Source organism: Tachysurus fulvidraco, chromosome 10 (assembly GCF_022655615.1).
Source record: "Tachysurus fulvidraco isolate hzauxx_2018 chromosome 10, HZAU_PFXX_2.0, whole genome shotgun sequence".
Classification (NCBI taxonomy): Eukaryota; Metazoa; Chordata; class Actinopteri; order Siluriformes; family Bagridae; genus Tachysurus; species Tachysurus fulvidraco.
In genome coordinates this window covers 23,902,283-23,974,371 of record NC_062527.1, presented here as the reverse complement: position 1 = coordinate 23,974,371, position 72,089 = coordinate 23,902,283, and the positions used below count along the sequence as shown (strand labels likewise).

General features: G+C 41.7%; 3 protein-coding genes, 2 long non-coding RNA genes and 1 pseudogene across 5 annotated transcripts; 3 read left to right on the top strand and 3 right to left on the bottom strand.

Annotated features, from left to right (window-relative positions):
• Positions 1-19,596: 19,596 nt before the first annotated feature.
• On the bottom strand, positions 19,597-20,753 carry LOC125145688. Its single transcript, XR_007144124.1, has 2 exons — positions 20,669-20,753; positions 19,597-19,904 (listed from the first exon to the last, which is right to left on the bottom strand). It is a non-coding gene; the product is annotated as an uncharacterized LOC125145688 (long non-coding RNA).
• An 814-nt stretch (positions 20,754-21,567) lies between these two features.
• LOC113638843 lies at positions 21,568-22,718 on the top strand. The gene is made up of 2 exons (XR_007144123.1): positions 21,568-21,652; positions 22,412-22,718. It is a non-coding gene; the product is annotated as an uncharacterized LOC113638843 (long non-coding RNA).
• An 11,883-nt stretch (positions 22,719-34,601) lies between these two features.
• Positions 34,602-37,631, top strand: LOC125145680. Its single transcript, XM_047819501.1, has 2 exons — positions 34,602-35,140; positions 35,412-37,631. Exon 2 carries the CDS (start codon positions 35,731-35,733, stop codon positions 36,460-36,462), a length of 732 nt encoding a protein of 243 aa, XP_047675457.1. The 5' UTR covers positions 34,602-35,140; positions 35,412-35,730; the 3' UTR covers positions 36,463-37,631.
• A 10,510-nt stretch (positions 37,632-48,141) lies between these two features.
• LOC113656362 (major histocompatibility complex class I-related gene protein-like) lies at positions 48,142-53,843 on the bottom strand. The gene is made up of 7 exons (XM_047819492.1): positions 53,706-53,843; positions 49,770-50,042; positions 49,376-49,663; positions 49,010-49,294; positions 48,744-48,860; positions 48,583-48,654; positions 48,142-48,345 (listed from the first exon to the last, which is right to left on the bottom strand). The coding sequence occupies exons 1-7, from the start codon at positions 53,779-53,781 to the stop codon at positions 48,308-48,310; spliced, it is 1,149 nt and encodes a 382-aa protein (XP_047675448.1). The 5' UTR covers positions 53,782-53,843; the 3' UTR covers positions 48,142-48,307.
• A 1,110-nt stretch (positions 53,844-54,953) lies between these two features.
• Positions 54,954-56,760, top strand: LOC113660581. The gene is made up of 3 exons (XM_047819790.1): positions 54,954-56,024; positions 56,341-56,446; positions 56,591-56,760. Exons 1-3 carry the CDS (start codon positions 55,578-55,580, stop codon positions 56,758-56,760), a joined length of 723 nt encoding a protein of 240 aa, XP_047675746.1. The 5' UTR covers positions 54,954-55,577.
• An 8,152-nt stretch (positions 56,761-64,912) lies between these two features.
• On the bottom strand, positions 64,913-70,838 carry LOC113663900 (annotated as a pseudogene).
• Positions 70,839-72,089: the final 1,251 nt, after the last annotated feature.

Below are 72,089 nucleotides of genomic sequence, written 5' to 3'. Positions count from 1 at the left end.
TGGGGCAGCAGAAGCAGCGTGCACCCAGTAAGCTGGCTGAGCGTTTCCTGTGTCCTGTGTCACTTCCTTGTCGCCGGAGCCTGCCATTATTTCCTGATCTGCACGCCGAGGTGTCCAGATCCTGGGAAACCCCGTACTCGGCACACACTTCTCCTCGTCACTCCTCGCTCTACGCAAATGTGGTTGGGGCTAAGGCGATGCCGCGTGTGGAAGAGACGCTAGCTAGCTATGTCTCCCCTAGTGTAGCATCATTGCTAAAAGCCCCGGTGTTCCCTACTAAGCAGCTACGTGCTACATCTGCCTTAGTAGGGAAGGTGTACGAGGCAGCAGGCCAGGCAGCGGGTTGCCTCCACACCATGGGTGTGTTGAAGGCATACCAGGCTGACCTGCTACATGATTTGGATAAGGGACTTGACTCCGGGACCGCTGATATTGAGGAGTTGCGTCACACTGCCGACTTGACTCTTCGGGCCAGGACACACACGGCGCGGGCCGTTGCTCGGTCCATGGCGGCCCTGGTGGCCACAGAAAGGCATCTGTGGCTCGCCTTGTCCGATCTCCCGGACAAGGATCGAGCTGTACTGTTGGACGCACCGATGGCCCTTCCTGGACTGTTTGGCGACACTGTGACGGCAGTCATGAACAAGTTCAGGAGGCTAAGAAGCAGTCAGCTGCATTTCAGCAGTACCTCCCTCGGCGATCTCGTGGGGCTGTTCGGCAGCAGCCCCAGCCTGGTCCTTATAAATTAAACAGTGGTCAATCTGAGGTGGTTAATAATCACAATTAAATATTAAAGGAAATAATTTATATTTAATGATTTTTTTTCCATTATTCTCCAGATCTAACTTCCAGGTTGTATTGCTGCATTATTTAAATTCATCTTTAATGCAGGTGCATTCAGGCAGAATCCCCTTACTGCAAAAGCTTCAAATAAAGACATCAATTCAAAATCATTAAATGGTTGCACCTCGCTGGAGACCGAGACCGGGGGGAAGAAGGGAGCGACTGAAAAAAGTGAGGCCCAACAACACATTGCCAAGATGGCGACGTGAGCGGTTGTGGTGTTTTGAGCTGAGACAGAAATATGGGGTCCACTTATTATAATAAGTTTTAAACTGCATGGTTGCCAAACATTCTTAGCGATACATTTGTAAAGACACTTTTGGAGACTTTTAACAACTGATTTGTGTTCGAATTATGGAGATGGAGGACTCTGTGGAGATGGAGACTGAATCAACGAAAGAAAAGAGGTGTCGTAAGGATCTTCATTCTTATGCCTGTAAAGCGTCTGGAGGTACCTGTAACACCAACCCCAATACTCCAAAAAAACGTCCACCAAAGAAAGTTAAGAATGATGGGGAGAATGAACCATCTTTGGCTGAGATGCAAGAGAACATTATCCGCATTCTGACAGCCAAAATCGATCAAAGAGCTCTACAAAACACTCTACAAATCGAAGGACTTAAAGTCACTTGAGGACTGTTATCAAGAAATCGCTGATTTAAAGAAGAACAATGCATGTCTTAAAACACAGTGTGTGAAATCTCAAAAAAAGATTCAAGTAATGGAACAGAAGCTGAATGATGCTGAGCGATATAACAGGCGATGGAACTTGTGCCTTTACGGAGTCGTCGAGAGATCAGAAGAAGACGTTAAAGCGGTTGTGAAAGAAATATGCAGAGAGATCCTTCCAGAAGCCCAGTGCACACATGTGACAGGTGCCATCAATATAGTCCACAGGATTGGCAAACCTTCAGAGATGAAGAACAACATCACATCGCGACCAGTAATCATCAGGTTTCTTTCACGGACTGCAAGAGACTTGGTGTGGAGATTTGCCAAAGCTAATGAATATTTACAAAGAAAGCATCTTCGCTCCAAAGAGGATCTGGCTGCTGCAGACAAAGAAGCACACACCAAGTTATGGCCTGTTGTAGAAAAGGCAGGCAAAGAGGGAAAGAGAGCATACTTTGTAGGTGATAAGGCTTACATAAGATTGTAACCAGATTCGGGGCTGTCAGGCCTAGTCAGTCTGAGCACATTTGTAATAACAAATACAAACTTGTTATGTAGAATGGAAATAACCTTGGTTCCCAGACCTTAGTTCATAGCGATAACTTATGTAGAATGAAAAAGACATTGGTTCACAATGAACTAAGGGGAGGAAAATCCATAAATGGACATGTGGTGCCTAGACCGTAGCTCATAAACATGTTGTGCAGACTGAAGAAGGCCCAGGTGTTTAGTCTGAGGTCATGAAAAAGAAGGGAAGGAAAATCCATAAATGGGCATATGCGTGAAAGGTAATGGGAAATAAGGGGAAATTAGGTCAGTCTGTTGAGAAAACATAGGAGGTGATTCCGGTAAATAAGGTGATATGGCACCTGGGCTCCTAGGAGCACCAGGGTATATATTGAGAAGATATCTGGGGCTCGGGGGCGAAGGTGTGTGTGCGCGTGTCCGTGGGTCAAGGTGGGTGTTTTTATTTTTGCAAGGACGTCATGAGAGTTCTTGTTTTTTTCTTGATTGATTTTGCATGGCATGCTCTTTTGGGGGGTTTTCATTTGTTACTTTTAATTTGGCAATTTCTCTTATAAGGGTGAAATAAAAGAACTGGATTAGAGGGAGCAAATAATACAGTCACAGAGGATGGAAATAAGATATCAAAGTTTGTTACTCAGTTTTATAAAGACCTGTACTGTATACTTCCAATTGTGTATCTCCTGATCTGAATGACTTTCTGGATAGTGTTAAACACAAGGCCAAAGTTATTGATGATGATTTTAAATTGTTTTGTGATGGTGATTTAAGATTAGAGGAAGTTAAAGAGTGTATTGTCAGCCTTAAAGATAATCTTTCTCCAGGTAATGATGGACTTGTTAGTGAGTTCTATAAAGTGTTTAGAGATAAATTAGCTCCCTTTTTGTTAGCTCTCTTCACAGAATCTGTTGAAAAGGGGGAATTGCCCACTTCTTTAAGACAAGGTGTTATTACATTAATTCCAAAACCAGATAAAAATACTCTATATTTAGACAATTGGAGACCCGTTAGTCTATTAAATAATGATGCCAAACTATTTGCTTTAATTTTTGCCAAAAGACTGAAAAATGGATTGGAAAATATTATAGATGAGGAACAGACTGTATTTATAGTAATAATATTAGATTAATCCTAGATATGATAGACTACAATCAATATGTCTTAGACTTAAAGTTTTGTCTTTTTTATTGATTTTCAAAAGGCATTTGATACCATAGAGCACAACTTTTTATTTAAAGCAATTGACTTTTTTGGGTTTGGCTGTTATTTTCAAAAAACCATCAAAACTCTATACAAAGGATGTACCAGTTCTGTAAAATTAGCAAAGGGGACATCAGGAAAAATTGAAATAAATAGAGGGATTAGACAGGGATGTCCGATCTCACCCTTTTTGTTTTTATTAGCAACACAAATAATGGCCCTTTACATCAAAAAATGACATTTTTGAAGGAATTACAACATAACAAGAAAAACATTTAAGTTGTGTCAGTTTGCAGATGACTGTCTTGTTTGTGAAAGATGAAATGAAAAGGAATGAAATCAGTAAAGCAGTGAAATTCATAAAAGATTTTACAGATGTATCAGGGCTAAGAATGAATGTGAATAAGTCAGTTCTGTTTCCTCTTAAAGATTGTCATTTACCAAATCTCTGTAATATTCCAATTGGAAATCAAATAATATATCTGGGAACTGTTAAATGTAAAGATGAATATTTGCGCAATAAACTTTAATCCAATGATTAACAGAACGAATAAGAAGTTTAATATGTGGTTACAAAGGGATTTGTCAATTCAGGGGCGGGTGCTTTTGTCAAAAGCCAAAGGAATCTCCAGATCAGTGTATGTGTCATTATCATTAGACATCCCCCCTAAAGTTACCAAACTTCAGTCAGGACCACTTCGTAAACGAAATTTAGCGAGCATACTGTAAAATAGGTTTGAGTTACCTAATGTTTCGTTAACTGAACATATATTGATCGGAGCAAGCAACTTTAATTATTTTCATGTAAGCAACAGCCGACTTATGTAGGCTATATTGGTAACAAGTTGTAGTATGTTAAGAATGGCACCTATACAATCTACTTATAAAATGTTTGAAAAAGTGTTCATATGTAACGGTAGATAATCTGCATTGGCTGTTACATTTTCATTATATATTGCAGAGGACCCTTATTTTTGTTATAAAAAGGACAAGTGTAAGTTTTCATGTCTATTTAATTTTTTTTCAATTAATGCCAGAGGTTTACGTGATCCTTTGAAAAGGAAATCATTATTTTTATATTGTAAAGGAAAGGGTGTCGATTTTTATTTCGATCAAGTAACACATTCTTGTAAGGAAGAAGAAAGGTTCTGGAGAAGTCAATGGGGAAATGAAATATGGTTTTCACATTTCAGCACTAGGCCTGGAGGGGTCGCTATACTAAAGGGAAAGTTCAAGGGTCAGGTTCTTAGCCAAGAATGGTAATAATACATAACATTGATCAAACTCATTACACTCTTGTGAATTCATATGCCACTAACAATAAACGGCTAAATGAAACGTTTTTCACAAATATCGAAATTAATCTTAATCTTTTGGGGAAGGGGGTGATTTAAATAGTCTATTTGATGAAGTTATGGATCGATGGCCAGCGAAAAGCAATGAAACTCGTTGTGAAATCAGGAATGTATGTACCCGTATAGGTTTAGTTGACATTTGGCGCCTCGAAAATCCAGACAAAAGAATATATACATGGAGCAACAAAGATTATTCCAAACAATCACGCATTGATTTTTTCTTAATATCACATGAACTGGAACAATATGTCCAGACTGTTTCTATAGAGCCATCAGTTTTAACTGACCATAAGTGTATATTAATTTTGATTAATATGCTTGGTTCAGCTGAATTTAAACTAAAGGGGTTATTGGAAAGTGAATAAAAAGTTATTAAATTATGATATATTTAAAACGATGGTTAAAATTACGAAAAACTAAAGTTAATAGATAAGCACTGATCTCAGGCTAAAATAACGAAAGTTTGTGGGAAACATTGGGAAATAATGAGATACAAAATTAGGAACTATTTCAATGGGTAAATCTATTGCTTCAGTTAAATTTGATGGATGTATCATCATTACAAGTACAATTGGATAACATTTATCAAGAAAAAACAGAGAGTGCTTTTATCAGGTCAAGACATAGATGGTTGGAACAGTGAGGAAAAAATACTAATTATTTCTTTAATTTGGAGAAAAGGAAAGGTGAATTGACTTCTATAAGCATTTTTTTAATTAATAATACAGTCACAGAGGATGGAAATAGGATATCAAAGTTTGTTACTCAGTAATAACTCAGTTTATAAAGACCTGTATACTTCCAAATTTGTATCTCCTGATCTGAATGACTTTCTAGATAGTGTTAAAGACAGCTTTTTATTTAAAGCAATAGACTTTTTTTTTTTTTACTTTTTTCTGTCGCCAGCGCCGATTCTGATTCTGAGCTGTAACCAGGGGGTATATTCATTCCCCAGCGCTGCCTCCCCGTCCCGTCATGCATGCTCACGGACAGGCGCGTGGGAAAAATTCTCCCAGAACAGAACCATCCCGCCAACACTAAAATAGATAAGGTTGTTTTGATTTGTGACTGTGTGTGTCTATGTGAGAGACACACACAGATAAAGAGAGCGAGGGACAGAGTGAGGGAGGTGTGTGTGTGTGTGTGTGTGAAAGAAAAATCTCATGAGTGAATTTAGAATTTAGAAAATTCCTGCATTGGTGTGTGAGTGCTATATAACTTACAGCAGTCACGGTACTGGCAGGTGGAGAAAACGTGCATGGGTGTACGGTAAAGTACATTGGGGTACGATAAAGTACTCAGTATTTATAAGTGTTTATATACGTGCACGTTATCATCATAAGTATACGACGATACACAATAATGTGTGCGGCCAATGAGTATGCACATAAATAAGTGTACGCCAATAAGTATACGATGATACGTGTACGGTGTGTAATGTGTATGAATTGTTTATGTGCACATGTGTATTTGTGTATTGTCAAACTGAATGACGATTCAGTTTCAATTCAAGTTCAAGTTCTTCTTTATTGTCAACTCTTTCACATGTACAGTATATACACAAAAAAGAATCGAAAATGTATTTCTCTCAGTCCCAAGGTGCAAAATATTAGCAATGAGATTTAAATAAAGTGCAAAGCATATGTAGATGCAGTGGAGAATAGGCAGACCAATGCTGCACAAAGTGACTGGTGCATGTTTCCTTATGTTAGTGGGAGGGGGAGTGGAAGGTCCTTGAGGATGTGGGATCTGAAGGGGAGTGTTGGCTTCATATATCTGTGGAGCCTGTGGCAGAAAAGAGAAGTGGAGGCAAGTTTGAAAGTGAGTTCAGCTTCCTGATAGCCTGATGAATGAAGCTGCCCTTCAATCTGTTGGTCCTGGCCCGGTGACTCCGCAGTCTCCTCCCTGATGGCAGCAGACTGAAGAAGCTGTGTAATGGGTGGGTGGGATCACCTGCAATGCAGAGGGCTTTTCGGGTGAGACGGGTCGCGTAAATGTCCTGGAGGGAGGGGAGAGGGACACCAATAATCCTCTCAGCTGCTCTCACTATGCGCTGTAGTGTCTTCCGGCAAGCACCGTACCACACAGTGATGCAGCTCGATAGTATGCTCTCAATGGTGCCTCTGTAGAAGGTGTGCATGATGGGTGGCGTGGCGCTGGCTCTTCTCAGTTTGCGGAGGAAGTAGAGACGCTGCTGTGATTTCTTGGCCAGTGCTGCTGCGTTTCCAGTCCAGGAGAGGTCCTCTGTGATGACCACACCCAAGAACTTAGTGCTATTCACTCTCTCCACAGTGGCACCGTTGATGGACAGAGGAGCATGCTGAGTGTGCGTTCTCCTGAAGTCAACAACAATCTCCTTCGTCTTCTCCACGTTCAGAGAGAGATTGTTGTCAGTACACCACCCAGCCAGGCGTCTCACCTCGTTCCTGTAGTTTGTCTCATCTTTGTTGCTAATGAGACCCACTACAGTCGTGTCATCCGCAAACTTGATAAAGAGGTTGGAGTTGTGTGATGTGGTGTGCAGACATGGGTCAGCAGGGTGAAGAGAAGGGGGCTCAGCACACATCCTTGGGGGGCCCCATTGTTCAGTGTGATGGTGCTGGATGTGTTGCTGCTGACCCGTACTGCCTGAGGTCTTCCAGTCAGAAAGTCCAATAGCCAGTTGCACAGTGAAGTGCTGAGCCCAAGTTGAAGCAGTTTATTACTGAGCTGTTGGGGAATGATAGTGTTGAATGCTGAACTAAAGTCTATGAACAGCATTCTAATGTATGAGTCCTTTTTGTCCACATGAGTGAGTGCTGAATGCATGGCAGTTGAGATGGCATCATCAGTCGAGCGGTTTGGCCGATATGCCGATCTAGCCGTTCGAAGCACTTCATGATGATAGAAGTAAGTGCAACAGCATGGTAATCATTGAAGCATGATGGAGACGGCTTTTTCAGGACTGGAATGATGGTGGCAGCTTTGAAGCATGTGGGGACAACAGCTTGACTGAGTGAGATGTTAAAAATGTCTGTGAAGACATCAGTGAGTTCCACTGCACAGTCTCTCAGTACACGTCCAGGGATGTTGTCAGGACCCGGAGCTTTGCGTACATTGATCCTGCTGAAGGATCTCCTCACGCTATCCGGGGTCAGCATCATTACCTGGTCACCGGGAGGAGGTGGAGTTTTCTGTGCAGTGGTGCTGTTTTGCTTCTCAAAGCGAGCAAAGAAGGTGTTCAGCTCGTTCAGCAGAGAGATGTTACTATTACAGGTCCGTGGTAGAGGCTTGTAGTCTGTAATGGTTTGTATCCCCTGCCACAGGCTCCGAGTGTCTCTGCTGTCACTGAATTTATGGGCTATCCTCCTGGAGTACTGCCTCTTAGCCTCTCTGATGCCCCGGGATAGGTTGGCCCTGGCTGTCCTCAGACCCGCCTCATCTCCAGCTCTGAAGACGGCATTCCGCGTCTTCAGGAGTCTGTACACCTCTCCTGTCATCCATGGCTTCTGATTGGCCCGGATAGTGATGGTCTTTGTGACTGTTACATCAACAATGCACTTGGTGATGTAGGCAGTGACAGTTTCCGTGTACTGTGTCTGTGGTGTTATTGTATGTGGCAGCCTGCTTAAACATATTCCAGTCCGTGGTGTCAAAGCAGTCTTGAAGAGCCTCCGATGACCCCTCAGGCCACACCTGAATTTGTTTCTGAACTGGTTTGGTGACTTTAATGAGTGGTCTGTATGCAGGCATTAGCATGACAGTAATGTGGTCTGATGCGCGAAGGTGGGGGAGGGGGAGGGCTTTGTAGGCTCCTTTCTGAGTGGTGTAAACAAAGTCCAAAATGTTATTACCCCGTGTTGGAAAGTTAATGTGTTGGTGTATTTTTGGGAACACACTCTTTAAGTCTGCATGATTGAAATCGTAATTTCAATCGTAATTTAAATTTAGTTTGATGTGTGATAAAAACATAAAATGAGTTGCAACGGAAAAAGCGCTGTCACACAAGCATAACATCCATTTAAGTCACACAAGCATTCAATTATAACAGAGAACTGTATGAGACACACTGAGTGAAAATAAGATTCACCTGATTCATCTGATTCACCTTGCTTCATAGTTTTCAATATTTTTTCATGAATACCCAAGGGTCCAAGAACTATCTAAGCCTTTTAATCCAAATTGCTGTGCTCGCCTTACAATAGTTATTTTTCTGACCGAAGACTGTACACGGAGTTTACTCCCGTCCATTTTTTTTTTCCCGGCTCTCACTTCCCAGTTGATGAACAACAAATTCGGTGTCATATTTGTAGTCCAGCCTCACATGAGCCAATAGGTACCCCGTAGAGCAGAGATAGACAGCTTAGAAGCCAATATCCGGAACACCCGCCATTGTTTGGCAGTTGGGCCAGCCAGTAACAAGTAGCGAGACCCTGACATCTCTTTAGCCAATAAGGAGACGATTCCAACGAGGAACGATAAGGGCCATCTGGCAAGGGGCCAGCTGTGCCAGCTAGAGCACTGTGAAAACATGACTTATGACTTAATTCCCAAGCTGAACACACACATACATACAGAACAGCTTTCCTGAGTTTTTTCTCTTTTTTGTGAACAGATACTAATGCCTAGTGGGAAAAAACATCCATATAAAATCAAATTTATTCTTGGGCCATTCTTTTTGACTTCATAAAAAATTGTTTGTTGGGGAAAGTTTTTTCCGTAGTGTTAAACCAGGTGTAGGTTATTTTATTTATTTTATTTTTATATTTTTCTTTGTTGTTTTTGTTTATTTATATGGATCCCATTAGCTGAAAGTCTATGCAATCAGCTAGTCTTCCTGGGGTCCACACATATGCATACTCATACATACATAAAATCTGGTTTTAATTTATAACAGAACTAGACATAAATACAATATGATTTATAATTACATTAATCAAGATATATAAAAACCTAATGTAGTGTTTTTGTTTCAGTAAAAGAAATGTAAAAAGATGAAGGAAAGGATAGAATTTTTTTTGGGGGGGGTGAAAAAAGAGTATTGATAAAACTATGAAGAAATGGGAGATAGTGGAATGGTTTGAAGAGGAAGGAAAGAGAAGCTAAAAGCAGAACAAAGCAAAGAACAGGGGAAAGAGAAGGCTACAGCCCCACCATCAGGTGAATGGGGGGGGGGGCAGCTCCAGCCCCCGCCTTACAACAAACAATATAAGCCCAACCACCATGGCATATACCACGTAATAAATACAGCAGAGGCAAGTGAAACACAAGAAATAGAACTGGAAATTATAGGAGGGCAAGTCAGAGGAGTAATCCGGCACACATCAGTAGAAAAAGAGTGTCCCAAGGGAGAGCAAGAAGACTGCCCACAAAGTTCGAGGAACAAACGACCGGACAAAGTTTGGCCCTGGGAAATCTGAAGGCAATCTTATGCCAAACCATAGGAAAAGCAAAAATGATGGAAATACTCCACCTTGCTGGATTAGGAAGAGAGGCAGATGATCCAAGGGGAGATGGAATAACCTTTGGCCCATACAGGAATGACCTGTGGGATCAGTTAAGGACGGCCTACCCAAGCAAGGCTGACCCAGGAAAAGTGGAAAAAATAATAATAAGAAGGAATTGCCGAATTCATACTGAAACTCCAGGAGTCCTGGAGAGAGGAGATGTGAGCAGCATGGGATGAAACACCCACAAGTGAGACACTGTTTAAACTCATATTAAAAAGGGCACTCCATGAGGAAGTCCAAGACCAACTGAAAACAGTGGTGGGTCTAAACACCATGCCATGGGCCACCTTCGAAGCGAATGTAATACACCATACAGAGTTACACAGAAAGAGGAAGAGGGAGGCAAAGAAGGCTGCAGAAGATTTAGTTGTGCAATGGCTGTGTACTGTATGTGTACTGACATACAGTACACAACGCACACAGCGGCCTCATTCCCCCAGCAGGATATGAGTGAGGGGGAAGTGACAGCATACGAGGCACACATGAGAAACAGTTTCATGAATGGACTGATTCCAGAAATATCTGACAAGGTGAAAAACCTATGCATCATGTGGGACACTGGAAGGCTGAGCCTCATCATACAACATGCTCTGCATGCGGAAAAGCTGTTCACGCAAAGTATGAAGGAGCAGATTAAGTATGAAAGGCTGGATGAAAATCTGTGCATGAGACACCCAGATCCCCAGATCATGAGAACGGGAGAAATACCACGTACTCTGACTTCATAATGGAATTACATGGAGCGTAAGGCTTTTTTGTGATGCTTTTCCAGGGAAGATGGATATGACAAAGATTGCACTGTGCAAACAGGAGGTCAAGGAGGAAGTTGCTGAAAGTGCAATAACCCAAGTCGCCTGAAACAAGACTGACCCTACTTACAGTATGGAGCACTAGGAGGGGTCATGGGAAACCAAGGAAGACAACAGGTGCCTGCACAGATGCCTGCTCCAATGTTTCAACAAGGAGCAGGGCAGTCAGGAATGCAGCATGCACTCGCAGCAACACCACAAGGAGCTGGAAATTGGGCAGGCCAATGAATGGGCTCAGGATTTCAAGGACAGGCCCCAGCACCATCTGGAGGGAGCCCATTGGGCCCAGGTCCAGGAGAAATGTGAAGAGGCCTAGAGAAGCCAGAGGGGGGAGCTGGTGCAGTGTACCACCTCATTGCACCCTGCCCAAGAACCAACAATTGTGGTGGGAATTGGAAATGAAATACAGGCCCTATTCCTGATTGACACAGGAGCAACAATTACAACCATTAGAAAAGAATATTTACTTTATTCCCCAGACACTCCAGCTAATCTTCTTGGGAGAGATGTGCTCTGCAAACTAGGAGCCAAAATACACTGTGGGCCAACAGGAGTGTGGATAACACTCCCAGAAATGTTAGCTCGACAATACCTAGTAGTAAGCCAAGAAGAGGAAATGACAGAACTGGACAAAATGTATTGGATGGAAGTCAAGGACAAAGATACATCAAAAATATGGCAAGAATACTTGGAATGGAATTCCATGATTAACTTACATACATCCAGATTACATACAACCGTAAGGGGCCGATGCAATGTGGATTGGGTGGCAGTCAAAGGCGGGGGCCTCATCGACCCAATCTCCAGACACGGAATCTGGCACTAGGGACAAGGAATGTCACCTCGCTGGGGGGGAAGGAGCCTGAGCTGGTGCGGGAGGTTGAGAGATACCGACTAGATATAGTTGGGCTCACCTCCACACACAGCTTGGGCTCTGGAATGCAACTCCTTGAGAGAGGCTGGACTCTCTACTACTCTGGAGTTGCCCATGGTGAGAGGCGGCAGGCTGGTGTGGGCTTGCTCATAGCCCCCCAGCTCAGCAACCATGTGTTGGAGTTCACCCCGGTGAACGAGATGGTCGTTTCCCTGCGCCTTCGGGTTGGGGATAGGTCTCTCACGGTTATTTGTGCTTATGGGCCAAATGGCAGTGTAGACCTTCTTGGCGTGTCTGGAAGGGGTGCTGGAAAGGGCTCCGACCGGGGACTCCGTTGTTCTACTGGGGGCTTCAAAGCTCGCGTGGGCAGTGACAGTAACACCTGGAGGGGCGTGATTGGGAGGAACGGCCCCCCGACCTGAACCCGAGTGGTGTTCTGTTATTGGACTTCTGTGCTAGTCACAGTTTGTCCATAACGAACACCATGTTCAAGCATAAGGGTGTCCATCAGTACACATGGCACCAGGACACCCTAGGTCGTGCTGTGAGGGTCTGCTGGGAACGTTTGACAGAGTCTCCGGTCAGAGAGATCTTCAACTCCCACCTCCGGCAGAGGTTCAATCAGATCCCGAGGGAGGTTGGAGACATTGAGTCCGAGTGGACCATGTTCTCCACTTCCATTGTCGACGCGGCCGCTCGGAGCTGTGGCCGTAAGGTCTCCGGTGCCTGTCGTGGTGGCAATCCCTGAAATAAACTCTGGACATCTCACACCAAAGATGGACAGGATTTCTAGGCGCAGTATGGGGCCAGAGGGAGTCCAGTTTGGGGACCACAGGATTTCGTCTCTGCTTTTTGCAGATGATGTTGTCCTGCTGGCTTCCTCAAACCAGGACCTTCAGCGTGCACTAGGATGGTTTGCAGCCGAGTGTGAAGCGGCGGGGATGAGAATCAGCACCTCCGAGTCCGAGGCCATGGTCCTCAGTCGGAAAAGGGTGGCTTGCCCCCTTCAGGTTGGTGGAGAGCTCCTGCCTCAAGTGGAGGAGTTTAAGTATCTTGGGGTCTTCACGAGTGAGGGAAGGATGAAGCAGGAGATCGACAGGCGGATTGGTGTATCTTCTTCAGTGATGCGGTCGATATACCGATCTGTTGTGGTGAAGAAAGAGCTGAGCCACAAGGCAAAGCTCTCTATTTACCGGTCGATCTACGTTCCTACCCTCACCTATGGTCATGAGCTTTGGGTCATGACCGAAAGGACGAGATCCCAGATACAAGCGGCCGAAATGAGTTTCCTCCGCAGGGTGGCTGGGCGCTCCCTTAGAGATAGGGTGAGGAGCTCGGTCACTCGGGAGGAGCTCAGAGTAGAGCCGCTGCTCCTCCACATAGAGAGGAGTCAGCTGAGGTGGCTCGGGCATCTGTTTCGGATGCCTCCTGGACGCCTCCCTGGGGAGGTGTTCCGGGCATGTCCAACCGGGAGGAGGCCCCGGGGAAGACCTAGGACACGCTGGAGGGACTGTGTCTCGCGGCTCACCTGGGAACGCCTCGGTATTCCCCCGGAAGAGCTGGAGGAAGTGTCTGGGGAGAGGGAAGTCTGGGCATCCCTGCTTAGACTGCTGCCCCCGCGACCCGGCCCCGGATAAGCGGTAGAAGAAGACGACATCCAGATTGCTGTGAAGCTAGAGGACCATGGAAAACAATATGATATCAACATGGACAGTATGATAATTGGCCAGCAAGGAGTAGCTACATATGCCTAAGTTCAGGGATAGGACTATTAAAGGGCTAGTGGAAGCAGGAGTTTTAATCCCCACAAAAACTCAGTGCAACACTCCGATTTTTTCCGATCAGAAAGCCAAACTTAGATAAATGGAAATTGGTACATGATTTAAGACCAGTCAGTCAAATAGTGGTAGCTGTGACCCCAGTGGTCCCAGATCCACAAATATTATCATCAAATATTCCAGAGGGAACAAAATGGTATACAGTAATTGATCTGTGTTAAGCATTTTTTAGTATCCCATTGCACCCTGACTCTCAGCACTTGTTTGCATTCACATATTAAGGGCAGCAAGGATATTGTGAAAATCCATCGATATTCAACTAAGTACTGACCAGAGATCTGGTGAATTTACAAATGGAGATCCTGCCAATCGAAAGAGCAATGCGTACAGGATTCAATAACAGTACTGAAGGCCCTTGCAAACAATGGGCACAAGATTAGCACAAGAAGCTACAATTCTGCCGGAGAAAGGTGGAATATTTTGGACGAGTTCTAATAATTGGTGTATCTCGACAGTGGTGGACAGAAACCGCTCACCAGGTTGCTGCAAACAGTACTTGTGTAATATGCCATGACCGGTCTAATCAAACTCCCTATGTAATGCCTACTAGAGGTGTGGAGGAGTGCAATAAATCTCCATATAATGATACATATTTATGTCCTGCACTTTGCCTGCTGGGTTCAGCAGCCAGAACACATGGGCCGAAATGGATGGGCAACATAAGTAGATCCTGTGCGTATCAGCCGGTAGCCGCGACAATCCCTGCAGATATGACTGTTCAGATGTGCCCTAACCAGAAGTTTTCACTAGGTATTAAGTCAAGAGGATCAGTGTATGTTGGTTTAATTGGATCCAGACTCATTCCCACTGCTGGACGAGAACAATAGTGATTCGGACTGGAACTACTTGCGCATATACAGGACTATAACATATTGGTGTGTGTCCCTGTTTGTCTGTATCCCCTGTGTGTGTATATCTTTCATAAGTGTTGTGTACATGAGGCACCACATTACTGGTGATGACCATAATGCTTTAATTGTGACTGAATCCAGACTGACTATACACAAACTGTTCTGTACATATGCTTACGTAATGGCTGTTGGTATTTTGTGTCCTACTGGTCTATTGCCTGTCTCTGTGTTGTCTGTAAGGCTTTGTTGCAGGCTATATCGAACCGGCGGAGTGACCAGAGACAAGTCCAGCGACCCCGCACTTTTGCCCGTTAGAGACGAGCCCACAGGGTGTCGCTTGTCGCCTCGATGACGCTCCCGGTTACTGCTACAATTGCATCCTCCTGTACAACGAGGTGGACCTGTCTGACTTCATCTGGGGGGACTTCGACCTGGGTGTAGCACCACATTGCACCTGGCTAACATACCCTTCCCCGCCGACGGCTGACACCTGGTTCACGTTGCTTGAGGACACACGCCCCATATCACTTATCCTTGCACACGCAGATCTAGTCCTCCCTGAAGGACTGTGGGTTCATTCGTGCCACCAGAATGATTATTCCCTGGACAGGGGATTGCTTTTGCAGGTACACACATACGAGGTATGTCGTTCCTTTTGTGTGGCCTCGACATATGGACGTGGACGTGCACATGCGTATATTATTTCCCGCCATATTATTTCCCGTACATTATATCCTTGCCACAGTGGATTCAAACCATGCATCGCAATCATTACTGGTGGTGGTCGTAGGGACAACTAGTTCTCTCATGCTGTGAAATTGTTCTTTGTTTATTTTGTCATATGCTTATGCTGTATGTTTTGGTGAGCCTGGTGACAAAAAGAAAAATGTTTTCACTGTCGCGCTATATATGCGGGCAGAGTGAGAATTTTCCCTCAAATCTGGGATCTAGAGGGTTTTTCGCTCACTCCTGGCTCACCTTCTGAGAAAGAGCACGTGTGAATTGTGGTCATTGTAGTGGAGTAATGTTTTGTTTTATGTTATTGTGATTGTTATGTTTTATGTACTATAGGTTTTGTTTTCGTTGAGGAGGAGTAATATTCTGTTTTATGTTATTGTGTTTGTTTTATGTACTACGAGTTTTTTTTTGTTTTCGTTGTGGGGGAATGTTGTAAGTTGTTGTAAGTTGGGGTAGAGGTCTTCGTGATTAGATAGATATATGGGTTAGTGGAAATGACAAGGTAGTCCAGAATACTGCAACATAAGTTTGGTGAGACTTTACAGTCTCACGGGGGGAATGTTGTAAAAAATCTTAGTAGAAATAATTAAAGTATTATTCCTTACAATACTATAACCAAAGTAAAGTATTAGGCCTTGCAAAATATTACAATTGCTGTCATAAGACATATGTAGGCGATGTTGTAGGCCAAAGATGTTTATTGTAACCAGATTCGGGGCTGTCAGGCCTAGTCAGTCTGAGCACATTTGTAATAACAAATACAAACTTATGTAGAATGAAAAAGACATTGGTTCACAATGAACTAAGGGGAGGAAAATCCATAAATGGGCATGTGGTGCCCAGACCTTATCTCATAAACTTGTTGTGCAGACTGAAGAAGGCCCAGGTGTTTAGTCTGAGGTCATGAAAAAGAAGGGAAGAAAAATCCATAAATGGGCATATGGGTGAAAGGTAATGGGAAATAAGGGGAAATTAGGTCAGTGTGTTTAGAAAACATAGGAGGTGATTCCGGTAAATAAGCTGATATGGCACCTGGGCTCCTAGGAGCGCCAGGGTATATATTGAGAAGATATCTGGGGCTCAGGGGCGAAGGTGTGCGTGCGCGTGGGTGTGTGGGTGGGGGCGCGTGTGCGGGCGCGTGTCCGTAGGTCAAGGTGGGTGTTTTTATTTTTGCAAAGACGTCCCGAGAGTTCTTGTTTTTTTTTCTTGATTGATTTTGCATGACATGCTCTTTTTGGGGGTTTTGATTTGTTACTTTTAATTTGGCAATTTCTCTTATAATTTGTTGGCTGATTGACCACAATAAAGAAGTTTGCTCATTCTCATCCAGGTCTGAAGAGTTTTCTCAGTATTTTTTGTAGTAATTATAGAATTAACCGTTAAGTCTCACTAACAGTTTTTAGTAACCAAAAAAGTCTAAGTGTAAAGATCACCCTGCGATGTGTCAACTTGGAGGCGGCTCTGAGTTACGACACTGCACTGAAACTGACACATTCAAAATTCAGTACCTCTCTTCAAGAGCAGCCACAAACAAGAAGAGGAATACTGTCAGTAGTGAGCTCGTTGTATGATCCTTTGGGATTTCTGGCCCCAATCACAATCACTGCCAAGCTGCTACTACAAGAGCTCTGTAGAAGACACTTGGGCTGGGATGATGCTGTCCATCCTCACTTCTCTAAACAATGGTCTGGTTGGCTGGAAGACCTGAAGAGGATGGCAGTGTTTCAGGTGGAGCAGTGCATTAAGCCTGAAAACTTCTGTCCTGAGAGTGCAGCTCCACCACTTCTCCGATGCCAGCCAAATGGGATATGGCACAGTGTCATATGTAAGATTCCAGAGAGTTGATCATGCTCATCTCTCATTCCTTCTGGGAAAGGCCAGAGTTGCTCCTCTCAAACAGGCTACTATCCCTCTTCTGGAGCTCACAGCTGCTGTCCTCGCTGTCCACATCGACCAGCAGCTTCAAAGAGAACTGCACCTGAAGTTGTAAAAATCTGTTTCCTCGATTGATAGCACCTCCATCCTGAAATACATCAGTATTGAAACAAAGAGGTTTCACACCTTTGTTGCAAACAGAGTCTCTCTCATTCGAGAAGCCACACATGTTGACCAGTGGAGTTACGTGAGTCAATCCAGCAGATGAGGCATCGCGAGGGATGACAGAAGAGGACTTCCTGAAGCACAGCAGGTGGATCTATGGCCCAGGGTTCTTGTTTGAGTCTAAAGACAAGTGGCCTAAGCTGGATGTAAAGTGTGATCTAATCCCTGATGATGACCCTGAAATAAAGAAGGATGTAATGGTCAGTGCTGTGGTAGAGGAGAGGAAAAGCCCCACCCGTTTCCTTGTCTTCTACTTTTCATGCTGGGGGAAGCTGAGGCGGGCTGTGGTCTAGTTTTAAAAGGTGAAGGAGCGCCTCACAGTACTGTCCCAGAAAAAAAAAGCCATGATACAACAATCAGAGGAAGATGTAAACACTAAAGAACAAAGGGTGGCACAAAAAATGCAACATTTTAAGAGCACACTAAAAGGACAACAGAGTGGCCGCTGTCTCAAGAGGGCAGCATTACCATCAGAGACCAAGCACCCTATCATCCTGTGTAGAGACATGCATGCGGCAACATTAATTCTGCGGCCTATTCACCAACAGGAAGAAACCACATGTCCAGGCTGCGTCGGAGATACTGGATAATCAATGCAAACTCTGCTGCCAGAAAGGTCCTGTCAGTGTGTGTGACCTGCAGAAGAAACAGAGGAAAGCTGATGGAACAAAAAATGGCTGATCTTCCCCAGGAAAGAGTAATGCCAGATAAAGCTCCATTCACAGATGTTGGAGTAGATTATTTTGGCCTTACTGATATAAAAATATGTAGGAGCCATCTCAAAACATACGGGGCCATTTTCACTTGCTTGGCCAGTTGTGCTATTCATTTGGAAGTGGCGTATACACTGGTTGTTGATTCCTGTATTAATGCAATCAGAAGATTTTTGTGCAGACGTGGCCCAGTCTCCTCCATCAGCTCTGAAAACGGCACTTATTTTGCTGGAACCAACTGGGAGCCAAAAGAAAGTCTGGTGGCTCTAAACCATAACAAAATCCAAAGAGCCTTGATCCAAGATGGCATAATCTGGCATTTCAATACCCCTGCAGCCTCACATCAAGGTGGTATCTGGGAGCGCATGATTCATTCAGTCAGGCGTGTGCTTACTGCAGTCCTTAAACAGCAGATTGTGGATAATGAAGCTCTACAAACTGTTTTGTGAAACTGAAGCCACCTTAAGCGACGGACGCATCACACCAGTCTCAAGATTCTGATGATTTAGAAGCCCTCATGCCTAATAACATCTTAACATTAAAAAGCAAACCTGTCATGCCACCCGGACTGTTCGATAAACCTAATTTGTATCTGAGGAAAAGGTGAAGACAAGTGTAATATATGGCTGAATTATTCTGGAAAAGATGGATCTCAGAATACTTACCTCTTATGCAGGAGAGACAAAGGTGGATGAGGCCAAGAAGAAACATCTATCCTGGAGATATTGTGCTGGTTGCAGATACCACTGCCCCAGAGGATGTTGGAAGATAGGCAGAATCCTGACTGTAAACATTGATGCACGAGGCTTGATTCATTCTGTGCAGCTCAAGACCAAGACCAGTGTGTTGGGGAGGCCAGTGACCAAAGCTCTGCCTGCTACTGGAGGCAGGTAAGGAGTAACCACTTTGGCTCCACTTTGTTTCATTCCATTTTTTGTTCAAACAAATTCATGTCTAGTAAAATAATTCAACATGTAACCCTTATCTTATGGCATAGTAGTAAGGAGGTACATTGGTTTACTAGTGTAATGTAGTCTTAGAATTTGGACCAGAATCAGAAAATTCTAAGTTGTTAAGAGCCTGAGAATTGAATGCCAATTAAAAGGAATACCACACCAGAATGACAGTTTGCATAACCTTTATTAATCTTACAGGGATGGTACATACATATCAAAAGAACACTCACTCACTCATTTTCTACCGCTTATCCGAACTACCTCGGGTCACGGGGAGCCTGTGCCTATCCCAGGCGTCATCAGGCATCAAGGCAGGATACACCCTGGACGGAGTGCCAACCCATCGCAGGGCACACACACACACTCTCATTCACTCACACACTACGGACAATTTTTCCAGAGATGCCAATCAACCTATCATGCTTGGACTGGGGGAGGAAACCAGAGTACCCGGAGGAAACCCCCGAGGCACGGGGAGAACATGCAAACTCCGCACACACAAGGCGGAGGCGGGAATCGAACCCCGTCCCTGGAGGTGTGAGGCGAACGTGCTACCCACTAAGCCACCGTGCCCCCCTTAAAAAGAACACATTAATAACAAACTAAAATAATAAAGTGTGCACATAAACAAAACCCTTTTTTCCGTTTATTTGAGCTCAGTTTATTCTTGGTTCCACTTGCTCTTGTTGACAAGAGTTCAGTTTCTATCGTTGGGGCCCTTTTTTTTTTAGTTTGTGTTAGTGTTCATCCTACCACCAAGTAGATAGAGATGATCTTGGAGACTCGTCTTAATTCAGAATCACAAACACGGTTGGCTCGCCACCCAGCCACCTGGACTGGGAATCTATACATCTCTGGCAATTGTCTGGAACATGTAGATCTGTAACACTCCGTGGAAAGGATCTCAGCACGATGTTTCCAACTCTCTACCAAAACCTGACCTATAAATAAGGCCAAATCATTTCTCTCAATTACCATTCAGTGAATAAATGGACTGCTATAAAATATAATGAGATCATATTTCAGCATACCTACAGTATAATGCAATATAAAAATCCCTCTTTTGTTGTACAACAGCTCATGTGTTTCTTCTCAGATATCAAAACTACATGAATTTATCTCTAGTATCAACAGTACATACATCAAAAATTGCATCCTTCATATAAAACACACATTTCAAATTCAAGTTTTATGAAACCTTAGTAACATTAACAGTATGAAGATTAAACTGCCTGAATTGCATGTAAACATTAATCAACATATATATAACTTTAAATCAGAGGAATTAAAGTGTCAGTGTGCTTATTTATCCCCCCCCCCTGCACCGGTAACAGTGGAAATAATGCACTAACATACATCTCTTTAACCTCCAGTGACCACAATTAAATTGTTAACATCCTTAATTTAACAAACTAACCATTTAACATTTCTTTTTATAAACACAACAAAATATTTTTTTTCCTTTTTTGGTTTCACAGGCATTAACCAGTATTATGTTAGCCTAAATGTGGCTAATTACCCTATTAGCATATGAACACAGCAGGCTCTCTACCTTTGCTTTACACAATAGTGCGATTAGCATAAATGCTAGCGAACTCATAGTAGACTCAACAGACTAGCTTAAATACAAATAGGCATCAAAAGCCTAGCCTGTTAGCATGAATGCTAGCGAACTCAAAGGCCTAGCGCCAAATAGCCAAATCACCATTTTAGCGGAATTCACTGCCTTTAGCTCCGTGACAAACAGTGGATTCAGGCACAGCTGTCTTTTACACTCTATTACAAAACAGTGTAGTCAGAATAAGCAATAATAATTATAGAAGTGGTTTAACTTTTCAGCTTTCTGTCTCAGTGATAAGACTTGATACCTTTTAATTAGAATCTTAGATGTTTGATTGAGATCTCAGACCCTGAACTTTAAACACTGATCAGCATGTCTGTAAGAAAGTTTCTCCTGAAGCTCATCTGTGTCTATCTGTTGAGGATGTTAGGAGTGCTCCGGAGCACTGAGAAAACAAACCACACGAGTGAAATCAAATCTGGTTTATTACAAACAGCTGTTCAGAGAACTGAGCTACAGAACAGAATATACTGTATATGCAGTGGAACAAGCTGTGGTGTATGAGATAATGCGGGGGGGGGGGTGTTTCAACATAGATAGGGGTATGCAAGAATGCTGCTTCCTCACAACTCTTATTCAGGCATTGAAGGTCAGGAAGCCTGTACATGAACAAAAAGGAACTGAATGTCCTGCAAGTAATCTCACAAGCAGGTCAGCCTACTGTATACTGTCTTCTTCATACTGTCAAGTTAGAGCACTAAAAGAACAGGATAGACTCAAAGCAAGAACATTAAATCAGAAGAGGTTAAGATAACATATAATACAGAAATACATTTCAACAATGTCATAAACCTTATTTAGTAACAGTTTATTTTTATTGTGAGACAATTGTTTTTCTTTCTGTGAATACAGACATATCCACTGTGTCCACGGCTACACCCACCACCACCAAATCAGGTGTGTTTTTGTTTAATATAATATTTATTACTGTTCATTAAGTTCTTAAACCACTTCTATAATTATTATTGCTTATTCTGACTACACTGTTTTGTAATAGAGTGTAAAAGACAGCTGTGCCTGAATCCACTGTTTGTCACGGAGCTAAAGGCAGTGAATTCCGCTAAAATGGTGATTTGGCTATTTGGCGCTAGGCCTTTGAGTTCGCTAGCATTCATGCTAACAGCCTAGGCTTTTGATGCCTATTTGTATTTAAGCTAGTCTGTTGAGTCTACTATGAGTTCGTTAGCATTTATGCTAATCGCACTATTGTGTAAAGCAAAGGTAGAGAGCCTGCTGTGTTCATATGCTAATAGGGTAATTAGCCACATTTAGGCTAACATAATACTGGTTAATGCCTGTGAAACCAAAAAAGGAAAAAAAAATATTTTGTTGTGTTTATAAAAAGAAATGTTAAATGGTTAGTTTGTTAAATTAAGGATGTTAACAATTTAATTGTGGTCACTGGAGGTTAAAGAGATGTATGTTAGTGCATTATTTCCACTGTTACCGGTGCAGGGGGGATAAATAAGCACACTGACACTTTAATTCCTCTGATTTAAAGTTATATATGTTGATTAATATTTACATGCAATTCAGGCAGTTTAATCTTCATACTGTTAATGTTACTAAGGTTTCATAAAACTTGAATTTGAAATGTGTGTTTTATATGAAGGATGCAATTTTTGATGTATGTACTGTTGATACTAGAGAGAAATTCATGTAGTTTTGATATCTGAGAAGAAACACATGAGCTGTTGTACAACAAAAGAGGGATTTTTATATTGCATTATACTGTAGGTATGCTGAAATATGATCTCATTATATTTTATAGCAGTCCATTTATTCACTGAATGGTAATTGAGAGAAATGATTTGGCCTTATTTATAGGTCAGGTTTTGGTAGAGAGTTGGAAACATCGTGCTGAGATCCTTTCCACGGAGTGTTACAGATCTACATGTTCCAGACAATTGCCAGAGATGTATAGATTCCCAGTCCAGGTGGCTGGGTGGCGAGCCAACCGTGTTTGTGATTCTGAATTAAGACGAGTCTCCAAGATCATCTCTATCTACTTGGTGGTAGGATGAACACTAACACAAACTAAAAAAAAAGGGCCCCAACGATAGAAACTGAACTCTTGTCAACAAGAGCAAGTGGAACCAAGAACAAACTGAGCTCAAATAAACGGAAAAAAGGGTTTTGTTTATGTGCACACTTTATTATTTTAGTTTGTTATTAATGTGTTCTTTTTAAGGGGGGCACGGTGGCTTAGTGGGTAGCACGTTCGCCTCACACCTCCAGGGACGGGGTTCGATTCCCGCCTCCGCCTTGTGTGTGCGGAGTTTGCATGTTCTCCCCATGCCTCGGGGGATTGACTGCCTCGATTGGCATCTCTGGAAAAATTGTCCGTAGTGTGTGAGTGAATGAGAGTGTGTGTGTGCCCTGCGATGGGTTGGCACTCCGTCCAGGGTGTATCCTGCCTTGATGCCTGATGACGCCTGGGATAGGCACAGGCTCCCCGTGACCCGAGGTAGTTCGGATAAGCGGTAGAAAATGAGTGAGTGAGTGAGTGAGTGTTCTTTTGATATGTATGTACCATCCCTGTAAGATTAATAAAGGTTATGCAAACTGTCATTCTGGTGTGGTATTCCTTTTAATTGGCATTCAATTCTCAGGCTCTTAACAACTTAGAATTTTCTGATTCTGGTCCAAATTCTAAGACTACATTACACTAGTAAACCAATGTACCTCCTTACTACTATGCCATAAGATAAGGGTTACATGTTGAATTATTTTACTAGACATGAATTTGTTTGAACAAAAAATGGAATGAAACAAAGTGGAGCCAAAGTGGTTACTCCTTACCTGCCTCCAGCAGCAGGCAGAGCTTTGGTCACTGGCCTCCCCAACACACTGGTCTTGGTCTTGAGCTGCACAGAATGAATCAAGCCTCGTGCATCAATGTTTACAGTCAGGATTCTGCCTATCTTCCAACATCCTCTGGTGCAGTGGTATCTGCAACCAGCACAATATCTCCAGGATAGATGTTTCTTCTTGGCCTCATCCACCTTTGTCTCTCCTGCATAAGAGGTGAGTATTCTGAGATCCATCTTTTCCAGAATAATTCAGCCATATATTACACTTGTCTTCACCTTTTCCTCAGATACAAATTAGGTTTATCGAACAGTCCGGGTGGCATGACAGGTTTGCTTTTTAATGTTAAGATGGTATTAGGCATGAGGGCTTCTAAATCATCAGAATCTTGAGACTGGTGTGATGCGTCCGTCGCTTAAGGTGGCTTCAGTTTCACAAAACAGTTTGTAGAGCTTCATTATCCACAATCTGCTGTTTAAGGACTGCAGTAAGCACACTTCTGACTGAATGAATCATGCGCTCCCAGATACCACCTTGATGTGAGGCTGCAGGGGTATTGAAATGCCAGATTATGCCATCTTGGATCAAGGCTCTTTGGATTTTGTTATGGTTTAGAGCCACCAGACTTTCTTTTGGCTCCCAGTTGGTTCCAGCAAAATAAGTGCCGTTTTCAGAGCTGATGGAGGAGACTGGGCCACGTCTGCACAAAAATCTTCTGATTGCATTAATACAGGAATCAACAACCAGTGTATACGCCACTTCCAAATGAATAGCACAACTGGCCAAGCAAGTGAAAATGGCCCCGTATATTTTGAGATGGCTCCTACATATTTTTATATCAGTAAGGCCAAAATAATCTACTCCAACATCGGTGAATGGAGCTTTATCTGGCATTACTCTTTCCTGGGGAAGATCAGCCATTTTTTGTTCCATCAGCTTTCCTCTGTTTCTTCTGCAGGTCACACACTCTGACAGGACCTTTCTGGCAGCAGAGTTTGCATTGATTATCCAGTATCTCCGACGCAGCCTGGACATGTGGTTTCTTCCTGTTGGTGAATAGGCCGCAGAATTAATGTTGCCGCATGCATGTCTCTACACAGGATGATAGGGTGCTTGGTCTCTGATGGTAATGCTGCCCTCTTGAGACAGCGGCCACTCTGTTGTCCTTTTAGTGTGCTCTTAAAATGTTGCATTTTTTGTGCCACCCTTTGTTCTTTAGTGTTTACATCTTCCTCTGATTGTTGTATCATGGCTTTTTTTTTCTGGGACAGTACTGTGAGGCGCTCCTTCACCTTTTAAAACTAGACCACAGCCCGCCTCAGCTTCCCCCAGCATGAAAAGTAGAAGACAAGGAAACGGGTGGGGCTTTTCCTCTCCTCTACCACAGCACTGACCGTTACATCCTTCTTTATTTCAGGGTCATCATCAGGGATTAGATCACACTTTACATCCAGCTTAGGCCACTTGTCTTTAGACTCAAACAAGAACCCTGGGCCATAGATCCACCTGCTGTGCTTCAGGAAGTCCTCTGCTGTCATCCCTCGCGATGCCTCATCTGCTGGATTGACTCACGTAACTCCACTGGTCAACATGTGTGGCTTCTCGAATGAGAGAGACTCTGTTTGCAACAAAGGTGTGAAACCTCTTTGTTTCAATACTGATGTATTTCAGGATGGAGGTGCTATCAGTCCAGAAAACAGATTTTTACAACTTCAGGTGCAGTTCTCTTTGAAGCTGCTGGTCGATGTGGACAGCGAGGACAGCAGCTGTGAGCTCCAGAAGAGGGATAGTAGCCTGTTTGAGAGGAGCAACTCTGGCCTTTCCCAGAAGGAATGAGAGATGAGCATGATCAACTCTCTGGAATCTTACATATGACACTGTGCCATATCCCATTTGGCTGGCATCGGAGAAGTGGTGGAGCTGCACTCTCAGGACAGAAGTTTTCAGGCTTAATGCACTGCTCCACCTGAAACACTGCCATCCTCTTCAGGTCTTCCAGCCAACCAGACCATTGTTTAGAGAAGTGAGGATGGACAGCATCATCCCAGCCCAAGTGTCTTCTACAGAGCTCTTGTAGTAGCAGCTTGGCAGTGATAGTGATTGGGGCCAGAAATCCTAAAGGATCATACAATGAGCTCACTACTGACAGTATTCTTCTTCTTGTTTGTGGCTGCTCTTGAAGAGAGGTACTGAATTTTGAATGTGTCAGTTTCAGTGCAGTGTCGTAACTCAGAGCCGCCTCCAAGTTGACACATCGCAGGGTGATCTTTACACTTAGACTTTTTCAGTTACTAAAAACTGTTAGTGAGACTTAACGGTTAACTCTATAATTACTACAAAAAATACTGAGAAAACTCTTCAGACCTGGATGAGAATGAGCAAACTTCTTTATTGTGGTCAATCAGCCAACAAATTATAAGAGAAATTGCCAAATTAAAAGTAACAGATCAAAACCCCCAAAAAGAGCATGTCATGCAAAATCAATCAAGAAAAAAAAACAAGAACTCTTGCGACGTCTTTGCAAAAATAAAAACACCCACCTTGACCTACGGACACGCGCCCGCACACGCGCCCCCACCCACACACCCACGCGCGCACACACCTTCGCCCCCGAGCCCCAGATATCTTCTCAATATATACCCTGGCACTCCTAGGAGCCCAGGTGCCATATCAGCTTATTTACTGGAATCACCTCCTATGTTTTCTAAACACACTGACCTAATTTCCCCTTATTTCCCATTACCTTTCACCCATATGCCCATTTATGGATTTTCCTTCCCTTCTTTTTCATGACCTCAGACTAAACACCTGGGCCTTCTTCAGTCTGCACAACAAGTTTATGAGATAAGGTCTGGGCACCACATGCCCATTTATGGATTTTCCTCCCCTTAGTTCATTGTGAACCAATGTCTTTTTCATTCTACATAAGTTTGTATTTGTTATTACAAATGTGCTCAGACTGACTAGGCCTGACAGCCCCGAATCTGGTTACAATAAACATCTTTGGCCTACAACATCGCCTACATATGTCTTATGACAGCAATTGTAATATTTTGCAAGGCCTAATACTTTACTTTGGTTATAGTATTGTAAGGAATAATACTTTAATTATTTCTACTAAGATTTTTTACAACATTCCCCCCGTGAGACTGTAAAGTCTCACCAAACTTATGTTGCAGTATTCTGGACTACCTTGTCATTTCCACTAACCCATATATCTATCTAATTACGAAGACCTCTACCCCAACTTACAACAACTTACAACATTCCCCCACAACGAAAACAAAAAAAAAAACTCGTAGTACATAAAACAAACACAATAACATAAAACAGAATATTACTCCTCCTCAACGAAAACAAAACCTATAGTACATAAAACATAACAATCACAATAACATAAAACAAAACATTACTCCACTACAATGACCACAATTCACACGTGCTCTTTCTCAGAAGGTGAGCCAGGAGTGAGCGAAAAACCCTCTAGATCCCAGATTTGAGGGAAAATTCTCACTCTGCCCGCATATATAGCGCGACAGTGAAAACATTTTTCTTTTTGTCACCAGGCTCACCAAAACATACAGCATAAGCATATGACAAAATAAACAAAGAACAATTTCACAGCATGAGAGAACTAGTTGTCCCTACGACCACCACCAGTAATGATTGCGATGCATGGTTTGAATCCACTGTGGCAAGGATATAATGTACGGGAAATAATATGGCGGGAAATAATATACGCATGTGCACGTCCACGTCCATATGTCGAGGCCACACAAAAGGAACGACATACCTCGTATGTGTGTACCTGCAAAAGCAATCCCCTGTCCAGGGAATAATCATTCTGGTGGCACGAATGAACCCACAGTCCTTCAGGGAGGACTAGATCTGCGTGTACAAGGATAAGTGATATGGGGCGTGTGTCCTCAAGCAACGTGAACCAGGTGTCAGCCGTCGGCGGGGAAGGGTATGTTAGCCAGGTGCAATGTGGTGCTACACCCAGGTCGAAGTCCCCCCAGATGAAGTCAGACAGGTCCACCTCGTTGTACAGGAGGATGCAATTGTAGCAGTAACCGGGAGCGTCATCGAGGCGACAAGCGACACCCTGTGGGCTCGCCTCTAACGGGCAAAAGTGCGGGGTCGCTGGACTTGTCTCTGGTCACTCCGCCGGTTCGACATAGCCTGCAACAAAGCCTTACAGACAACACAGAGACAGGCAATAGACCAGTAGGACACAAAATACCAACAGCCATTACGTAAGCATATGTACAGAACAGTTTGTGTATAGTCAGTCTGGATTCAGTCACAATTAAAGCATTATGGTCATCACCAGTAATGTGGTGCCTCATGTACACAACACTTATGAAAGATATACACACACAGGGGATACAGACAAACAGGGACACACACCAATATGTTATAGTCCTGTATATGCGCAAGTAGTTCCAGTCCGAATCACTATTGTTCTCGTCCAGCAGTGGGAATGAGTCTGGATCCAATTAAACCAACATACACTGATCCTCTTGACTTAATACCTAGTGAAAACTTCTGGTTAGGGCACATCTGAACAGTCATATCTGTAGGGATTGTCGCGGCTACCGGCTGATACGCACAGGATCTACTTATGTTGCCCATCCATTTCGGCCCATGTGTTCTGGCTGCTGAACCCAGCAGGCAAAGTGCAGGACATAAATATGTATCATTATATGGAGATTTATCGCACTCGTCCACACCTCTAGTAGGCATTACATAGGGAGTTTGATTAGACCGGTCATGGCATATTACACAAGTACTGTTTGCAGCAACCTGGTGAGCGGTTTCTGTCCACCACTGTCGAGATACACCAATTATTAGAACTCGTCCAAAATATTCCACCTTTCTCCGGCAGAATTGTAGCTTCTTGTGCTAATCTTGTGCCCATTGTTTGCAAGGGCCTTCAGTACTGTTATTGAATCCTGTACGCATTGCTCTTTCGATTGGCAGGATCTCCATTTGTAAATTCACCAGATCTCTGGTCAGTACTTAGTTGAATATCGATGGATTTTCACAATATCCTTGCTGCCCTTAATATGTGAATGCAAACAAGTGCTGAGAGTCAGGGTGCAATGGGATACTAAAAAATGCTTAACACAGATCAATTACTGTATACCATTTTGTTCCCTCTGGAATATTTGATGATAATATTTGTGGATCCGGGACCACTGGGGTCACAGCTACCACTATTTGATTGACTGGTCTTAAATCATGTACCAATTTCCATTTATCTAAGTTTGGCTTTCTGATCGGAAAAAATCGGAGTGTTGCACTGAGTTTTTGTGGGGATTAAAACTCCTGCTTCCACAAGCCCTTTAATAGTTGGTCCTATCCCTTCCTCTGCTTGTTTAGACAATGGATACTGTCTCTGATGAAGTAATGGTGCATTGGGCCTAATTGGTATTTTTGCTAATCCTGCTGACTTAAGTAGTCCTACATCTGTTGCATGTTTAGTCCACAATTGCTCTGGGACTTTACTTAGTGATTCTTCTACTTCTTTCTGTCATCTCTTCCTCGTCTTCTAATTGTGACATCTGTACCTCCACTTCTACTCTCATCTGTATTTTTGTCTGCTGACTAACTAGCATGGTGGTGGCTACTACCTGTTCTGTCCCCTTATAATCTATCTTTAGGAAGGTTTGTCTTCCGACATACATACCCTAGAATATCTTGTTGGTTTCCATTTCTCTACCCTCCCCGCTTCTCTCATCATAGGCCCTGTCTTTTGATTCAAGACCTTGCCCGATCATCAGGGAGATGTGGGAGACTGCGTCTCCAGCTTGATACCATTCTTGAATCTGCTCAGGGAGTACAGCATATGTAGCTACTCCTTGCTGGCCAATTATCATACTGTCCATGTTGATATCATATTGTTTTCCATGGTCCTCTAGCTTCACAGCAATCTGGATGTCGTCTTCTTCTACCGCTTATCCGGGGCCGGGTCGCGGGGGCAGCAGTCTAAGCAGGGATGCCCAGACTTCCCTCTCCCCAGACACTTCCTCCAGCTCTTCCGGGGGAATACCGAGGCGTTCCCAGGTGAGCCGCGAGACACAGTCCCTCCAGCGTGTCCTAGGTCTTCCCCGGGGCCTCCTCCCGGTTGGACATGCCCGGAACACCTCCCCAGGGAGGCGTCCAGGAGGCATCCGAAACAGATGCCCGAGCCACCTCAGCTGACTCCTCTCTATGTGGAGGAGCAGCGGCTCTACTCTGAGCTCCTCCCGAGTGACCGAGCTCCTCACCCTATCTCTAAGGGAGCGCCCAGCCACCCTGCGGAGGAAACTCATTTCGGCCGCTTGTATCTGGGATCTCGTCCTTTCGGTCATGACCCAAAGCTCATGACCATAGGTGAGGGTAGGAACGTAGATCGACCGGTAAATAGAGAGCTTTGCCTTGTGGCTCAGCTCTTTCTTCACCACAACAGATCGGTATATCGACCGCATCACTGAAGAAGATACACCAATCCGCCTGTCGATCTCCTGCTTCATCCTTCCCTCACTCGTGAAGACCCCAAGATACTTAAACTCCTCCACTTGAGGCAGGAGCTCTCCACCAACCTGAAGGGGGCAAGCCACCCTTTTCCGACTGAGGACCATGGCCTCGGACTCGGAGGTGCTGATTCTCATCCCCGCCGCTTCACACTCGGCTGCAAACCATCCTAGTGCACGCTGAAGGTCCTGGTTTGAGGAAGCCAGCAGGACAACATCATCTGCAAAAAGCAGAGACGAAATCCTGTGGTCCCCAAACTGGACTCCCTCTGGCCCCATACTGCGCCTAGAAATCCTGTCCATCTTTGGTGTGAGATGTCCAGAGTTTATATCCACAAAAGAATAATGTACAGTACTGGCGTAGGACGGCCTGCCGTATATGGCGGGAAATAATATACGCATGTGCACGTTCACATCCATATGTCGAGGTCACACAAAAGGAACGACATACCTCGTATGTGTGTACCTGCAAAAGCAATCCCCTGTCCAGGGAATAATCATTCTGGTGGCACGAATGAACCCACAGTCCTTCAGGGAGGACTAGATCTGCGTGTGCAAGGATAAGTGATACGGGGCGTGTGTCCTCAAGCAACGTGAACCAGGTGTCAGCCGTCGGCGGGGAAGGGAATGTTAGCCAGGTGCGATCTTACGGCCACAGCTCCGAGCGGCCGCGTCGACAATGGAAGTGGAGAACATGGTCCACTCGGACTCAATGTCTCCAACCTCCCTCGGGATCTGATTGAACCTCTGCCGGAGGTGGGAGTTGAAGATCTCTCTGACCGGAGACTCTGTCAAACGTTCCCAGCAGACCCTCACAGTACGTTTGGGTCTGCCAAGTCTGTCCAACTTCCTCCCCCGCCATCGGATCCAACTCACCACCAGGTGGTGATCAGTTGACAGCTCCGCCCCTCTCTTTACCCGAGTGTCCAAGACATACGGCCGGAGATCAGATGAAACAACCACAAAGTCGATCATCGACTTCCGACCTAGGGTGTCCTGGTGCCATGTGTACTGATGGACACCCTTATGCTTGAACATGGTGTTCGTTATGGACAAACTGTGACTAGCACAGAAGTCCAATAACAGAACACCACTCGGGTTCAGGTCGGGGGGCCGTTCCTCCCAATCACGCCCCTCCAGGTGTCACTGTCACTGCCCACGCGAGCTTTGAAGCCCCCAGTAGAACAACGGAGTCCCCGGTCGGAGCACTTTCCAGCACCCCTTCCAGACACGCCAAGAAGGTCTACACTGCCATTTGGCCCATAAGCACAAATAACCGTGAGAGACCTATCCCCAACCCGAAGGCGCAGGGAAATGACCATCTCGTTCACCGGGGTGAACTCCAACACATGGTTGCTGAGCTGGGGGGCTATGAGCAAGCCCACACCAGCCTGCCGCCTCTCACCATGGGCAACTCCAGAGTAGTAGAGAGTCCAGCCTCTCTCAAGGAGTTGCATTCCAGAGCCCAAGCTGTGTGTGGAGGTGAGCCCAACTATATCTAGTCGGTATCTCTCAACCTCCCGCACCAGCTCAGGCTCCTTCCCCCCCAGCGAGGTGACATTCCATGTCCCTAGTGCCAGATTCCGTGTCTGGAGATTGGGTCGATGAGGCCCCCGCCTTCGACTGCCACCCAATCCACATTGCATCGGCCCCTTACGGTTGTATGTAATCTGGATGTATGTAAGTTAATCATGGAATTCCATTCCAAGTATTCTTGCCATATTTTTGATGTATCTTTGTCCTTGAGTTCCATCCAATACATTTTGTCCAGTTCTGTCATTTCCTCTTCTTGGCTTACTACTAGGTATTGTCGAGCTAACATTTCTGGGAGTGTTATCCACACTCCTGTTGGCCCACAGTGTATTATGGCTCCTAGTTTGCAGAGCACATCTCTCCCAAGAAGATTATCTGGAGTGTCTGGGGAATAAAGTAAATATTCTTTTCTAATGGTTGTAATTGTTGCTCCTGTGTCAATCAGGAATAGGGCCTGTATTTCATTTCCAATTCCCACCACAATTGTTGGTTCTTGGGCAGGGTGCAATGAGGTGGTACACTGCACCAGCTCCCCCCTCTGGCTTCTCTAGGCCTCTTCACATTTCTCCTGGACCTGGGCCCAATGGGCTCCCTCCAGATGGTGCTGGGGCTTGTCCTTGAAATCCTGGGCCCGTTCATTGGCCTGCCCAATTTCCAGCTCCTTGTGGTTTTGCTGCGAGTGCATGCTGCATTCCTGACTGCCCTGCTCCTTGTTGAAACATTGGAGCAGGCATCTGTGCAGGCACCTGTTGTCTTCCTTGGTTTCCCATGACCCCTCCTAGTGCTCCATACTGTAAGTAGGGTCAGTCTTGTTTCAGGCGACTTGGGTTATTGCACTTTCAGCAACTTCCTCCTTGACCTCCTGTTTGCACAGTGCAATCTTTGTCATATCCATCTTCCCTGGAAAAGCATCACAAAAAAGCCTTACGCTCCATGTAATTCCATTATGAAGTCAGAGTACGTGGTATTTCTCCCGTTCTCATGATCTGGGGATCTGGGTGTCTCATGCACAGATTTTCATCCAGCCTTTCATACTTAATCCGCTCCTTCATACTTTGCGTGAACAGCTTTTCCGCATGCAGAGCATGTTGTATGATGAGGCTCAGCCTTCCAGTGTCCCACATGATGCATAGGTTTTTCACCTTGTCAGATATTTCTGGAATCAGTCCATTCATGAAACTGTTTCTCATGTGTGCCTCGTATGCTGTCACTTCCCCCTCACTCATATCCTGCTGGGGGAATGAGGCAGCTGTGTGCGTTGTGTACTGTATGTCAGTACACATACAGTACACAGCCATTGCACAACTAAATCTTCTGCAGCCTTCTTTGCCTCCCTCTTCCTCTTTCTGTGTAACTCTGTATGGTGTATTACATTCGCTTCGAAGGTGGCCCATGGCATGGTGTTTAGACCCACCACTGTTTTCAGTTGGTCTTGGACTTCCTCATGGAGTGCCCTTTTTAATATGAGTTTAAACAGTGTCTCACTTGTGGGTGTTTCATCCCATGCTGTTCACATCTCCTCTCTCCAGGACTCCTGGAGTTTCAGTATGAATTCGGCAATCCCTTCTTCTTATTATTTTTTCCACTTTTCCTGGGTCAGCCTTGCTTGGGTAGGCCGTCCTTAACTGATCCCACAGGTCATTCCTGTATGGGCCGAAGGTTATTCCATCTCCCCTTGGATCATCTGCCTCTCTTCCTAATCCAGCAAGGTGGAGTATTTCCATCATTTTTGCTTTTCCTATGGTTTGGCATAAGATTGCCTTCAGATTTCCCAGGGCCAAACTTTGTCCGGTCGTTTGTTCCTCGAACTTTGTGATCCATCTCTGTGCTCCTTCGCACACGCTTGGCAGTCTTTTTACCAATCCAGTCACATCCATGAATTTCCATGGCACATAATGCATTTGCTTTCCTTTAGCTATCAGGGGAGCTGTGTTGCTCTTGGTGCTTCTGTCTCCTCCTCTTCTTCACTGGAGCTCTCACTTTCGGGGGCCACCTGCTGCGTCTCCCCACCTTTTCCTCTTCCTGTCTGGGATCGGGTCTGCATGTGTCTGTTTCTTTGGATGTCGCCCCATTTTTGTTTATCTGCCTTCTTTGTTCCTTCCTTATTTTTTTGGAGATTTCTGAATTGTTTCTCCGCTTGTTTCTGTTCTTCCTCCAAGTATTTATATTCCAACTCCAATTCCTCCACTTTCATCTCCAGTCATGATGCCTGACCTCGTAACTCCTCCGTCACATGTTTTCTGGCTTCGTTCCAGAGCTTCCTTTATCGCTCTTTCCTGCCCTTTGTTCTGCCACACGCCTTCTGTCTCCAGGGGGGTCAGCTGCACTTCCCCCTCCAGTCTCACTCTTACTCCTCTCATTCTCTCATTTTGGGTATTTTCCTTCTTCTCCTTTGCTGCCGCCCTTTACCAGGGGAGGGCAGTCTTCTTGCTCTCCCTTGGGACACTCTTTTTCTACTGATGTGTGCCGGATTACTCCTCTGACTTGCCCTCCTATAATTTCCAGTTCTATTTCTTGTGTTTCACTCGCCTCTGCTGTATTTATTACGTGGTATATGCCATGGTGGTTGGGCTTATATTGTTTGTTGTAAGGCGGGGGCTGGAGCTGCCCCCCCCCCATTCACCTGATGGTGGGGCTGTAGCCTTCTCTTTCCCCTGTTCTTTGCTTTGTTCTGCTTTTAGCTTCTCTTTCCTTCCTCTTCAAACCATTCCACTATCTCCCATTTCTTCATAGTTTTATCAATACTCTTTTTTCACCCCCCCCAAAAAAAATTCTATCCTTTCCTTCATCTTTTTACATTTCTTTTACTGAAACAAAAACACTACATTAGGTTTTTATATATCTTGATTAATGTAATTATAAATCATATTGTATTTATGTCTAGTTCTGTTATAAATTAAAACCAGATTTTATGTATGTATGAGTATGCATATGTGTGGACCCCAGGAAGACTAGCTGATTGCATAGACTTTCAGCTAATGGGATCCATATAAATAAACAAAAACAACAAAGAAAAATATAAAAATAAAATAAATAAAATAACCTACACCTGGTTTAACACTACGGAAAAAACTTTCCCCAACAAACAATTTTTTATGAAGTCAAAAAGAATGGCCCAAGAATAAATTTGATTTTATATGGATGTTTTTTCTCACTAGGCATTAGTATCTGTTCACAAAAAAGAGAAAAAACTCAGGAAAGCTGTTCTGTATGTATGTGTGTGTGTTCAGCTTGGGAATTAAGTCATAAGTCATGTTTTCACAGTGCTCTAGCTGGCACAGCTGGCCCCTTGCCAGATGGCCCTTATCGTTCCTCGTTGGAATCGTCTCCTTATTGGCTAAAGAGATGTCAGGGTCTCGCTACTTGTTACTGGCTGGCCCAACTGCCAAACAATGGCGGGTGTTCCGGATATTGGCTTCTAAGCTGTCTATCTCTGCTCTACGGGGTACCTATTGGCTCATGTGAGGCTGGACTACAAATATGACACCGAATTTGTAGTTCATCAACTGGGAAGTGAGAGCCGGGGGAAAAAAAATGGACGGGAGTAAACTCCGTGTACAGTCTTCGGTCAGAAAAATAACTATTGTAAGGCGAGCACAGCAATTTGGATTAAAAGGCTTAGATAGTTCTTGGACCTTGGGTATTCATGAAAAAATATTGAAAACTATGAAGCAAGGTGAATCAGATGAATCAGGTGAATCTTATTTTCACTCATTGTGTCTCATACAGTTCTCTGTTATAATTGAATGCTTGTGTGACTTAAATGGATGTTATGCTTGTGTGACAGCGCTTTTTCCGTTGCAACTCATTTTATGTTTTTATCACACATCAAACTAAATTTAAATTACGATTGAAATTACGATTTCAATCATGCAGACTTAAAGAGTGTGTTCCCAAAAATACACCAACACATTAACTTTCCAACACGGGGTAATAACATTTTGGACTTTGTTTACACCACTCAGAAAGGAGCCTACAAAGCCCTCCCCCTCCCCCACCTTCGCGCATCAGACCACATTACTGTCATGCTAATGCCTGCATACAGACCACTCATTAAAGTCACCAAACCAGTTCAGAAACAAATTCAGGTGTGGCCTGAGGGGTCATCGGAGGCTCTTCAAGACTGCTTTGACACCACGGACTGGAATATGTTTAAGCAGGCTGCCACATACAATAACACCACAGACACAGTACACGGAAACTGTCACTGCCTACATCACCAAGTGCATTGTTGATGTAACGGTCACAAAGACCATCACTATCCGGGCCAATCAGAAGCCATGGATGACAGGAGAGGTGTACAGACTCCTGAAGACGCGGAATGCCGTCTTCAGAGCTGGAGATGAGGCGGGTCTGAGGACAGCCAGGGCCAACCTATCCCGGGGCATCAGAGAGGCTAAGAGGCAGTACTCCAGGAGGTTAGCCCATAAATTCAGTGACAGCAGAGACACTCGGAGGCTGTGGCAGGGGATACAAACCATTACAGACTACAAGCCTCTACCACGGACCTGTGATAGTAACATCTCTCTGCTGAACGAGCTGAACACCTTCTTTGCTCGCTTTGAGAAGCAAAACAGCACCACTGCACAGAAAACTCCACCTCCTCCCGGTGACCAGGTAATGATGCTGACCCCGGATAGCGTGAGGAGATCCTTCAGCAGGATCAATGTACGCAAAGCTCCGGGTCCTGACAACATCCCTGGACGTGTACTGAGAGACTGTGCAGTGGAACTCACTGATGTCTTCACAGACATTTTTAACATCTCACTCAGTCAAGCTGTTGTCCCCACATGCTTCAAAGCTGCCACCATCATTCCAGTCCTGAAAAAGCCGTCTCCATCATGCTTCAATGATTACCGTGCTGTTGCTCTTACTTCTATCATCATGAAGTGCTTCGAACGGCTAGATCGGCAGATCGGCCAAACCGCTCGACTGATGATGCCATCTCAACTGCCATGCATTCAGCACTCACTCATGTGGACAAAAAGGACTCATACATTAGAATGTTGTTCATAGACTTTAGTTCAGCATTCAACACTATCATTCCCCAACAGCTCAGTAATAAACTGCTTCAACTTGGGCTCAGCACTTCACTGTGCAACTGGATATTGGACTTTCTGACTGGAAGACCTCAGGCAGTACGGGTCGGCAGCAACACATCCAGCACCATCACACTGAACAATGGGGCCCCCCAAGGATGTGTGCTGAGCCCCCTTCTCTTCACCCTGCTGACCCATGACTGCACACCACATCACACAACTCCAACCTCTTTATCAAGTTTGCGGATGACACGACTGTAGTGGGTCTCATTAGCAACAAAGATGAGACAAACTACAGGAACGAGGTGAGACGCCTGGCTGGGTGGTGTACTGACAACAATCTCTCTCTGAACGTGGAGAAGACGAAGGAGATTGTTGTTGACTTCAGGAGAACGCACACTCAGCATGCTCCTCTGTCCATCAACGGTGCCACTGTGGAGAGAGTGAATAGCACCAAGTTCTTGGGTGTGGTCATCACAGAGGACCTCTCCTGGACTGGAAACGCAGCAGCACTGGCCAAGAAATCACAGCAGCGTCTCTACTTCCTCCACAAACTGAGAAGAGCCAGCACCACGCCACCCATCATGCACACCTTCTACAGAGGCACCATTGAGAGCATACTATCGAGCTGCATCACTGTGGTACGGTGCTTGCAACGCATCCTGCCGGAAGACACTACAGCGCATAGTGAGAGCAGCTGAGAGGATTATTGGTGTCCCTCTCCCCTCCCTCCAGGACATTTACGCGACCCGTATCACCCGAAAAGCCCTCTGCATTGCAGGTGATCCCACCCACCCATTACACAGCTTCTTCAGTCTGCTGCCATCAGGGAGGAGACTGCGGAGTCACCGGGCCAGGACCAACAGATTGAAGGACAGCTTCATTCATCAGGCTATCAGGAAGCTGAACTCACTTTCAAACTTGCCTCCACTTCTCTTTTCTGCCACAGGCTCCACAGATATATGAAGCCAACACTCCCCTTCAGATCCCACATCCTCAAGGACCTTCCACTCCCCCTCCCACTAACATAAGGAAACATGCACCAGTCACTTTGTGCAGCATTGGTCTGCCTATTCTCCACTGCATCTACATATGCTTTGCACTTTATTTAAATCTAATTGCTAATATTTTGCACCTTGGGACTGAGAGAAATACATTTTCGATTCTTTTTTGTGTATATACTGTACATGTGAAAGAGTTGACAATAAAGAAGAACTTGAACTTGAATTGAAACTGAATCGTCATTCAGTTTGACAATACACAAATACACATGTGCACATAAACAATTCATACACATTACACACCGTACACGTATCATCGTATACTTATTGGCGTACACTTATTTATGTGCATACTCATTGGCCGCACACATTATTGTGTATCGTCGTATACTTATGATGATAACGTGCACGTATATAAACACTTATAAATACTGAGTACTTTATCGTACCCCAATGTACTTTACCGTACACCCATGCACGTTTTCTCCACCTGCCAGTACCGTGACGGCTGTAAGTTATATAGCACTCACACCAACGCAGGAATTTTCTAAATTCTAAATTCACTCATGAGATTTTTCTTTCACACACACACACACACACACACACACACACACACACCTCCCTCACTCTGTCCCTCGCTCTCTTTATCTGTGTGTGTCTCTCACATAGACACACAGTCACAAATCAAAACAACCTTATCTATTTTAGTGTTGGCGGGATGGTTCTGTTCTGGGAGAATTTTTCCCACGCGCCTGTCCGTGAGCATGCATGACGGGACGGGGAGGCAGCGCTGGGGAATGAATATACCCCCTGGTTACAGCTCAGAATCAGAATCGGCGCTGGCGACAGAAAAAAGTAAAAAAAAAAAAGTCTATTGCTTTAAATAAAAAGCTGTCTTTAACACTATCTAGAAAGTCATTCAGATCAGGAGATACAAATTTGGAAGTATACAGGTCTTTATAAACTGAGTTATTACTGAGTAACAAACTTTGATATCCTATTTCCATCCTCTGTGACTGTATTATTAATTAAAAAAATGCTTATAGAAGTCAATTCACCTTTCCTTTTCTCCAAATTAAAGAAATAATTAGTATTTTTTCCTCACTGTTCCAACCATCTATGTCTTGACCTGATAAAAGCACTCTCTGTTTTTTCTTGATAAATGTTATCCAATTGTACTTGTAATGATGATACATCCATCAAATTTAACTGAAGCAATAGATTTACCCATTGAAATAGTTCCTAATTTTGTATCTCATTATTTCCCAATGTTTCCCACAAACTTTCGTTATTTTAGTCTGAGATCAGTGCTTATCTATTAACTTTCGTTTTTCGTAATTTTAACCATCGTTTTAAAATTATTATCATTTAATAACTTTTTATTCACTTTCCAATAACCCCTTTAGTTTAAATTCAGCTGAACCATGCATATTAATCAAAATTGATATACACTTATGGTCAGTTAAAACTGATGGCTCTATAGAAACAGTCTGGACATATTGTTCCAGTTCATGTGATATTAAGAAAAAATCAATGCGTGATTGTTTGGAATAATCTTTGTTGCTCCATGTATATATTCTTTTGTCTGGATTTTCGAGGCGCCAAATGTCAACTAAACCTATACGGGTACATACATTCCTGATTTCAAAACGAGTTTCATTGCTTTTCGCTGGCCATCGATCCATAACTTCATCAAATAGACTATTTAAATCACCCCCCCCCCCTAAAAGATTAAGATTAATTTCGATATTTGTGAAAAACGTTTCATTTAGCCGTTTATTGTTAGTGGCATATGAATTCACAAGAGTGTAATGAGTTTGATCAATGTTATGTATTATTACCATTCTTGGCTAAGAACCTGACCCTTGAACTTTCCCTTTAGTATAGCGACCCCTCCAGGCCTAGTGCTGAAATGTGAAAACCATATTTCATTTCCCCATTGACTTCTCCAGAACCTTTCATCTTCCTTACAAGAATGTGTTACTTGATCGAAATAAAAATCGACACCCTTTCCTTTACAATATAAAAATAATGATTTCCTTTTCAAAGGATCACGTAAACCTCTGGCATTAATTGAAAAAAAATTAAATAGACATGAAAACTTACACTTGTCCTTTTTATAACAAAAATAAGGGTCCTCTGCAATATATAATGAAAATGTAACAGCCAATAAATGCAGATTATCTACCGTTACATATGAACACTTTTTCAAACATTTTATAAGTAGATTGTATAGGTGCCATTCATAACATACTACAACTTGTTACCAATATAGCCTACATAAGTCAGCTGTTGCTTAAATGAAAATAATTAAAGTTGCTTGCTCCGATCAATATATGTTCAGTTAACGAAACATTAGGTAACTCAAACCTATTTTACAGTATGCTCGCTAAATTTCGTTTACGAAGTGGTCCTGACTGAAGTTTGGTAACTTTAGGGGGGATGTCTAATGATAATGACACATACACTGATCTGGAGATTCCTTTGGCTTTTGATAAAAGCACCTGTCCCTGAATTGACAAATCCCTTTGTAACCACATATTAAACTTCTTATTCATTCTGTTAATCATTGGATTAAAGTTTATTGCGCAAATATTCATCTTTACATTTAACAGTTCCCAGATATATTATTTGATTTCCAATTGGAATATTACAGAGATTGGGTAAATGACAATCTTTAAGAGGAAACAGAACTGACTTATTCACATTCATTCTTAGCCCTGATACATCTGAGAAATCTTTTATGCATTTCACTGCTTTACTGATTTCATTCCTATCTTTCACAAACAAGACAGTCATCTGCAAACTGACACAACTTAAATGTTTTTCTTGTTATGTTGTAATTCCTTCAAAAATGTCATTTTTTGATGTAAAGGGCCATTATTTGTGTTGCTAATAAAAACAAAAAGGGTGAGATCGGACATCCCTGTCTAATCCCTCTATTTATTTCAATTTTTCCTGATGTCCCCTTTGCTAATTTTACAGAACTGGTACATCCTTTGTATAGAGTTTTGATGGTTTTTTGAAAATAACAGCCAAACCCAAAAAAGTCAATTGCTTTAAATAAAAAGTTGTGCTCTATGGTATCAAATGCCTTTTGAAAATCAATAAAAAAGACAAAACTTTAAGTCTAAGACATATTGATTGTAGTCTATCATATCTAGGATTAATCTAATATTATTCCTATAAATCCAGTCTGTTCCTCATCTATAATATTTTCCAATCCATTTTTCAGTCTTTTGGCAAAAATTAAAGCAAATAGTTTGGCATCATTATTTAATAGACTAACGGGTCTCCAATTTTCTAAATATAGAGTATTTTTATCTGGTTTTGGAATTAATGTAATAACACCTTGTCTTAAAGAAGTGGGCAATTCCCCCTTTTCAACAGATTCTGTGAAGAGAGCTAACAAAAAGGGAGCTAATTTATCTCTAAACACTTTATAGAACTCACTAACAAGTTCATCATTACCTGGAGAAAGATTATCTTTAAGGCTGCCAATACACTCTTTAACTTCCTCTAATCTTAAATCACCATCACAAAACAATTTAAAATCATCATCAATAACTTTGGCCTTGTGTTTAACACTATCCAAAAAGTCATTCAGATCAGGAGATACACAATTGGAAGTATACAGTACAGGTCTTTATAAAACTGAGTAACAAACTTTGATATCTTATTTCCATCCTCTGTGACTGTATTATTTGCTCCCTCTAATCCAGTTCTTTTATTTCACCCTTATAAGAGAAATTGAGAAATTAAAAGTAACAAATGAAAACCCCCCAAAAGAGCATGCCATGCAAAATCAATCAAGAAAAAAACAAGAACTCTCATGACGTCCTTGCAAAAATAAAAACACCCACCTTGACCCACGGACACGCGCACACACACCTTCGCCCCCGAGCCCCAGATATCTTCTCAATATATACCCTGGTGCTCCTAGGAGCCCAGGTGCCATATCACCTTATTTACCGGAATCACCTCCTATGTTTTCTCAACAGACTGACCTAATTTCCCCTTATTTCCCATTACCTTTCACGCATATGCCCATTTATGGATTTTCCTTCCCTTATTTTTCATGACCTCAGACTAAACACCTGGGCCTTCTTCAGTCTGCACAACATGTTTATGAACTACGGTCTAGGCACCACATGTCCATTTATGGATTTTCCTCCCCTTAGTTCATTGTGAACCAATGTCTTTTTCATTCTACATAAGTTATCGCTATGAGCTAAGGTCTGGGAACCAAGGTTATTTCCATTCTACATAACAAGTTTGTATTTGTTATTACAAATGTGCTCAGACTGACTAGGCCTGACAGCCCCGAATCTGGTTACAATCTTATGTAAGCCTTATCACCTACAAAGTATGCTCTCTTTCCCTCTTTGCCTGCCTTTTCTACAACAGGCCATAACTTGGTGTGTGCTTCTTTGTCTGCAGCAGCCAGATCCTCTTTGGAGCGAAGATGCTTTCTTTGTAAATATTCATTAGCTTTGGCAAATCTCCACACCAAGTCTCTTGCCGTCCGTGAAAGAAACCTGATGATTACTGGTCGCGATGTGATGTTGTTCTTCATCTCTGAAGGTTTGCCAATCCTGTGGACTATATCGATGGCACCTGTCACATGTGTGCACTGGGCTTCTGGAAGGATCTCTCTGCATATTTCTTTCACAACTGCTTTAACGTCTTCTTCTGATCTCTTGACGACTCCGTAAAGGCACAAGTTCCATCGCCTGTTATATCGCTCAGCATCATTCAGCTTCTGTTCCATTACTTGAATCTTTTTTTGAGATTTCACATACTGTGTTTTAAGACATGCATTGTCCTTCTTTATATCAGCGATTTCTTGATAACAGTCCTCAAGTGACTAAGTCCTTCGATTTGTAGAGTGTTTTGTAGAGCTCTTTGATCAATTTTGGCTGTCAGAATGCGGATAATGTTCTCTTGCATCTCAGCCAAAGACGGTTCATTCTCCCCATCATTCTTAACTTTCTTTGGTGGACGATTCTCTGGAGTATTGGGGTTGGTGTTACAGGTATCTCCAGACACTTTACAGGCATAAGAATGAAGATCCTTACGACACCTCTTTTCTTTCGTTGATTCAGTCTCCATCTCCACAGAGTCCTCCATCTCCATAATCCGAACACAAATCAGTTGTTAAAAGTCTCCAAAAGTGTCTTTACAAATGTATCGCTAAGAATGTTTGGCAACCATACAGTTTACAGTTGTAAACTTATTATAATAAGTGGACCCCATATTTCTGTCTCAGCTCAAAACACCACAACCGCTCACGTCGCCATCTTGGCAATGTGTTGTTGGGCCTCACTTTTTTCAGTCGCTCCCTTCTTCCCCCCGGTCTCGGTCTCCAGCGAGGTGCAACCATTTAATGATTTTGAATTGATGTCTTTATTTGAAGCTTTTGCAGTAAGGGGATTCTGCCTGAATGCACCTGCATTAAAGATGAATTTAAATAATGCAGCAATACAACCTGGAAGTTAGATCTGGAGAATAATGGGAAAAAAATCATTAAATATAAATTATTTCCTTTAATATTTAATTGTGATTATTAACCACCTCAGATTGACCACTGTTTAATTTATAAGGACCAGGCTGGGGCTGCTGCCGAACAGCCCTACGAGATCGCCGAGGGAGGTACTGCTGAAATGCAGCTGACTGCTTCTTAGCCTCCTGAACTTGTTTATGACTGCCGTCACAGTGTCGCCAAACAGTCCAGGAAGGGCCATCGGTGCGTCCAACAGTACAGCTCGATTCTTGTCCGGGAGATCGGACAAGGCGAGCCACAGATGCCTTTCTGTGGCCACCAGGGCCGCCATGGACCGAGCAACGGCCCGCGCCGTGTGTGTCCTGGCCCGAAGAGTCAAGTCGGCAGTGTGACGCAACTCCTCAATATCAGCGGTCCCGGAGTCAAGTCCCTTATCCAAATCATGTAGCAGGTCAGCCTGGTATGCCTTCAACACACCCATGGTGTGGAGGCAACCCGCTGCCTGGCCTGCTGCCTCGTACACCTTCCCTACTAAGGCAGATGTAGCACGTAGCTGCTTAGTAGGGAACACCGGGGCTTTTAGCAATGATGCTACACTAGGGGAGACATAGCTAGCTAGCGTCTCTTCCACACGCGGCATCGCCTTAGCCCCAACCACATTTGCATAGAGCGAGGAGTGACGAGGAGAAGTGTGTGCCGAGTACGGGGTTTCCCAGGATCTGGACACCTCGGCGTGCAGATCAGGAAATAATGGCAGGCTCCGGCGACAAGGAAGTGACACAGGACACAGGAAACGCTCAGCCAGCTTACTGGGTGCACGCTGCTTCTGCTGCCCCACAGACCAATCTAAATCCAGCTTGGCCACGGCTCGTGTCATGACCTCGAGGAGCTCCTGGTACAGCACAGGCTGTGAGGAATTCACGGGCTCGCTAGCATCCATCAGCTCTCCTTCCTCGGAGGGAGAGACATGTAATGCTCTCTAAAGCCATCGGGCCTGCTTCTCGAAGCAGGAGTGGACTCATCTGACTCCAAACCTGCTGCTAAATCGGCCTGCGAGCCCCCCGACATTGCTTTGCCTCGGCAAGCATAATTGACTCCCCCAAGAGCCGGTTTTGCATGCTCCACTCCCAAGCAAACAACACACCGATCATGCGAATCCTTCCCAGTAATGAAACGGGGACACGGATAAACACATTTACGGAATCTCTGTCTGCTAGCCATCACTTGATCAGAAAAACACAGTATCAGAAAAAATAAACAGTGTTTGCTTGAACAAGCAGAAGCTGGCGTCTTGTCCATCTCATAGCCATTTGTAGCTTCCTGTTTACGCAACGTCACCCTCCGATGACGTCAGGTCCCAATGCCTATTGGTCAGATTACACATGTGGTTCAGAGTGCAGTCACGCAGGGGCGTTCCCATAGGGTTCCCATAGCAGCTTGAGTTCCTCAGGGAACTTTGGTCATGGACCAAAATGGGTGCAGAGAGAAATTACAGAGATCACAGGACCTGCATCATACAGAGTGAGTCTGGAAAATGCTCAAGTACTGTAGTATGTTGGCATGTCGACCAGCTGTTTAGTCGAGAACAGAAAGAGGTTCTAAATTCTGAATTTGTCTCCCAAGCTGATGTTCTAGTTCAACCACAAGGATTGGTAGAAACTGTAGGGTCTGATGCCACAGATCCTGAACCAAGACTTACAAAACCAGAGTTGGTTGGTACTGAAGAGACAAAGCAGTCCGAGAGTTCACAAACAGGTTGTGTGAGACGTTCAGCAAGAAAACCACAAGAATATCTTAAATATCTTCGTGAAATAATAACAATTAAAAAAAACATTTCATAACAAGGTGTTGAGATGTTTCAGAAAGTTATGTTGACGTTGTTAATTCTACATTTCTACAAATATATGTGTTGGAAATATATGTGTGGAAGTTTTCAAGTTAAGGGAGGAAGGATATTATATGTTGGGTTATAACTAATAATGACCAGTAGAGGTCAGTAGTGGTGTGTGTATGAGGATGTGATGCACTGACGAAGTCTGCAGTGTGTATGTTGGAAGCTGCACAAAGCTGCAAATGTCTGTTACCTTGTTAATAAATTAAAGCTATAAACGGAATGACGTCTTTGTTTTTGTATACAAGATACAACAAGGGGCAATCCAGAACCAAAGTCAAAAGGAACAGGCAGGAGGCAGTATTAACAGGAATGGCTAAACACACGAATACAACAAACAACTCTCACACAATAGTAACTAGTAGCAAACACAATCACAGCATTGAGCCACAAAGCTAAAACAGGAAGGGGTGGTGGAGGCTTTTATAGGCTGCAGGGAGTCAGCTGACCAGCAGGGTGTGGCACCAGGTAAACCTCAGGAACCAATCGGTGTTCATCCTGCACAGAAAAACAGACAACTCCCAAAACAGAACCCCCCCCTCCCCTCTATACATTGCATCCCTACTTTTGACAGTAACTAATACTCTAATGCATTACTTTTTAAATAAAGTTACCATATGGTGCGTTGTCCCTGTGTAGCCTACAGACTAACCTGTTTACAGCAGGGACGCATTGTAGGATTTGTGGATGCCAACCTGTAAACATGAAGATGCCGCACTGTGCGCATGTTAACGTTTATTCATGTATGTGCGGCAGTAACGGCGAGTCAATGTGAGAGCAAGACGAGTTTCTCAAAGTGGAAATATGCTCATCATTTTACTTTAGTTGAGAATAAGGACAAAAACCTTTTAGTCAAATGTAAGCTGTTCTCTTTCTGGTTCAAAGGTCATATCTACAAACACCAACACCAATCCGATGCAGAAGCCACTTTAGTTTTTGATTCTGAATATATTATTCAGCTTGTTTTGTTATTTATTTTGTGATATATTCAGTTTGTGCTGGTCTGACTTAAATAGTGTTAAAAAATTACTTTATGTTTAAGTCAGTTTTGTGTTTGTATAGACCATAACCAGTGGTGTAGTCCTCAAAAAAAAGTGGTATACTACTACCCCGCCCACCTCTTAAACCCCCCTGTTCCCTGCCACGCTGCCAAAACAAGACACAGAAGTCATGTTTGCATTTACATGACATTAACATTCATGCCTTTAGCAGACACTTTTATCTTCTACTCACTTTTACTCACAGTGAATTTGATTTACATACATTTTATCAGTATCTGTGTTCCCTGGGAATCGACCCCACAACCTTTGCGATGCTAACGTAATGCTCTACCATAATGCACTCATACACTTATATAAAAACTATTTATCATTCAATTATGCATTGTTTGTTCAGTTACAGTTGGGGGGGGGGGTTTACACCACTGACCAGCGCATTTAAATGCATTAATGGGAATATTAAAGAATGTTATTTAAAAGAGGCTAGCCTTTTTAGGATTGCTTCGCCTTCAGCACCCCTAAAAAGGAGCTCAGCACCACTAAAACTTGGAGTAAGGAATGTTGTTATTCTAAAATTTTTGTTCATCTTTTACAAGAGTAAATAATGTCCAAAACACACTCAGTAGTTTGTGGTTAAAAATGTATGTGTTAAGGATGAAAATGTAAACATCTCCCTTAGCAAATGGTGTCATCCTCTATTTTAGTCCAGCGGGTCGCCGCCGCTGTGGAGTAGCACAGGACCTGGGTGGCTCGTCCATAGTCATAAACGGAGAGAGGTAGCACCGGTTACAATGTTCTTCCACAAGACACAAGCAGTTCTGTCTGTTTATTAACTGCGTGAAACAAAAAGAGCAGCACGACAAATAAACTGCGTACCTGTGTAGTGTGTACGTGTGTCTCTGTTGGTAAAGTTTATCGCTAATTTGTAAATAATTTACAGAAGATAAATTACATTTTGTTGTCCAAGTACCTGTTACTTTGTTCAATGACAATAAAGTTGAATCTAATCTAACCGATCTGATGACTGTTGATACAAAAGGAGGCACATGGAGTTAACGGTCAGGAAAACCAGCTGAGTGAAGAAGGTTTTGTGTTTGTTAGGGGGCTGTGTGTGTGTGTCTGTGTGTGTGTCTGTGTGTGTGTCTGTGTGTGTGTCTGTGTGTGTCTGTGTCTGTGTGTGTGTCTGTGTGTGTGTGTGTGTGTGTGTCTGTGTGTGTGTGTGTGTCTGTCTGTGTGTGTCTGTCTGTGTGTGTCTGTCTGTGTGTGTCTGTGTGTGTTTGTCTGTGTGTCTGTCTGTGTGTGTGTCTGTGTGTGTGTCTGTGTGTCTGTCTGTGTGTTTGTCTGTATGTGTCTGTGAGTGTGTGTCTGTCTGTGTGTGTGTGTCTGTGTGTGTGTCTGTGTGTGTGTCTGTGTGTGTCTGTGTGTGTGTGTGTGTCTGTGTGTGTGTGTCTGTGTCTGTATGTGTGTCTGTGTCTGTGTGTGTGTCTGTGTGTGTGTCTGTGTGTGTGTGTGTGTGTGTCTGTGTGTGTGTGTGTGTGTCTGTGTGAACTCTCACAATTAAGCTGGTGTTCTGGAAAGGTCTCAAAAAAAATAAAAAAAAATATGGATTTTGGAGTTAGTTGAATCGATGTTAAAATAGTTGTTATTTTTCAATAGACATATTTTTTGTTTTTGTGTGAAAAGAGGGTGGGTGGTGGCATTGGGGCTCATTGGGTGCTCAGCACCCCTAAAGCTCTGACCCTAGAATCACCCCTGCTTTTAACAGTAATGCATTACTTTTCAGTGTAAGCAATCACAAAGTAATTGAGTTTTGGATTATTGAATTTTGAATTAAAGTAATTAGTAACTGTAACTAGTTACTTTTTCTTAGTAACTAGCACAACACTGCTGTGGTTAGACGTCTTCCTACTAAACATGCAGGTTTTGTTGTTAAAAGCATGAAATTTGAAATTTGTGCCCAATTCTGTTACCACATTAAATTTAAAATGTAAAAGACAACATGATGGTAAAACTTTTTTGTGGTCATTTGGTCTGAGATCCTTGTCTTCATGCTGCTGTAAAGAAAAAGAGAAGCATTACTGACACAAACATGACCATTCATTATAATGCAATTACATTAAATCACATAATAAACAGGAAACGGGGCTGAAGGATTGATCAATTATTATTACATGTTAATAATAATAATTAAAATAATAAATGAATTTAAAATAAGTGCAATTACTGATATGGTGCAGTATGGTTGGTCAGGAACATGACTTCAAATGACAAACCCGCTAAATAAAACCCCCTCCTGTCATGTTACTAATAAACTACAAAGAGTAAACTCTTCTGTCCTGAAGACTTCACCATGAACACATTCAGCTTTAAAATATTAATGCATTACAACCTTAGTTGATGCCATTCTTGTGTCCATTCGCACATTCTTTCTAATGTCCATTCGCATGTCCATTCGCTTCCAGATCATCTGTAAATACACACAGGTGTACACACACACATGTAAGAAATAAAATACACCATACTTCCTCTTTTAAAATGTAAAACACAATTTTCTGTTCTTGTGCGTCTTATTAGACTTGATTAGAATAGATTTAACTTTATTTATCATTGTGCAGAACACAGGAACAGGACCAGTGGGACAGCTCATATACTTACCAGCTGCTTGTTTATATCCAAACAGAATCATTACACAATGTCCACATACCTGCAGGAGCTGGAATATATGCCACATTTCCATCCACAGCGTGTTGTTCATTTGTTGTTATGTTCAAGAAAGCTGGAGAGATTAAAGTACATGAGGAAGAGAAGAGATTAAATGTACTGATGTCAGGTGAGATATTCCAGAGTTAGAGCAGCAATACTCACCAATATATTTCTTGGAATAAAGAGTATAGATGACACAAGCAACCCCAACCAGCACCAACAGAACTCCAATCACTGCTCCAATGCTAACACTCGAAGCTACGGAGCAGTCAAAGCAATCTTGTCCATGCAACAATAAGAATAAGAGCAATGTAAGAGATCACACCTTTTACATTTTCACATTCATTTGTCTTTCATTACACCACTGTGTTTTTATTGATACGGGCTGTAAGTAGAATAACTCGGCTCAGTAACGATGCTCCACTTACCTTCACCTACAATTATAGGTTTCTTCAGAGTGATGTGGTTCACATAACAAGTGTACAGTGGTTTTTCATCCTCCAGGATCTCCACACTCTTCCTCAGCTGGTATGTGCCATCACCATTGGGTCTGACTCCTGAAGATGCTACCAGATGTTCAGGCAGGGAAGTTGTGGACTTTCTCACCCGCATCTCCACATCTGGAGGGTAGAAACCCGTGGCCAGGCAGGTCAAGGTCAGCTTTTTGCTGTTAGTCACTGATCTCTTTGTAAGTAGATGCACCTCTGGGGGAGCTGGAAGAAGATATAAAGTTCATTTTCCTTCTTAATTTATCAAGATGAATGTGACTCAAGAAAAAACTCCTGGATACTCACAAAATTTTCTCAGTTCTTCTTGTCCATAGTCCATGAACTTGGTGAGCCAGTCCACACACTCTTTCTCCAGGTAGCTCTTGGTGTATGTGTTAAGGATGGAGACTTCATCCCATTTCCTTTTGGTCGGCTCAGCAGCCTGAACTGGAGCGATCCACCTCGAGTTTTCATCATCAAAGGAGAGGAACTCAGCACCATCGTAGCTGTACTCATCAATTCCTCTCACATATTTACTATTTCCGTTTTCAGCTTCAACCACACAGCCATGTCTCCACTGAAGAACATGAAGGTCTGAAATAGAGACAGTGCAGTAAAGATAAGAACTGTGTGACATTAAGAATCATAAAGAAATGACATCTGACATTTAATGAGTAATGATAAATAAAACTGAACTAACCAGACTTATTGTGTCTCATTCGCTCCATCAGGATGTCCACGTTGACCTTAAACCACTGCTCTTTGCTCTTACGGGACTGAGTTCCTTTATCCCAGTAATCCTTTTCCATCTTCTCCTTCATCCAGTCCTGTTTAGGAACCTTAACCTGAGTCTCACTGCTGTAGTAGTCGAGTTCTCGGTCATCGAGCATGCCCAGTGCGGTGAACTCATAGATTCCAGTCAGATTGAGAGGTTTAGACAGAGCCGTGTAGGTGTAAAACAGAGAGTGTTCACCTGGAGGAGAGGGAATAGAAAGTTATCTTACCAACTTTCACTTTTGTTTGAGACCAAATCCTGTCCTACTTCTATTATCTTTATGTTGTTCACATGCAGCTGAAATACAATACAAGTAGGTGTCAGGGATCAGCGTGGATCTGCGCTGACTTGTGGCCATGTGCATTTGTGTTTGTGTTTGTGTCACGTGATTGCCCCGTCTTCATGTGCTCCTCCCCGTCATCACACCTGCTCCCCATTGTGTGTGATTGTCCGTGTGTGTATATATGTGAGCCGCATTGCCTATGGCAGCGCGGCTTCATTAACATATTGTTAGTCCCCGTGTGTTGTGGTTATTGTTTGTCTTCCTCCTGTATTAAACCCCTTTCATTTGAAGCTATCCTGCCTACGGGTCTGTCTCCAAGCCACCTCTGCTAGGGTCCTGACAGTAGGTTTAGATGTTCTACATTAAAGTGCACTGGATATCATCTGGCTTCTGATTGTCTTTGGTCATGATTCTGATGTCCATCTAGTGCACTTTTTAATGAATGTTCATACACAATGTCATCATTGTTACTACTGAATAACTGAAAGCTATGACAACAATTTGTTCATTTCTACACAGGATTACAGAGTCACCATATCAAGTGGTGATTATATTATATTATATTATATTATATTATATTATATTATATTATATTATATTATATTATATTATATAGCAACTTTTTACACACTAGTACAACTGTCATTTAGAAACACTCCAGTAGTGCAGTCTTTATTTTTCTTCCTAATAGAACACAACATGAACCATTCCATATGAATGTATGGCAGAGCGACTGATCTACAGCGCTGTTAAAAAGTTTTTGCCTCCTCCTGATCTCCTCTATTTCTTTATTATTATTTTTTAAGAAAACACTGAAACAACACAAGCATTGTACACTGGTGTTTAACCTGTTGGATATTAACAGACACAGCCCTGCCTCTCTCCCTGATCTCAGTGCAGCTTCCTCCATTACTACAAATATAATCTGTGCTGAATGTGAGATGAACCCTTTCAGTGTAAGTTTGACTTACATTCAACACCAAAAATGCCACTGAAATATTCAGGCTGAAAATAAACAAAAATAGAAAAAAGACGACCCAAAAAGAAGTAATAAAAAGAAATAATGTTACTTGTTATTCTCTGTAACTGAGAATCTGACTGAACTGACAAACTCAACCGTTCTCTAGCAGTTCTGTTTGAGACTCAGGGTTCAGTAGACTTGTTGGCTCGAGGCTGGTTTATTCTGATCTAATGTGATTCCTACACTGGAAATGTTTTCTTTACTTTGGACAAATGATTAAGTACCATAATTCTATCAGCTGATAACTTCACCAAAAGTCCCATACTATTTTATTACTAATAACATTTTCACTCTGGAACAAAGTGAATCTGTTCACATTTTTTTATTACATTTAATCATTTTTGTTTTGATTTGTTTTCATTTCTTTGTTTCTAACGCAGGGTGAAGATGATTTGTTTAAATTCATTTACATGCATCACTTATGGGCAAATGAGTACAAAAAGTGGGCAGTAAACGGGAAATCTTTTGCACAGCCGACACAGGACACAGGAAACACCCTCGCTACTGTGAACACACTGTGGTGTCATGAGCATGTAGAACTCTTACAAACATGCACACAAAAACTACAATCGCACTCAAAAATTCACTCCCCAACAACTTTATTAGTAAAAACTAAACTCTGTAAACTCAACTCAGTCATAATGAAACCATCTGATACCAGTCACAGAGATCAGATGTTCCTCATAAAGTGACCACTGAGAGTATTGTAGTGAGTGTGAACCTTTTTGGTTTAAAAAATAAATAAATTCAAGCACCCTTTGGTAGTTGCACTCTTTCTAACAAGTGGACCATTGATGTTTATTTGGATATGTCTTTCTCTCATTTCGTCCGTGTGGTGCGCGTGCCCGCTCGCGGTGTGAAGCGCGTTCGCGCTATTCTCCGAGATGCACTTGGCGGCGTTTTGTGCAGCTGAATTTTTTTTGGACGACCTTGTTAAGGCGGTAGGGTTTCCCAGCTTAGGCGGGCCGCCTTAACTGAAAAGTGCTGCGGGAAACACTGATATATAACTGTCATTTAAATATTAATATATGCAATACATGAAGAAAAAGAAATCGAATTAGAAAGATAAATAGAACTAGAATTTCCTGAAGAATGGTGGTTGCACGTGGCAAATCTCATCTCTATATGAAATCAATGAACTGTTACCGAGTAAACGAAATTTTATTTCTGCAGGCAAACAAAAAATATTTTGAACAGTTTGAAATAACCTTAACAAAAAAGACGCTGGGTTGAAGGTTACTTTCTAATAAAATGTTCAATGCCTAATTAAGTCCTCGTCGTATTCATGACATCAACATTTAACTTGCCGGCTGCAGCATTAGACATACTGGGAAGCCGCTCTCGTCAGCAGTGAAAGCAAATTAATCTTCGGCGGATTTCGCAAGTCGGGAGTTATGACGCATATTTTGAGCGAAAAAAAATTAAACTCGGTTTATTTTAATGTTACAAGAGCATCATAATCTAAGAATTTAGAATTACATTTATTTTAAACTAACTAACTAAAATAAATTTCAATTAAATATTTATTTTCCAAATCTACAGGGAGCCGCAGCAGAGGGATAAAAGAGCCACTTGCGGCTCCGAAGCCACGGATTGCCGACCCCTAAAGCTGCGGGAAAAGTTACACGCAAGTTTTGTCCGGAAGAATAATAATCCGTATGCAAGATAACAAGAATGTTGCTTTGCAAGCACCATTAATTATCAGCAGTCAATGTAACTTGACTTAAGAATAATATTAATTCATTCATTTACTACCGCTTATCCGAACTTCTCGGGTCACGGGGAGCCTGTGCCTATCTCAGGCGTCATCGGGCATCAAGGCAGGATACAACCTGGACGGAGTGCCAACCCATCACAGGGCACACACACACACACACTCTCATTCACTCACACACTACGGACAATTTTCCAGAGATGCCAATCAACCTACCATGCATGTCTTTGGACTGGGGGAGGAAACCGGAGTACCCGGAGGAAACCCCCGAGGCACTTGAGAACATGCAAACTCCACACACACAAGGCAGAGGCGGGAATCGAACCCCCAACCCTGGAGGTGTGAGGCGAACGTGCTAACCACTAAGCCACCGTGTCCCCCAGAATAATATAGATATATAAAAAAAACCCTGTAAAACTGAATATTTTGTGTTTCTGTATCTGGGAAATAAACAGTTTCAGAATTTTTTTAAACCAAAATAATAGATGTTCAATATGTTTAATTTTATGATGTTAATTAATTATATATAATGTAATTAATATTCAGTATCTAATGTAATATCCAATATTCTGCACTAGTTCTAGCTCCCTGTCTGAGATCTTTTCCATATTAATTGCTTTGTACAAAAAAAAAATCTGATTTTCTTGATCAGACTTCAGTCGGATGGATTTGATCTAAAAGAATCATCAGGGATTACATGAATACGTGAAGTCCAGCACATGGAGCTCACATGTGTCTGTTATTACTCAAATACTCAAAGATACAAAAATACTCAAAAATAGCAGAAGGTTATTTTCAGTAAACAAACATAACGGGAAACATAACCGTCGTTCAGAAACTCACCTCCCAAAGCAGGCGCGAGGACACAAAGTGTCACACACACACACACTGCAGCCATCATCTTCCTCATCTTCCTCATCTTTTATCATATAAGCTTCAGACAGATTCATATGAATATTGACTCACTTATAACACACGTGTTGTGAGCTGATCTACACGCGCTATATCGGGCTTCCCCTACATGAGCTTTAAACTGTTTCCGTGAACTCCCAGGACTCAAACGGAAATACAGCTTTAACCATTAGACAGTGATATCAGGAGTAACATCTAAAACCCCCACCCACACACCAATGATCACTGAACACAATATAACCAAATATAAGGTATTTATTCAATTTCCATTTATTAATTTGTGCGTGCGTGTTTTTCATTCATTCATTTTCTACCGCTTTATCCGAACTACCTCGGGTCACGGGGAGCCTGTGCCTATCTCAGGCGTCTTTGGGCATCGAGGCAGGATACACCCTGGACGGAGTAATTAATATTAGGTTCAACTCTGAGAGTAATAAAAATCCTTTGGACCGGGGGAGGAAACCCCCGAGGCACGGGGAGAACATGCAAACTCCGCACACACAAGGCGGAGGCGGGAATCGAACCCCCACCCTGGAGGTGTGAGGCGAACGTGCTACCCACTAAGCCACTAAGCTACCGTATATTAATAGAATTTAATTTGCTCGTTGTTGGGAAAGAGGAAAAGGCATAAAAACACAGGAGTAGTTTTATGTCGAATGAGACCAGTTTACAAGCTATGTGTTAGTTTACTAACTTTTTTCCGAACACCGGTTTTATGTACAGTTTGTAAACTATTTTAATCGGTAAATTCGTGGATTATCATTGGTATGTAAAAACCCGCGCGGCCTACACTTAACGAACATCCTTTCTTGAATGTTCGATGCGCACGTGTCGACATGGAAGTGCATTAATTAAGATAGCTTAATTAACAAGCAATTATCACCTTATTTAAAAAAAATGTAATTACAAAAACACAAATATCATATAAATACAATAAAACCAAAACAAGTATAAACAACAAGTCATATTATACTTTTTTTTAATTAACATACAATAAAAAAATCCAAAACCTTTTCAGGCATAATCTCATTAAATATGTCCTTATGTCCTCCAGGAACCAATCATGTGCCTTGTCTGAGTGCCCGTGGGTATGTACAAAGCCTCTGAGAGATTTTCTCTGTCTGGCATCCTGGGAAACCGTTTTTGTTTTTATTTTTATTTTTATTTTTCGATGAATATTTTTGAAAAATCAGCAATGCACTGAGGCCGCGAAACTTGAACCGCGAAGTGGCGAGAGGATTACTGTATTACGTTATTAGCCCTTTATGTGAACATTAACTTTATATACTTTTATGTTTTACATGCCAGAACAGAAAATGTGTTTTAAAGTGGCGTGACCTATCCACAGATAACAACTGTGATGTAATTGTTATAAATGCTATATATTACATTAATAGCCTTATCCTTACCTAAAACAACTAAAACCAGCATTACTTGGTTTTAGTTTGTCTTTCAGCCTGGTTTTAGCTGGTGTAGCAAGCTGGACTAGATGTGTTCTTGTCCTTTTAAGATGGTCAAGCTGGACTTAGCTGGTCAGGTGACCCACCAGCTTAACCATCTTTGCCAAGCTGAGAGGACCAGCTTAAACCAGCTACTGCCACCTTAAAGATCAATCTATCGATCAATCAATCTATCTATCTATCTATCTATCTATCTATCTATCTATCTATCTATCTATCTATCTATCTCACCAAATACATACTGTATACCTCACCTGTATCGCATGTTTACAGATGTGAAAAAACTACAGTATGGGTTGCACTTTGCTTTATCTAATAATTGCCTAATATTTAGATTTCAGATATGGGAAAAGCTGTTAAGCGCACACACTTCAGGAATGTTAAGATTAAGGTAATGAGGAGGTTTATCACTGGCCCTGCAAAGTTTTCTTACCTCGGTCAAGCTCCTCCTCAGCCCAACTCCAAACACACCCACTCTTTGGACCCTTCCACATCTATTACGCCTCAACAGGCTGAACCTGATGATGTGGCACCAAGCTGTAGTTATGCATGTTCTGAGACTGCATACAGTAAGGCAAAGAAGAGAGAGCTTCATGCCTGGGATGCAGTCAAGGATGACATGCTTAAGGTGTCATTTGAATGTTCGGCACCATTCACTACCCAGTGTGTTGTCTGCCTAGAAAAACATGCTGATTATAGGTGCATTGAGTGCAGCACCACTGCAGTGTTTTGTGAGGCTTGTCTGAAGAGGACTCACAGAAATTCACTGCATCTTCCTGATAAGTGGAATGTAAGTACAATAGCATACGTTCATACATACAGACAGCAAAGTCACAGTAATTTCAACAGATTCATTAGATTCTTTCTAAATTGTTTTGGTACTATGTCGTATCAACTGTTAGTGCAGTTGATACTTTCCTGCAGAGTTTTGCTTCAACCATGATTAAACACACCTGAGCAAGATAATTAAGGTGTTCAGGAATAGCAGATAATTGCAGGCAGGTGAGTTTGATCAGGGTTGGCGCAAAACTCTGCAGAAAGAGGATCTCGACGGCCAGAGTTGAGAACCTCTGTGTTAATGTCTTGTTTTAAAATCTTTCTTACAGAATGCCTACTATGAGCCATCCTCCCTGGGGTTATTCCTATATTTACCTGAAGGCCATAACACCCATACTGTGTACACAAAGGACATGAAGGTCATTGTTAGCACAGGTTTGTCGTTTTCCAAAATCCTGCGGCAATAATATCAATCATTAAGCTATAGGTGACACACTCAATTGATTTAGTCTATGCTGATATGGTAGTCTCATTAGTAGTAGTTGTTTATGTTTTTATTTCCCTCTGTTAATTTGGCAGGACGGCTCTGCACTGTCACAGTCAAAATGTGTGCGTGTGAACCAGAAACCTGCACACTGCTAAGGTATGGGCTCTGGCCAGCAACAGCCGACAAGCCCCAGACAGCCTTCTCTATCTCTCTGCTTGAGCTTTTTGTTTGTCTGTCACTGGAGTGTCAGGTTTCTGTTTGATTGTCTTTGGTCATGTTTCTGATGTCCATCTAGTGCACATTTTAATGAATGTTCATACACAATGTCATCATTGTTACTACTGAATAACTGAAAGCTATGACAACAATTTGTTCATTTCTACACAGGATTACAGAGTCACCATATCAAGTGGTTATTATATTATATTATATTATATTATATTATATTATATTATATTATATTATATTATATAGCAACTTTTTACACACTAGTACAAACTGTCATTTAGAAACACTCCAGTAGTGCAGTCTTTATTTTTCTTCCTAATAGAACACAACATGAACCATTCCATATGAATGTATGGCAGAGCGACTGATCTACAGCGCTGTTAAAAAGTTTTTGCCTCTTCCTGATCTCCTCTATTTCTTTATTATTATTTTTTAAGAAAACACTGAAACAACACAAGCATTGTACACTGGTGTTTAACCTGTTGGATATTAACAGACACAGCCCTGCCTCTCTCCCTGATCTCAGTGCAGCTTCCTCCATTACTACAAATATAATCTGTGCTGAATGTGAGATGAACCCTTTCAGTGTAAGTTTGACTTACATTCAACACCAAAAATGCCACTGAAATATTCAGGCTGAAATTAAACAAAAACAGAAAAAAGACGAACCAAAAAGAAGTAATAAAAGAAATGTTACTTGTTATTCTCTGTAACTGAGAATCTGACTGAACTGACAAACTCAACCGTTCTCTAGCAGTTCTGTTTGAGACTCAGGGTTCAGTAGACTTGTTGGCTCGAGGCTGGTTTATTCTGATCTAATGTGATTCCTACACTGGAAATGTTTTCTTTACTTTGAACAAATGATTAAGTACCATAATTCTATCAGCTGATAACTTCACTCAAAGTCCCATACTATTTTATTACTAATAACATTTTCACTCTGGAACAAAGTGAATCTGTTCACATTTTTTATTACATTTAATCATTTTTGTTTTGATTTGTTTTCATTTCTTTGTTTCTAACGCAGGGTGAAGATGATTTATTTAAATTCATTTACATGCATCACTTATGGGCAAATGAGTACAAAAAGTGGGCAGTAAACGGGAAATCAACTCAGTCATAATAAAACCATCTGATACCAGTCACAGAGATCAGACTTTGATGTTTGTTGTGAACATCTGCTGAAATGCTGGACCTGTATGATGACAGATGTTCCTCATAAAGTGACCACTGAGAGTATTGTAGTGAGTGTGAACCTTTTTGGTTTAAAAAATATATATATTTCAAGCACCCTTTGGTAGTTGCACTCTTTCTAACAAGTGGACCATTGATGTTTATTTGGATATGTCTTTCTCTCATTTCGTCCGTGTGGTGCGCGTGCCCGCTCGCGGTGTGAAGCGCGTTCGCGCTATTCTCCGAGATGCACTTGGCGGCGTTTTGTGCAGCTGAATTTTTTTTGGACGACCTTGTTAAGGCGGTAGGGTTTCCCAGCTTAGGCGGGCCGCCTTAACTGAAAAGCGCTGCGGGAAACACTGATATATAACTGTCATTTAAATATTAATATATGCAATAAATGAAGAAAAAGAAATCGAATTAGAAAGATAAATAGAGCTAGAATTTCCTGAAGAATGGTGTTTGCACGTGGCAAATCTCAGCACTCGGTTGCTAGGGTGAAATTTTAGAAATTTCCCATTCAAGTCTATGGGACTTTTTTGGCCGCTTTTTCGTCTGCTGTGCGAACATCGTTGGTTGGATCGCTTATAAAAGTCATAGCACACCTCTCCCCAATGAGCCGGTCGATTTGACACCTCATTCATGGGTCTAGGACGGGGGTCGGCAACCTTAAACACTCAAAGAGCCATTTGGACCCGTTTCTCACAGAAAAAACAAAAAAAACAAAAGCATTGAAATGTCACTATTCGTATTACCAGAGTTGTACACAAACAAAAATATTAATGCAAACAATCCATTCAATACTAAATAAAAATAACATTTATTGATTTGGTCTTTGTCTTGTGAATATTTTTATTAATGACTGCATTCATTGGACACACTGTTTGTAGATAATGCACATGAACTGATTTGATTCAAGACTGGCATCATTACATCATGCATAAAATTTTGGTGTCCACTTTTGCCATTTTAAATAATACCATAACTTTTGGCTTACTATGTAGTCTAATAATATATAATATAAAACTATTATTCTTTTAAATTCTCACTGAGGGCTAAAACCCCTAAAGATGAAACCCTAGAACCGCCCCTGGTGTGATGCATTTATGAAATCAATGAACTGTTACCTAGTAAACGAAATTTTATTTCTGCAGGCAAACAAAAAATATTTTGAACAGTTTGAAATAACCTTAACAAAAAAGACGCTGGGTTGAAGGTTACTTTCTAATAAAATGTTCAATGCCTAATTAAGTCCTCTTCGTATTCATGACATCAACATTTCACTTGCCGGCTGCAGCATTAGACATACTGGGAAGCCGCTCTCGTCAGCAGTGAAAGCAAATTAATCTTCGGCGGATTTCGCAAGTCGGGAGTTATGACGCATATTTTGAGCGAAAAAAAAAATTAAACACGGTTTATTTTAATGTTACAAGAGCATCATAATCTAAGAATTTAGAATTACATTTATTTTAAACTAACTAACTAAAATAAATTTCAATTAAATATTTATTTTCCAAATCTACAGGGAGCCGCAGCAGAGGGATGAAAGAGCCACTTGCGGCTCCGAAGCCACGGATTGCCGACCCCTAAAGCTGCGGGAAAAGTTACACGCAAGTTTTGTCCGGAAGAATAATAATCCGTATGCAAGATAACAAGAATGTCAAGAAAAGCAAGAACTCTCGCGACGTCCTTGCAAAAATAAAAAACACCCACCTTGACACGCGGACACGGGCATGCGCCCGCGTGCGCGCGCACGCGCCCCCACACGCACACACACACCTTCACCCCCGAAGAACCAAAAAAAAACCTCAGATATCTTCTCAATATATACCCTGGCGCTCCTAGGAGCCCAGATGCCATATCACCTTATTTACCAAAATCATCTCCTATGTTTTCTAAATACACTGACCCAATTTCCCCTTATTTCCCATTACCTTTCACCCATATGCCCATTTATGGATTTTCCTCCCCTTATTTTTCATGACCTCAGACTAAACACCTGGGCCTTCTTCAGTCTGCACAACAAGTTTATGAGCACCACATGCCCATATATGGATTTTCCTTCCTTTAGTTCTCAGGGCCTAGGTCTGTGGACCACTGTTTTTTTCATTCTACATAACATGTTATTGCTATGGACCAAGGTCTGAGAACCATGGTATTCTTCATTTTCCATAACAATTTATGAGCTAAGGTCTGGGAACAATGGTAATTTATGAGCTAAGGTCTGGGAACAATAGGCCTAACAGCCCCGAATCTGGTTGCAATAAACATCTTTGGCCTACAACATCACCTACATATGTCTTATGACAGCAATTGTAATATTTTGCAAGGCCTAATACTTTACTTTGGTTATAGTATTGTAAGGAATAATATTTTAATTATTTCTACTAAGATTTTTTCCAACATGTGTGTGTGTGTGTGTGTGTGTGTGTGTGTGTGTGTGTGTGTGTGTGTGTGTGTGTGTGTGTGTGTGTGTGTGTGTGTGTGTGTGTAATGTGGCCCATATTCAATTTTAGTATGGTTAAGTTCTGTTCAAATCTAATGGCCTATATGTGCCCCACATGAGGCTGACAGTATGTAAAAGTCTTATTAACTAAAAGGTAAATGAAACACTCAACAACAAATGTACTCAAAACAATTTACTTTAGTCAAGTGATTAAATAATTACAGCTTTAAGAGTAAACATTTAATAGATTTAAGAATTAATAATTACAGCTACTCAGTTGTACTTAATAATTTGAGTGGAATTCAGTTGAAAACATTAAGAAGAAATATTAATAATATAAATACACCCAAATTCATGTTTTAAAGCATGTAATTAATATTAGGTTCAACTCAGAGTAATAAAAAATCCCAGGAAAAAAAATCAGAGTAACTTATACAGAGAACTTTAAAGAGAAATTGATAAAGTTAAAGAAACTTGAAAGGTAAGTTGAGACAATTAGCAATGTGTTTTTATTATTATTATTATTATTAATGCCATAAACCAACAATACAATGAGATATATTATTTAAAGTACAAATACACAGCAACTAAAATAAAAGAAATAACAATGGCAGAGGACAAGAACAAAATTCTAACAAACAAAAGGAAAAGGGGAAGGGTGCTACCCTATACATCATATCTGCTTACAATATTATAAGCTCGATTTGCCATTTTGCTTTGACAATTACACAAAACGGAACAATAAAGTTTGAAATCATTTATAAAGCAAAAAAAAAAAATGGTTTCGATTCAGACCACTTCATTTAATGAATGTGAACATTTCCCATTAATAATAACTATTGTATGAAATCTGCCTTCTCTTTTTCAATCCCGTGATCATTAAAGTGTATCATTATATCGAGTCCACTCAGCTGCAATTCAATGTTCAAATTTTTTCTTAATTAAATTTTCCATCTCAATCCAAAATATTTTTGTATGTATGCAATGGAAAAACAAATGAAAAATAGTTTCCTTTTCACCTTTACAGAAATTACAGGAGTAATCAATATCTAATTTAAAACCAGCACATGTTTTACCGGGTTTATTCTATGCATTATTTTAAAAGAGACTTCTTTTACTTTATTATTAAAATCGAATTTATCCACCGTTCGCCAAGCTTTACGCCAATTCACATCCCCAAACACAGAAAAAACTCTGCGCCGATTCTGACTCTGAGCTGTAACCAGGGGGTATATTCATTCCCCAGCGCTGCCTCCCCGCCCCGTCATGCATGCTCACGGACAGGCGCGTGGGAAAAATTCTCCCAGAACAGAACCATCCCGCCAACACTAACTGTACAGTATGCTCGCTAAATTTCGTTTACGAAGTGGTCCTGACTGAAGTTTGGTAACTTTAGGGGGGATGTCTAATGATAATGACACATATATTGATCTGGAGATTCCTTGGGCTTTTGACAAAAGCACCTGCCCCTGAATTGACAAATCCCTTTGTAACCACATATTAAACTTCTTATTCGTTCTGTTAATCATTGGATTAAAGTTTAAACTATTACGCAAATATTCATCTTTACATTTAACAGTTCCCAGATATTTTATTTGATTTCAAATTGGAATATTACAGAGATTGGGTAAATGACAATCTTTAAGAGGAAACAGAACTGACTTATTCACATTCATTCTTAGCCCTGATACATCTGTAAAATCTTTTATGCATTTCACTGCTTTACTGATTTCATTCCTATCTTTCACAAACAAGACAGTCATCTGCAAACTGACACAACTTAAATGTTTTTCCTTGTTATGTTGTAATTCCTTGAAAATGTCCTTTTTTGATGTACAGGGCCATTATTTGTGTTGCTAATAAAAACAAAAAGGGTGAGATCGGACATCCCTGTCTAATCCCTCTATTTATTTCAAATCTTCCTGATGTCCCCTTTGCTAATTTTACAGAACTGGTACATCCTTTGTATAGAGTTTTGATAGCTTTTTGAAAATAACAGCCAAACACACAAAAGTCAATTGCTTTAAATAAAAAGTTGTGCTCTATGGTATCAAATGCCTTGTGAAAATAAAAAAGACAAAACTATCATCTAAGACATATTGATTGTAATCTATCATATCTAGGATTATTCTAATATTATTACTAATGTGCTTTCCTTGAATAAATCCAGTCTGTTCCTCATCTATAATATTTTCCAATCCCTTTTTTAGTCTTTTGGCAAAAATTAAAGCAAATAGTTCATCATTATTTAATTGACTAACGGGTCTCCAATTTTCTAAATATAGAGTATTTTTATCTGGTTTTGGAATTAACGTAATAACACCTTGTCTTAAAGAAGTGGGCAATTCCCCCTTTTCAACAGATTCTGTGAAGAGAGCTAACAAAAAGGGAGCTAATTTATCTCTAAACACTTTATAGAACTCACTAACAAGTCCATCATTACATGGAGAAAGATTATCTTTAAGGCTGAAAATACACTCTTTAACTTCCTCTAATCTTAAATCACCATCACAAAACAATTTACAATCATCATCAATAACTTTGGCCTTGTGTTTAACACTATCCAGAAAGTCATTCAGATCAGGAGATACACAATTGGAGGTATACAGTACAGGTCTTTATAAAACTGAGTTATTACAGAGTAACAAACTTTGATATCTAATTTCCATCCTCTGTGACTGTGTATTATTAATTAACAAATTGATTATAGAAGTCAATTCACCATTCCTTTTCTCCAAATTAAAGAAATAGTTTATTTTTAAAGTTATTTTTCTTAATTTTTCCTCCCTGTTCCAACCATCGATGTCTTGACCTGATTAAAGCACCCTCTGCTTTTTCTTGATAAATGTTATCCAGTTGTACTTGTGACGATGATACATCAAATCCTGTGCATTCAAATGACCTTTACTAGACAGGTGCATTATTTCTTTTATAACACTAAATTCTTTTAACTGAAGCAATAGATTTACCCATTGAAATAGCTACTGTAAGTTCCTAATTTTGTATTTCATTATTTCCCAATGTTTCCCATAAACTTTCGTTATTTTAGCCAGAGACCAGTGCTTATCTATTAACTTTGATACCATCGTTTTAAATATATCATAATTTAAGCATGACACCAGTTTCTGTTGATGAAGTAAACTCTCCTCCCAGTAAACGCTCGGTGAAGTTGGTACACGACATCTGTCGGGGGAGGGAGGGGGGATTCAAATAAAAATTAACCAATTACAACGAAGTTTTGGGAGTTAAAAAAATGCGATGTAGTTAAAGGGGAAGAAAAGACGAGGGTAAATTATGGACGTTTTCAGCAGCAAAACAAGCGGTTATACCGGCGGGTATACGCTAATATTAAGCCATAGAAGTCGTTATGCGCAAACAGCCCTGTGGAAAAAGTAAGCATACTGCGTATACGTGCGTATGGCCCCAACTACACCACTGACCAACGCATTTCAGGGCATTAATTGGAATATTAAAGTATGTTCTTTAAAAAAGTAACAAAAAAGTTACTTTTAGCCATGGGCGCTAGCCCCTTTTTAGGATTGCTTCGCCTTCAGCACCCCTAAAAAGGAGCTCAGCACCACTAAAACTTGGAGTAAGAAATGTTGTTATTCTAAAATTTTTGTTAATCTTTTACAAGGGTAAATAATGTCCAAAACACACTCAGTAGTTTGTGGTTAAAAATGTATGTGTTAAGGATGAAAATGTAAACATCTCCCTTAGCAAATGGTGTCATCCTCTATTTTAGTCCAGCGGGTCGCCGCCGCTGTGGAGTAGCACAGGACCTGGGTGGCTCGTCCATAGTCATAAACGGAGAGAGGTAGCACCGGTTACAATGTTCTTCCACAAGACACAAGCAGTTCTGTCTGTTTATTAACTGCGTGAAACAAAAACAGCAGCACGACAAATAAACTGTGTACCTGTGTAGTGTGTACGTGTGTCTCTGTTGGTAAAGTTTATCGCTAATTTGTAAATAATTTACAGAAGATAAATTACATTTTGTTGTCCAAGTACCTGTTACTTTGTTCAATGACAATAAAGTTGAATCTAATCTAACCAATCTGATGACTGTTGATACAAAAGGAGGCACATGGAGTTAACGGTCAGGAAAACCAGCTGAGTGAAGAAGGTTTTGTGTTTGTTACAGGGGGCTGTGTGTGTGTGTCTGTGTGTGTGTCTGTGTGTGTGTGTGTGTGTCTGTGTGTGTGTCTGTGTGTGTCTGTGTGTGTCTGTGTGTGTGTGTGTGTGTGTGTGTGTGTGTGTGTGTGTGTGTGTGTGTGTCTGTGTGTGTGTGTGTCTGTGTGTGTGTGTCTGTGTGTGTGTGTGTGTCTGTGTGTGTGTGTGTGTGTGTCTGTGTGTGTGTGTGTGTGTGTGTTTGTGTGTGTCTGTGTGTGTGTCTGTGTGTGTGTGTGTCTGTGTGTGTGTGTGTGTGTGTGTGTGTCTGTGTGTGTGTCTGTGTGTGTGTCTGTGTGTGTGTCTGTGTGTGTGTGTCTGTGTGTGTGTCTGTGTCTGTGTGTGTGTGTGTGTGTGTGTGTGTGTGTGTGTGTGTGTGTGTGTGTGTGTGTGTGTGTCTGTGTGTGTGTGTGTCTGTGTGTGTGTGTGTCTGTGTGTGTGTCTGTGTGAACTCTCACAATTAAGCTGGTGTTCTGGAAAGGTCTCAAAAAAAAGAAAAAAAAATCTGGATTTTGGAGTTAGTCGAATCGATGTTAAAATAGTTAAGTTATTTTTCAATAGACATATTTTTTGTTTTTGTGTGAAAAGAGGGTGGGTGGTGGCATTGGGGCTCATTGGGTGCTCAGCACCCCTAAAGCTCTGACCCTAGAATCACCCCTGCTTTTAACAGTAATGCATTACTTTTCAGTGTAAGCAATCACAAAGTAATTGAGTTTTGTATTAGTGAATTTTGAATTAAAGTAATTAGTAACTGTAACTAGTTACTTTTTCTTAGTAACTAGCACAACACTGCTGTGGTTAGACGTCTTCCTACTAAACATGCAGGTTTTGTTTTTAAAAGCATGAAATTTGAAATTCGTGCCCAATTCTGTTACCACATTAAATTTAAAATGTAAAAGACAACATGAGGGTTAAAACTTTTTCGTGGTCATTTGGTCTGAGATCCTTGTCTTCATGCTGCTGTAAAGAAAAAGAGGAACATTACTGACACAAACATGACCATTCATTATAATGCAATTACATTAAATCACATAATAAACAGGAAACGGGGCTGAAGGATTGATCAATTATTATTACATGTTAATAATAATAATTAAAATAATAAATGAATTTAAAATAAGTGCAATTACTGATATGGTGCAGTATGGTTGCTCAGGAACATGACTTCAAATGACAAACCCGCTAAATAAAACCCCCTCCTGTCATGTTACTAATAAACTACAAAGAGTAAACTCTTCTGTCCTGAAGACTTCACCATGAACACATTCAGCTTTAAAATATTAATGCATTACAACCTTAGTTGATGCCATTCTTGTGTCCACTCGCACATTCTTTCTCATGTCCATTCGCATGTCCACTCGCTTCCAGATCAGCTGTAAATACACACAGGTGTACACACACATGTAAGTAATAAAATACACCATACTTCCTCTGTTGAGTTTTAAAATGTAGAACACAATTTTCTCTTCTCGTGCTTCTTATTAGATAAGACTTGATTAGAATAGATTTAACTTTATTTATCATCATGCAGAATACAGGAACAGGACCAGTGGGACAGCTCGTATACTTACCAGCTGCTTGTTTTTATCCAAACAGAATCATTACACAATGTCCACATACCTGCAGGAGCTGGAACATATGCCACATTTCCATCCACAGCTTGTTGTTCATTTGTTGTTATGTTCAAGAAAGCTGGAGAGATTAAAGTACATGAGGAAGAGAAGAGATTAAATGTATTGATGTCAGGTGAGATATTCCAGAGTTAGAGCAGCAATACTCACCAATATATTTCTTGGAATAAAGAATATAGATGACACAAGCAACCCCAACCAGCACCAACAGAACTCCAATCACTGCTCCAATGATACAACTCGAAGCTACGGAGCAGTCAAAGCAATCTTGTCCTTGCAACAATAAGAATAAGAGCAATGTAAGAGATCACACCTTTTACATTTTCACATTCATTTGTCTTTCTTTACACCTCTGTGTTTTTATTGATACGGGCTGTAAGTAGAATAACTCGGCTCAGTAACGATGCTCCACTTACCTTCACCTACAATTATAGGATTCTTCAGAGTGATGTGGTTCACATAACAAGTGTACAGTGGTTTTTCATCCTCCAGGATCTCCACACTCTTCCTCAGCTGGTATGTGCCATCACCATTGGGTCTGACTCCTGAAGATGCTACCAGATGTTCAGGCAGGGAAATTGTGGACTTTCTCACCCACATCTCCACATCTGGAGGGTAGAAACCTGTGGCCAGGCAGGTCAAGGTCAGCTTTTTGCTGTCAGTCACTGATCTCTTTGTAAGTAGATGCACCTCTGGGGGAGCTGAAAGAAGATATAAAGTTCATTTTCCTTCTTAATTTATCAAGATGAATGTGACTCAAGAAAAAACTCCTGGATACTCACAAAATTTTCTCAGTTCTTCTTGTCCATAGTCCATGAACTTGGTGAGTCATTCCACACATTCTTTCTCCAGGTAGCTCTTGGTGTACGTGTTAAGGATGGAGACTTCATCCCATTTCCTTTTGGTCGGCTCAGCAGCCTGAACTGGAGCGATCCACCTCGAGTTTTTATCATCAAAGGAGAGGAACTCAGCACCATCGTAGCTGTACTCATCAATTCCTCTCACAAATTTACTGTTTCCGTTTTCAGCTTCAACCACACAGCCATGTCTCCACTGAAGAACATGAAGGTCTGAAATGGAGACAGTGCAGTAAAGATAAGAACTGTGTGACATTAAGAATCATAAAGAAATGTCATCTGACATTTAATGAGTAATGATGAATAAAACTGAACTAACCAGACTTATTGTGTCTCATTCGCTCCATCAGGATGTCCACGTTGACCTTAAACCACTGCTCTTTGCTCTTACGGGACTGAGTTCCTTTATCCCAGTAATCCTTTTCCATCTTCTCCTTCATCCAGTCCTGTTTAGGAACCTTAACCTGAGTCTCACTGCTGTAGTAGTCGAGTTCTCGGTCATCGAGCATGCCCAGTGCGGTGAACTCATAGATTCCAGTCAGATTGAGAGGTTTAGACAGAGCCGTGTAGGTGTAAAACAGAGAGTGTTCACCTGGAGGAGAGGGAATAGAAAGTTATTGAAGTACAATGCACGTAGGTTTAGATGTTCTACATTAAAGGTGGAGTGCACAATGTTTTAAAAATGCTTCAGAAAAAGAGTCGGGCGACTAACAAAACAAACGTATAGCCGATGAGCATAAACGGGCGTGTCTTGTCAATAATCGGTGGAGAGACCAAGGGTTATTCTCAACCTAAAGAAACCTGCTCTGGATCCATCAGACATCAGTAACTACAGACCGGTATCACTTCTCTTGTTTTTTTTCAAAAATTCTTGAACACATTGTCTATAATCAACTGTCTGTCTATCTGTCATAGAACAACCTCCAAGATCCCAACAGTCTGGTTTTAGATTAGATTAGATTAGATTAGATTCAACTTTATTGTCATTGTGCAAGGTACATGTACAGAGCCAATGAAATGCAGTTAGCATCTAACCAGAAGTGCATAGACGGCTTATTTACAAGTGGCAGTGTAATAAATAAGGGCATGAGGTTTAGACAGAGCCGTGTAGCTGTGAGGTTGAGAGGTTTCATCATGGATGACTGCTCATCAGTTAAAGCTCAATCGTAGAAAACTGAACTGCTGATCATCAGGTGATTCATCCCCAGGTCATGACCTTGCTGTATCCCTGCACAATGATCTGATCTCCCCTTCAACCACAGCTCACAACCTTGGGGTAACAATGGACAATCAACTGTCCTTTTCCTCTCAGGTTGCTAATGTGACTTGCTCATGTTGGTTTCTTCTCTACAACATTAGAAGCATTCGGCCATTTTCCCCCATACAGACTGCTCAGGTACTTGTTCAGTCTCTTGTCATTTCTAGACTGGATTACTGTAACACACTGCTGGCAGGTCTTCCTATGAACGCAATTCGTCCTCTGCAAATGATCCAAAATGCAGCTGCACGGCTTGTGTTCAACCTGCCAACGTTCTCCACACCCCCCTGTTGCTGCACACATCAGATTCAAAACACCGATGCTGGCCTACAAAGCCAAAAATGGACCAGCTCCCTCTTACCTCAAAGCCCTCATCACTCCTTTACACTACACATCACACCCTCAGATCTACCAGCACTGCTCGACTGGTCCCACCATCTCTCAGGGTAAGTTTACTACAAGACGCTTCTCTGTTCTGTCACCAAGGTGGTGGAATGAATTTCCCCTAGAGGTCCGGACAGCTGAGTCACTGGCTATTTTCAAACGGCGGTTGAAGACCTACTTATTCAGGAAACAATTTTTTTTTTTTTCAAAAAAAACAAACAAACAAAAAAAACCTTTGACACTTTTTCATTGTAACTTTGAACAAATGTTTTAAACTCATGGTATTTTCAGTATGTAACCTAGTGAACCGGCATTAATGTATTCAATGTTAGAGATTTAAGCACTTATGTACGTCGCTCTGGATAAGGGCTTCTGCTAAATGCTGTAAATGTAAATGTAAATTCCATATGAATGTAGGGCAGAGCGACTGATCTACAGCACTGTTAAAAAGTTTTTGCCTCTTCCTGATCTCCTCTATTTCTTTATTATTATTTTTTTAAGAAAACACTGAAACAACACAAGCATTGTACACTGGTGTTTAACCTGTTGGATATTAACAGACACAGCCCTGCCTCTCTCCCTGATCTCAGTGCAGCTTCCTCCATTACTACAAATATAATCTGTGCTGAATGTGAGATGAACCCTTTCAGTGTAAGTTTGACTTACATTCAACACCAAAAATGCCACTGAAATATTCAGGCTGAAAATAAACAAAAATAGAAAAAAGACGACCCAAAAAGAAGTAATAAAAAGAAATAATGTTACTTGTTATTCTCTGTAACTGAGAATCTGACTGAACTGACAAACTCAACCGTTCTCTAGCAGTTCTGTTTGAGACTCAGGGTTCAGTAGACTTGTTGGCTCGAGGCTGGTTTATTCTGATCTAATGTGATTCCTACACTGGAAATGTTTTCTTTACTTTGCACAAATCATTAAGTACCATAATTCTATTAAATGATTACATTTAATCATTTTTGTTTTTTTGTTTTTATTTGATTTCTTTGTTTCTAACGCAGGGTGAAGATGATTTGTTTAAATTCATTTACATGCATCACTTATTATGGGAAAATGGGTACAAAAAAGTGGGCAGTAAACTGGAAATCTTTCGCACAGACGACACACGACAAAGGAAACACCCTCTCTACTGTGAACACACTGTGGTTTCATGAGCATGTAGAACTCTTACCAACATGAACCCAAAACCACAATGAGACTCAAACATTCACTCACCATCCACTTTATTAGTAAAAACTAAACTCTGTAAACTCAACTCAGTCATAATGAAACCATCTGATACCAGTCACAGAGATCAGACTTTGATGTTTGTTGTGAACATCTGCTGAAATGCTGGACCTGTATGATGACAGATGTTCCTCATAAAGTGACCACTGAGAGTATTGTAGTGAGGCTTTAAGTTTATACACCAGTTTTAGTAGCAGCATTTAATATATGCAATAAATAAAGAGAAACAAATAGAAATAAAAAAATGCAATTATCAGCAGAGTCAATTTGACTTAACTTGACTTATAATATATATATATTTAAACCAAAAAAAATAGAAGTTCAATATGTTTAATTTTATGATGTTAATTAATTATATATAATGTGATTAATATTCAGTATCTAATGTAATATCCAATATTCTGCACTAGTTCTAGCTCCCTGTCTGAGATCTTTTCCATATTAATTGCTTTGTATGAAAAATCTGATTTTCATGATCAGACTTCAGTCGGATGGATTTGATCTAAAAGAATCATCAGGTTTTACATGAACACGTGGTAAAGTAAAGCACATGGAGCTCAAATGTGTCTGCTATTACAGCAAAACGTGTCGAATACTCAAATACTCCAAATACTGTAAAACTCTAACATATAAATATTACTATTGTGTTAAATGTTAAAGTTTGATTAGACTTATAACTGCAAACATTCTGCCATGTATTTAGAATAATATTTTACATCTCTGTGTCTTTTTGTTCAGTTATAATGATTTTATAAAGTACTTTCGGTTTACTTTCTGTTTCCGGACACTCACCTCCCAAAGCAGGCGCGAAGACACAAAGTGTCACACACAAACACACTGCAGCCATCATCTTCCTCATCTTCATCATCCTTTATCGTATAAACTCCAGACAGATTAATATGAATATTGACCCACGTATAACACACGTGTTGTGAGCTGATCTTCACGCGCTATGTGCGTATCGGACTTCCCCTACATGAGCTTCAAACTGTTTCCGTGAACTGCGCATGCGCAGGACTCAAAAGGAGAATACAGCTTTAACTGTTAGACAATGATATCATCAGAAGTGACATCTAAAAACCCCCAAGCAACCCCCCCACCCACACACACCAATGATCACTGAACACAATATAACCAAATATAAAGTATTTATTCAATTTCCATTTATTTATTTATTTATTTTGTGTGTTTGTGTGTGTGTGTGTGTTTGTTTCTGTGTGTGTGTTTGTGTGTGTGTGTCGGACTAGGCCTAGACCGGTGGTTCTCAAACTTTTTCGGCATGCTGCCCCCCGTCTATACAGTGCATTCCTACCCCCCCCCCGAAAACAACAACAACAACAACAACGACGACAAAAAACGTAAATGTATGACATAAAACATTATAAACTTAATATTTGAATAACAAATCATATTAAATTAAACAATGTAGTGCTGTTGGTTAGTAGCTTTATTTTTCTAAGATTTAATTACACAGAATTTATGATAAATTCATTATTTTATAAAATGTCATAAAACCGGGGCCCCCTGGCACCATCTCAGGGCCCCCAGTTTGAGAACCACTGGCCTAGACTATTTGTTCTGTGCAGGTGTTGTCAGTGAACCGGGGCCCCCTGGCACAATCTTAGGGACCCCAGTTTGAGAGCCCCGATTCACTGACAACACCTGCTCAGAACAAGTAGTCTAGGCCAGTGGTTCTCAAACTGGGGGCCCTGAGATGGTGCCATGGGGCCCCGGTTCACTGACAACACCTGCTGAGAACAAGGAGCCTTGGTTTTAGTGCTTCCACATTCTGATGCTGATGCCGAGAGGGTATTTTCGATGGTCAGTTTGAACAAAACCTCAAGTGTGTGTGTGTGTGTGTGTGTGTGTGTGTGTGCGTGTGTTTTGCCTTTCTAAGTGTGTGTGGTGTCTGTCTTTGTAACTGTCTATGTTTGTGTCAAATCAAAATCAAATAAAATTTTATTTGTCACATACACATACATACAGGGTACGATATGCAGTGAAATGCTTTATGCAACTGTCCGGTATAAGGATAAAATGAGGGGGGGGGGGGGGGGGCAGGGGGGCATAGAACAATGGGGATGGAGAGAGAGGTCCAGTGCTAGATCCTGGGAGTCTCCTGGATTAAACTCCAAATGGCCTGCAGGAAGAAGCTTTTCCTCATCCTCTCTGTGTTTGCTTTCAGGGAGCGGAAGTGTTTCC

Bases quoted from the DNA above. Each gene is read 5' to 3' on its own strand.
- LOC125145680 (XM_047819501.1), top strand. From the start codon at position 35,731: ATGACAGGAGAGGTGTACAGACTCCTGAAGACGCGGAATGCCGTCTTC.
- LOC113656362 (XM_047819492.1), bottom strand. From the start codon at position 53,781: ATGAGGAAGATGAGGAAGATGATGGCTGCAGTGTGTGTGTGTGTGACA. The intron at 49,295-49,375 runs GTGAGTATCCAG...ATCTTCTTCCAG, and splicing joins AGAAGAACTGAGAAAATTTT to CTCCCCCAGAGGTGCATCTA. The intron at 48,655-48,743 runs GTGAGTATTGCT...TAATCTCTCCAG, and splicing joins TTATTCCAAGAAATATATTG to CTTTCTTGAACATAACAACA.
- LOC113660581 (XM_047819790.1), top strand. From the start codon at position 55,578: ATGGGAAAAGCTGTTAAGCGCACACACTTCAGGAATGTTAAGATTAAG. The intron at 56,025-56,340 runs GTAAGTACAATA...TCTTTCTTACAG, and splicing joins ATCTTCCTGATAAGTGGAAT to AATGCCTACTATGAGCCATC. The intron at 56,447-56,590 runs GTTTGTCGTTTT...TTAATTTGGCAG, and splicing joins GAAGGTCATTGTTAGCACAG to GACGGCTCTGCACTGTCACA.